At 36.7% G+C, this 60,948-nt stretch overlaps 1 protein-coding gene across 1 annotated transcript; it reads left to right on the top strand.

Moving 5' to 3' along the window:
- The first annotated feature begins 10,645 nt into the window (after positions 1-10,645).
- Samsn1 (SAM domain, SH3 domain and nuclear localization signals 1) lies at positions 10,646-58,655 on the top strand. The gene is made up of 8 exons (XM_059277523.1): positions 10,646-10,747; positions 28,317-28,388; positions 32,495-32,644; positions 37,553-37,682; positions 39,688-39,839; positions 42,567-42,773; positions 45,136-45,286; positions 58,306-58,655. Exons 1-8 carry the CDS (start codon positions 10,691-10,693, stop codon positions 58,503-58,505), a joined length of 1,119 nt encoding a protein of 372 aa, XP_059133506.1. The 5' UTR covers positions 10,646-10,690; the 3' UTR covers positions 58,506-58,655.
- Positions 58,656-60,948: the final 2,293 nt, after the last annotated feature.

A 60,948-nucleotide genomic window follows, 5' to 3' on the forward strand; every position in this document is an offset into this window, starting at 1 on the left:
AAATATGATGAATTCAATAATATATCAATATTACATTGTTTATCAAAAACTTGCAATCCCAAAGAGACAAAGCAATTCAGAAAAGACAGGAAGAGTGAGTTCATTTGATATTCCAGATGATGGGAGGTGAATAAAGGTCCAGAGAAAGTGTCAGGTACAGACTCTGATGCTAGAAGCTTAGACTGGTTAGTTTTAGCTGTCAACTTGAAACAACCTAGAATCACTTCAAAAGGGAATCTCAATGAGAAATTGCCTACATTATGTTGGCCCATGGGCATGTCTGTGAGGGAATGTGTTGGTAATGGAATGTAAGGAGACCCATCCCATTGTGGGAAGCACCCTTTATGAGCAGAGCTCTAGACTATGTCAGAGTAGAACATCGGCTATGTAGTAAATAGCAAAAAGAAAGCATTGATTCTTTCTAATCTTGACTGTGGATATGATGTGAATGCCTGCCTCTCAGTCACAGACTATCACCTGGAATTGAAAACCAGGTAAACTCCTTTCTCCCCACAGATACTTTTAAAAAAATCTCCTTTATTTATTTACGTGCATGTATGTCTATGTGAGTGTGTGCCATGTGTGTCCTAGTATCCCTGGAATTCAGAATATTCTGGACCCTCTAGGGATGGAGTTACAGACATGGGCACTGGGAACCTAACTCAGATCCTCTGAAAAAGCAGAAAGAGCTCTTAGCTACTGAGCCTCCTCCACATCCACAAATTCTATTGCTCTTATAAAGGTGTTTTATCACAGCGATGGAATCAAAACTAGAATAAGGATGTTGCAAAGCAATGAATGAGTCAGCATGGACCTCAGAGGCCCTGAGAGCCTTGGCATTTGTGAATGCCAAGGGAGATTCTCTTCCCTTTCACAGCCCCAGCAAGGTGACTAGTTTCTGCAGAGCCTGTAAGCAAAGAATCCAAGAAATGGACAACCTTTTTCTTCTAGTAGGGTATTTGCTGCCTAATCACACGGCAAGTATGCTGTCTTGTTACTTTTTGTTGCTATGATAAAACATTCAGAATGAAACAACTTCAAGAAACATGGGTTTATTTTAGCTCACAGTTCTACAGCCCATCACTGCAGGAGTTTGACTAAGCTGGTCACATCATACCCAGTCAGAAGAAGAGATCAGTGAATGCAAACTAGTACTCAGTTTGCTGTTACCAAGCAAGTCATCTTTAAGATCCCCTGCCAGGGAATGGTTGGATCCACAATTAAAATGAGTCTTCACAAACCAATTACCATAATCAAGATACTCCTCCACAAGCATGACCAGAAGTCCTTCTCCCAGATGGTTCTAGATTCTGTCAGGGTGGCAACTGACACTGTCTACCACATACCATTTTCATACAGCTTCCTGTTGGCTTTTCCATGCTATGGTTTAGTTATGTATCAGCAGTCACCAACAAAGAGACATTTTGTGCTAGCCTTGAAGATGAAACCTGGAAATCAACATAAAAAAGAAAACAATCTGCAAAAAAAAATGAATACTCAAAGTAGCAAAGATTAAACACAAGAGAACATTCCTACCTATTTCTGTGATTATTACATAGTATCAAATTCATGTCAGATACTTGTAATGTTATGAGTGTTTTATTGAATATTTATAACAATACAGTTCATGTAACTATTACTGTCATGCCCATTTTATGGAAAAGATTGCCAAGTCACCCAAGTAAACAGAGAGCAAGAATTTGTACTGTCAGCTTGATTAAAGCCTGATTTCTTTTTTTTTCTTTTCTTTCTTTCTTTTATTTTTTATTTTTTAGTTTTTTTTTTCATGACAGGGTTTCTCCATGTAGTTTTGGTGCTTGTCCTGGATCTCACTTTGTAGACCAGGCTGGCCTCACAGATATCCGCCTGGCTCTGCTTCCCAAGTGCTGGGATTAAAGGCGTGAGCTACCCACCCAGCTAAAGCCTGATTTCTGAACCATTGCATTTCATTATGTCTTGTAAGAGTATAATGTAGTATGTGAGAACACCAAGAAAGAACTTCTGCAAACTGAAATTATCAGAGCTAAAGTAAATTATTGATAATAACAATTAGTAGAAAAGGTGTCTCCTGGTAATATCTGAAGCTACACACATGAAGTCTCCCTGATGTGACTTCCCAAACATGAGCCAAACTAGAATGACACCAATGGACATGCCAACATGTACAGGGAAAAGCCCATAAAGCCTCAACCCTGTGCAAGGAACTAGAGGGCACCCAGGAAAGCTGGGAGCAGGGGAGGTGGCCTTCTCCAGGAAAGTGCACACTAATTGTTTGTCCAGTGCCAAATGGGCAGCCCCGAAAACACATACAATTCACATTGTACAGACTGAGCAGGTTATATTTAGGAGCATATATGTATTTAATAAAAATTAGTGGAGAACGAGGCGATGCATTTAAAGAAGAGTGAAGACAGGTACGTCAGAGGGTTTGGAGGAAGGAAAGGGAAGGGAGGAATGCTCTAATAATATTATAATATAAAAAATAATGAGAAAGAATTTTTAAGAAAACAAATGTGCAAGGAAGGAAGAAGAAATCTTGATTTAAAAATGTAACCATGGATAATGGAGAAGTACCATGAGAAAGAGGAACAGGACAGAGAGGAGGGGAGGGGGTAGCCCAAGAAACACACTGGCAAATCTTCACTACTCTGTAATCGAGAAGACAGGTTGATAGATCTTTTACATTCTGAGAAAAAAAATTGTAGGTGCAAATTCTATATACTGTGAAAAACAGCACTCAAATGTAAAGGATCTGAAGGAGCTTCATCATTTCCTATATTATAGATGAATATTTCTGCACGTGAAACTCTGACTGAAGAGATGAGTGTGAGACTTGATCTTTCTCAAGGGAGAACAATCCAACCATAGACTGGGGAGACAGAAATGTGTGAGCATCTGGTTATGTAATGTCCCATGCCTGATTCAAATTTCAAATGTTCACTTGCAGATCTCTCTAGTGCTACCCTGATCTTGGAATTCTTGGTCTAGAGGATTCTGAGAAGTCAATTTTTATGGTTAAGAAAACTACTAGCTCATGAAATTTTGTTATACCAGCCAGAATAAACTAAGACACCTGGTGCTATCTGTTATCCATTGTCTACATGTGGAACTGATATTGTCTGGAGGTCTGTTTCATCTTTCCTTGACATGGATTAATGGAGCTCTAATCTCTGTGTGTAAAAAATGCTTGCTATTTCCTTAGTCATGAGTCTTAATTTTCATATTTTACTTGCCTTAACATTATGTCCAAATAATGATCATACTCATTTTCCTACTTATATAATATTGTCTGTCCTACACTTTTAAAGCTATTCTTATTCAGTAAAATTGAACATTCTTACGTCAAAGAATTAAAACCAGAAGTCCTTAGAACCTTTCTTTACCTCCTTTCACAGTTCATCCTTCAGTTCTTTTCTCATCCCTGCAGTATTAAAACTTTTTATAAAATGGCTGCTTGTATACAGTCTTCTAAATGATAAGTATATTCTTTTTTTACTTATGTATTAGGCAATATCTATTGATTCTTGTTTTTGTCCTTGAGGACTGTGCCCTCTTCTCTTTCTCCAGCTCTTATAACTAGTTAGTTAAATAATCAGTCATTATTTATATGTATATATGCTTTATCATTATCTAAACAGTGATGTTCATGGCTGAGTCGAACTGTTTTATGCTTTATATTTTCTTAGTTATCTAGTTTGAGAATCACAGGCTCTCTTTTTATATACCTGTTTCTTTTGCATAGATTACTGCTATATCAAGAGATACTCTCCCAAACATAGTCTTCTTTCCCTGCCTCCCTCACCCCCTTCTTTTGAAATAGTACCTCTTCTGTTTTCAAATAATTTTAAGTTTTAGACATTTACCTTTTTGAGTCTGACTTATTTTTTACAACATTGTCCTCCAGTTCCATCCATTTTCATGGATGATGAATAGGTATCAATCTTCTTTGTGTGTGGCTTATCTTTTTTTTTTTTTTTTTGGTTTGGTTTTTGAAGGACTTTTCATATTGTTTTTCATGGTAGCTGTACCAACCTATGCTCCCAGCAATAGTATATAAGGTTCCTCTCCACATCTGGGTTGAGGATTTTACCATATAAGTTCTGCGGTTCTGTCGACAGATATTCAGACTACAGCACTGGAGAGCTTCAAATTGAAAAGAACCTTTAAAAAATATAGAGAAGATTGAGTGGTGTTCTTACCCACATCACACCAATTTGTTTAAGTATAAAATTAGAGAAGATGATTATGATATAATTAACATTAGCAATGGAGTAGTGATAAAATCTACAACAAAGAAGTTGAATTGAAAGATAGCTTTGTCTTCAATTTTTTTTTACACATTCTTGAATTGATTTTCTCTACAACTACCCAAGAAGCTCAGTATTATTCCCACCCCCACCTCTCTCACCATCCTGACCCCCAACTACCTCATAAACCCCAACCATTCTATGCCAGTTCTCCTAGTGTGCCAAGACCCAGTTATGACACAGAGTGATGGTTATGAGCTGAGAATTTGGACTGAATCCTGACTTCAGCACTTCAAAGACGATCCCATTAGAATGAGCCCAAGAGAATTATAAAGATTGCATGGGAAACACCAACAAATCACACAGCATACTTCATGACCTATAACGAGCACTTAAAATCACAATCACTTCATCAATATTATTAAAATTGAGGGCTGAGATTAGTTCATGAATATTATAATCTTTAATCACACATGGATAAAGCTTTATCTTTATTGTGAAAATCACTATAACATCTTTATATGGTTTGAAATTACATAGAAAGTATGTATTTTTAATTTATTAAAGTAATAATAGTGACATATCCATGCATTAACTTCCCCAGTTCTCCTAATTTATTTATTATACTTCTCTTTTTAAACTATCCCTTTTTTAAACTTGTCCTCCTTTTCTGTTTTCCTCAGTCACCCTTACCCTGTTTCTCATCTTCCATGTGTAAATGTGAATGAAGAAGTTCTCATCTCTTTTAAGGAAGTTTCCACTTGTGCACTTAGATCATTGTGCATTCTTACTTTATCCTACAACCAAGAAAACAGCATGTTGTGTCTCATTTTCTCTTTAGAAATTTAAAGTAAGAAATGTCGCAGGGCTAGACTTTCTACAAGAAACTTCCCCAGATATCCAAAGCCTCTTGATACATCTATGTTTCATCTCCTAGGAACATTGTGAGTACAAGAGTGAATCCCTTTTTCACACTCACAGACACAGACAGACAGACAGACAGAAAGACACACACACACACACACACACACACACACACACACACTTGTATACAGACAGAAGGGTGCATGCACTGTAATTCACTTCATGGAAAAAATTAAGTTTATAATAGAAATAACCACAAAGAGTTTCAGGTTGATGCTCAAATTGAATTGCCCTCTTCCTTGCAGATGTCTGTAATTCCCTGAGGAGACCATTCAATTTTAAATGGAGCCTAAACTAAGAACAGAGGGAAAGAGTTAAATCTTTTGTTCTTTTATATCCAGCCAGACCTCTTACATACATCCATCTCAACATTATGCACTGTTTTTGGGTGGAGTGGTCAGGAAAGTTAATTATTTAGGCTTTGAATCTTTGGAACCTACCATCCTGAATGGTCATTACCAAGACTGACCTCTGTTATTTACACAAGGCAAAACTGATTAAGATTCTAATCCAATATTCTAAATTATGTAGGAGAAGTGCTTGTGGGCCTAGACCATCCCTATTTGTGCATGAATAGGAAATACATCACAGATCTCAGGTAAGGCAGGACATCACAGGAAAAATTGATGGAAAAGGTTTTTAATGTCACATTTAGGCTTGAAAGGTCTTCAAAAAGCCAAGAAGACAGAGTTTCTACAGAGCAAGGACTAATAAACAGGAACCCCAGGGACCCAGTAAATAACTCCTCAGAGCAAGGAAAAGTACAAAGTCGGAAGGGAAGCCACCACAGAGGCAGGTTCCTGTGACAGTTTACTGTCTGCAGCTTCTCATGGGTTATAGACAGGCAGGGATTCAGCAGCTCCGCCCAGACCACTTTCAGTACATTTCCCTTCCCAGCTCTGTGAACAAGGAGCCCAGTCTGAGGGGCCAAAGAGGAGGCGGAACGACCAAGTCAAGCTGAGTTTACAGCTGACTCTTTACTCTTCTAAGACACCGAATTCTGCAGAGCATAATGGAATAACCTCTTCTCTTTTGGGTCTATTTTCCATTATGACGTTCAGAGATGGAGTCCAGGATGACAATCTTATGTTGCTAATTTCAAAGTTCTTGAAAGGTACTTTCCCATCGCCATGCTCAACAGAGCACTTGAGGAACAGGCAGCAGTGTTTTAGGTTGTTGTTCTTTCTCTCTCTCTCTCTGTCTCTCTCTCTCTGAACATTATTTTATTTTTTATTATTTTTCTTTTCTTTTCATTAATTAAATTTTTTTCACTTCATTCTGACTTCAGTTTCCCTTTCCTCCTCCCCTCTGTCCCCCTCCTCCCCTCTGATCCCCTCCCTCCTCCCCTCTGATTCCCTCCCACCTCCTCCCCTCTGTCCCCCTCCTCCCCCATCCACCCCTCCTCTATTTCTGTTCAGAACTGGGCAGGCCCCACATGGGTTCTATAACTTGTCTCAGACATAGTTGTCTCAGTAAAGTGTGGGAGCAAATGATTGTATACGACCAAGCATACAGGCTTGAAAAAGGCACAACCATCAAGGCAATGCAGGCCATCTAGACCTATTCTAAAGGATTTGATTTCAAAACCATGCATAAATTGAACAAGTAAAATGTCCTAAAATTTAAAAAAAATGTAAACTAGAAGCAATGAGATACTTAATACTTTACCTTATAATGGTAAAGGCAGTGATGTGGAATGAAGTCCTCAGAAGATCAATATCTTCAGCTTACATCCATCAGACAGAAATTTCCCATGATAACTACTTTGCCGCTAATTATGATTTGGCTTTGGTGGTTACTGAATAAATGTTTGGTGGACCAAGGAAACAACTTGTGTAAATCTAACTTGAATTATCCAAACATATACTTCACTTTGTCGCTTCACTGCAGTTTCTTCACAAATCTGACTCACCATCCATGACAGAAATAGGAAGCGGTCATGTACACCCCGTCCCATACTTGTTTCACCCTGCATCTGTTCTAAAACCATTGAGGTAGCATGTGAAGGCAAAGTACCAAGAGTACTTTCGCAATTTCCCTCTTTCGCACATATCTGAAGCAACACACGGCCTAGTGGTTGATCCTAATCATGACCAGCAATTAGGTGTGCTCAGTGTTGACCCTCCACCTCAGTCTTGCTGTACCATTACTTCTGAACTTACTGGAGCATTTCGGGTCATTCATTAAATATCTGAACTGCAGAATTCCCTAACATACAAGTAGGTTAATGGAAGCATTTGCTACATGATGTCTTCTAAACATCAAGGACTGTAACATGGTTATACCGTAATAAGAACTCAAACATCTTATCTTTTAATTGCCAAAGAAAATTTTCCCTAAGTAAATTGAAGATTGGAAATCACTTCCCTCATCTATAAATATGAAACAAAATATTGATTTTATTTACATTTTAAATACTCCTTATGGTAATAGAGCTGGTCAAATGCCTAGAAATATAAACAGATGATTACATGAAATTCTTAAGTATGATATTATTTACTTTAAAAAATAATCTTATACTCTGATAATTTCATACGTATATACAATTAATCTCGATTTATGTATACACCTGATTCCCCTTCTCACTTTCTCTGCGATCCCCAACAAATATACCTCCCAACTCCATGTCCTTTTATTTTTTTTATAATCTACTAAGTCCAATTAGGGTGTATGAATGCATATGGATCACCTACCAATAGCCATGTCCATTAAGGAAAAATTACATACATACACACATACATACATATATATACATACATAAATACATACACACATACATACATACATGTGTATATGCCTTAAGTCCAATATATGTGAATTCATACATACCTATGTGTGTGTTTATATGTCTATACATATATCCAGCAGCAAGGGTCCTAGTTCTCTGGCTCTTATAATATTTTCACATCACCTTCCACTGTATTTCTGAACCCTAGGTATAGGGGTTTCATGGTAGCTATACCAGTTGAGGTTAGCCACCCACAGTCACTTATTCTCTACCTTTTGACCCACTGTGGATCTTTGTAGTATTCAACATCTGCTACAAAAGGAAGCTTCTTTTGTAGCAGATTGAGGTGAAAGCTACTCTTTGAGTATAAGAATAAGTATTTAGAATATAGTTAGGAATTATGTTGGTGTTCCAATATAATTGCGCCTCCATTGTACCATTAGGCATGTTTTTCTGGGCAAGTAATTGTTGGCAGCTTGCATAAGCACCATCTGACACTATTAGAGTAATCCTCAGGGAGGAGGCTTCCAGGTAAGTTCCAGCTTCGCTCGTCTAAGTCCTGTCTGGAGTGTTTGGCATCTTCATCAATATGTTCTTACCCTCAAATTCTGGGAGGTAACCAAGGGTAACGATAATAGTGTTTATCATTGTGTGAGTCTCTTGAACTATGTCCCCACCACCAATCAAGAACTCAAAAGGAAGCTTTCCCATGACTGGCAAGGTGGTTTTTATTGGGGAGTCTATGGCTCTGGGGGAGCATTACTATCACCTGTTGTGTAACCCCATTTAAACTGAACACACACACACACACACACACACACACACACACACACACACACGTACCAGGGATGTAAGTATTCACTATATTTTAGTTGTCATTATAAAAACATAAACTTTCGCAAATATTCTAGATATAACTGTGTGATATTTAACATTCATTTAGTATCCCCCAGTAATTTTTTAAGTAAAACTGCTATTCTGAAGTGATGTTGTGTAAGTGTGGCCTATTTTAGCAATGCCTTTTATTCTCAATGAAACTTTCAGGCATTACATACCACCACTTATCCTTCTCATCTAACTGATGAAATTCCACCGCTGAATTAAACTTCTATCTATTAGACAAAAAAATGGAGGGGCACAAAGAGCACAAATGTTCAGCTAAGAAAAGACTTGTTTATGACTTTCAATTTCTTAGCTGATGGAATAACTTACCCCCTTAGGTTAACCGAGGCACACCAAGAAAGTTTACAGAAGGGCACACTTCTAGGGAATTACCAAGCCTTGGAGTTTTGAGGGTTTCTCGTGTTATTCCCCTGTCAGTGTTCTGAAAATACTAACCCTTAGTTCTCAAAATACCTCAATAACTGGAGAAGTCTATTAACCATAATCCTCGTAAGTGTATTTTATTTACCCAATTCTATGGTGGTGCATACAATACTGTTTTATTCTTCTTAGTTAAGAGGTTTGATATATTGTTTATTAGTACATAGTAGGTACTCAATTTAGCATTTCTTAAGTGAATTAGTGAATCCTAACTGGGCCTCAAGGAGGAAGGCACAGAGGTAGGAGGGGAAACCAACCGAGAAAGAGGGTCCAGAGCTTTGGCACCTAGAAGCTCTTACTGAGAATATGGCACTACTGAGTTTAGCCCAAGGAGTCGATAAGCAGAAACTTTCCATGAAGCATTGGGCTAAAGTAGAGGCAGCATTTGAAACACACTGCACATGCGCTTCTGATAAAGCCTCCTTTTGTAAGAAAGCATGAGTTTCTGACATTTACTTCTGGATACGTGGATTTGGCTTTTAATAAAACCCGTAAGATATATTGGTGCTTATTTTAGGCTTTCTTGGTCGATACTGGATGCCTTATTTGAAGGCAGCACTGATCAGTTGGTGAGGTCATCTACTAACCAGCAATTATCAAAATGCAGAATTATATTATGTAGCAGGAAGTGGTTCATTTATTAATCAGGGCTTATAACAATGATAGGTTTGCTTTTTAAAAGGTAACCTATGAATAATCCTTCATATCTGGAGTTATAATCCTATTTATAGCTGGGTAATTTTAATCTATACTCTGTAGTATAGGGACAGCATTATGAAGGATTAATACTATTTAACTTCAAATTGATCTTTATTTAGAAATGTAAAATTATGTATTTACATACACACATATGGAGCATTAAAGAAAAATGGTCAATGAACTTGAAAAGGAGCAAGGGGATGTGCCTGGGAAAGACTGGAAGGAGGAAGGGGAAGGGGGGAAATGATGTAATTATAACCTTGAAGAATGAAAAATTATAGACATAAAAAATTGAATTCTCTAAATAGTCTCTTATTTTTGATAATGAAAATCCACAATATTCTGTTTTATTTCATTTATTGGTTCAGATCTTTTCCTCTTGTACCTTCCTATTTAATATGTTAAATTCTTTTATTTTTACATAAACTGAGAAAATAAGTTTTGTTTTTCAAATTATTATACCCTTATCGATTTGTAGGCATACAGGATTAATGTAGGCATGCCAAAGGTGTGAGAGAGAAATCATGTCATAGAATACACCACTGAGAAGATAGTACAGAGTTGCCAAATAATTACGGTAAGATAGGAGAGGGAAAAAAAAAAAAAGAAACCTTTACCCAAGTAGACACTGAAGTCACATCCTGACCAAAGGAGGAAGTGTCAGATCACAGGGCTCAGAGCTATCTGGTGCTGCACATCACAGACAGAAACTGCTGTCAGTCTCTGTAACAGCAGAAACTGTCCTCGCTCGAGGTGGCCCGAATTCAAAATGCTGAAGAGGAAGCCATCCAATGCCTCAGAGAAGGAGAAACAGCAAAAACCAAAGGTAAGGTGGTTTCTAACATAGTTAAATAAACCAAGACTTCTTACTAGAAGGTAAACATATACATACAAACACATACACACCTTATACACACCCCACACACATACACATACCATATATACTCACATACACATACCCACTCACTCAAACACACACACATTCAAACACACACACACACACACACACACACACACACACACACACACACAACCTACACTATCACCCCACACACATATACAGGATATTTTATCTGTCATTTGTACGTTAATTCCAGTAGAGAGCTTAGTGTATCACAATATGTATGGGAAAATTCACTTGGCAAACTTAGATACCAGTGGGTGATTATGGTCTTCACAATTGTGTATTAGACTCAATTCCTTATGTTGGTAGCTAAGTTTGGTTTCAGAAAAATTCATGGAAATCATTTGGTGGTCTCTGCTTCAGCCATTAATAACATGGACTCTCTTTGCACAATTTTCATTACTGAGGTAATGTCAATATCTTCCCAGAATACTGAATAAATTATTTTATCTGTTAAATTTTAGCCATTTAAAATATGTAATTGTAAGGAGACTGTAAAATGGAGACTTTTGGGGTTAATTTTTTTTCTTTTTGTATTTTGAGTGTCATACTATGATATCTTGTTGTAGACATGCATTTATACATTGCCACTAGAAAAAGTATTGTGTTCTATTTTGAGAAGCCACAAAATTTATGTTATTAAATTGGTAAGCCAGTCTTATGTAGAATGTTCTTTTATTCTTTCTCTTTGATAATAATTGCCACCAAAAATATAGAAAAATCTGTTTACATTTTATTATAGCACTATATTAGTTTTACCAGCAACACTAATTTCTTTAGTATGAAATTCTGATGTCAGAAATGTTCTGCTATGTTTATACATTTCTAGTAAAAGGAGTTTAAATTTCTCCATATGCAAGAAGGGATGTGACACTTGTCTAAGAAAGACACAAAAGAGCTACCAAGAAACTGGCCTGAAATACAGGATGCTACTGTTTATACTGATTATCTATCAGATAATATTTTCCATATCCTGACCCACAGGCATTCATTCTTTGTGCTGTGCTCTTAAGAGTATTTTTTTTTATTGTGACATCAAAAATGAGGGAAATATCTAATCATCTGGTGTACTTTAAATCTATAAATTTAGGGTTGTAGATGTAGCTGGGTGTGTCCATAGGTTTAATCCTCTAGTACCACACACACAGGAGAAACCTATGATACCAAATGTTATCTTAAATAAAAACTAATGAAGTTTTTATTTAAATAGAATATCAGTGGGTACTGAATTAGGTGGAAATAAGAAGTTCTGGGATGCTATTACATAATAAGATGGCTCTATGTAATTAAAATGGAGCATCTTCTAATGAAATGTTGAGTTGGGAGTCTGGGTACAGCTCAGTCTATAAAGTGCTTTCTATACAAGCATTTTATCATCAGAACCTCTGTAAAAAAAGTACAAAGTGGTGCTATGTGCTTGTAATCCCAGCACTGGGGAGACAGATACAGGCAAAATCCTGGAGCAAGCTGGACAGCCAGCCGAACCTAATCAGCAAGACCATGGATTTTCTAACCAGTGAAAGCCACTGTTTCAAATACCAAGGCAGACAATGACCTAGGAGGAATATCACCTGAGGCTGTCCAATGGCCTTCACACACACATGCACATACATGTAAGGCATCTGCACATCCACTCACATGTGTAGTGCACAGGCACACACACACACGGAATGAATTGATAAATATCTGAGAAGAGATGTGTTTGATTTAAACATTTACAAAAATTATGCATGTAGCAAAACATTATATGGTATCCAGACTATATCTAATTTTTATTTTCTTATATATCAGCTAAAAATAAAGTTAAAGAAATAGACTTTGCTATTAGTATTTTCTAATAGGTTTTATAGTTGTGATATTGGAATATTCATGAATCTAATATGCAATAATAGATTTTAGAGAATGCTATATACAAAAAAATGTATTATTTTCTTTTGTTTATACTACTTATCAATAAACACACCAATGAGTAAAACTTGAAAACAAAAAATATAGTTCTCCCACATCTTATTTTACCATTTATGATGTACCTCTGTTTTATATACTGTTTTCCACTTTTGCTAAAGTTTATTTTATTTAAGTAGCTTATATGCAAGATGAATATCATTCAGGTATATTATTAAACAATAAATGTATAGGTTGAGAGTGAGAAACCAATGTTCTTCCATATTGGGTACCCAAAAATATCTGAAGACACATTATAAAATAATTAACTATATATATACTAAAAGGTTAATAAATTCTTACAAATTTAGTGTGTCCCAGAACTCCATCTGGCATATAGGTAATTTCCAAATAAAAATGAAACTTGATGAACAGTGGCTAAGCATTTTACATTTATAGTAGTTAAAAATAACCTTGTTTTATACACCATGCTTTCCTCCTTGAGTTTTATTTTTGCTATTTTAGCGCTGGTGCTCAATGCTGACAGGGATTTAGGGATTTGTAAGCATATCCATACGCGGACTCAATAACCTTTTATCTATACTGTTTATATGATCTATAAATGCTCAAATAATTATAGGACACAGTTTTTCTTGTGTTTGTCTAACATGTTTATTTTTGCTGCCTGTGTTTATTATGATTTTATTATATAACAGTTGTTCTCTGTGGGTTTTCTACTCTGTTTAATACTCGCTACAACTCTGTTAGAGAACAGCTCTTTGATAGCCTCATAAATGAAGGGGCAAAGGCACATAAAAATTACATATATTTAACAAAATCTATTATCTTAACCAAAGATACATAGATAAAAATGTGTCATATAAAAAATATATCAAACCAATTTCCACTATTCCAATATTGGATGTTGTACTGCCGTTGTCTCCGTCTGTTTTAAATGCCAGATGAATTTTAAAGAGACCAGGGAGACTCCATCTTTAGGGACATTTGTACTTTGAAAAGGAATTTAGAGTTTCTGTCCTCCAACTAAATTCAGGAATTGTACCTATGGAATCTCTCCAGATACTATATCTGTATAAATTTCAACACTTAGAATTGTGTGCATTTTTTTTTTCTTATTTGCCAAATAGTTTCAAAATATTGTCATTTGCTTAGTTTTCCAATGTAGTAGGCTCTCCACCAGTATTTGAAAAATGAAAAGTTTCATGAGTCTATTCACTGTGATTCTTGGTAGCAAGTTGTTTCTGTTTATGTGTTTCAATACATCTTTTGTTGGATTTTTGAGTGTTAAAGAATAACTTCAATATACCCAAGGTTGTGCAAGACCCTTAGGAAGCTTGGTGTTCTCTCATGGTCAACCTTTGTTCCGGGGGATGGAACATGCTAGAAAGTTCGCAAAGAAAAAGAGAATGGACCACATAGATGAAATTTGGAACTGTAATTAGGACAAAGCGTCCTTAATTTGTCCTGTGTGGTAATCTGTGTAAATGCATTTTAGCCGGGATCTTCTCGGAGTTAAGAAGATTCAATACCACTGTCATTGTAAAGGGAAACATTGGAATAATGGCACTTCTTGAAATAGCTTTTTAAAAAAGGCTCTTTTTAATCTAAAGTGCATACAAAATGAGACACCATTAGTGTCACAGATGCTAATTTTCACTAGCAGTGACTGAAGTGGCATTCTTCCCCATTTGCATTTGATCCCAGCAATGATGAGAGGTGATGAGTTGATTATGAGCTGTTTTCACTGCACTGCCCGCTGTGCAAATTTATGCTCCTAGACAGGGATGACACATAGTTGTGGCATTAAAGAGCTTTCTGCACTGCTTTTTTGTATCAAGGCTGTTCAAACGCACTTTAACTCTTATTTAACCAGGTACAGGAGAACAGAGGGCATTTTCATTTGCATGAGGAGCCTACATCCGTTAATTGTTTCATTAATTATTTGAGAATTTTATACAATAAATTTGATCGTATCACCCCCGAAATCCTTCCAGATACAGCACAGGTGTTATATCTGTTTAAAGTTCAACATTTAGGACTGTGTTAAATTTTTCTTGCTGGTCAAAAATAATCATTTCTACCTTTTTTTAAATATCCCCCACCAAGTCCAATTTGTGTTGCCTGTACATTCATGGGGCTGGTGTCATCCACTAGGGTGTGGTTGATCTACCAGGGGCACATCTTTAAAGAAAACTGACTCTCTGTTGTCCATATATTCATGGGGTTGGGGTCATCCACTAGGGTACGGTTGACTTACCAGGACCACAACTTTAAAGAAAATTGACTCTCCATCCCTCAGAAACCATCAATTGTCCACAGTTCCTCAGTTAGGGGTGGGACTCTGTGAGACTCCACCCACCATACTAGAGCTTTATCTCCTGCAGGTCCTGTGCAGACAATCACAGGTGCTGTGAGTTCCTGAGTCAGGACTTTTGTCATGGCCAGAAGACACTGTTTTGCTCTGTTCCTCCCTAACCTTTGACTCATACTATCTATCTCTGCCCTCTTCCATAATGGCCCCTAGAGCTTTGTGGGTAGGATGACATAGATGTCCCAATTTGTGGCTCAACAGTCCTCTGACAATCTGTAGATTGATCTCTTAGGAGTTTCAGCATTAATCATCAACCAGTGCACAAAGATACCTCTCTGATGAAGTCTGAGAGCTGCACCAATCTATTGGTATAAAGATAAACATTTAGAGGACAGTTTGGTACTGTGTCTGCTTAACAGAAGAGTACTTTTAGGGTCACCACTGTGGACTTATAAAATCCTCAACTATCAATTCTTGAGCAGATTTCCAGTATCAGGCATGGATTTCCTCCTATGAATGAGGCCTCAAATCCAATCAGAAAAGATTATTACCCCCCTAACTTTTGTGCCTCTATTACACCCATGGACATGTCTGACCATGTTGTTGATTAATGTAGTTCATGGGGTTCATAGTAGGGTAGACTGTGATAGCCCCCTGCCCCATAAGATACATAGTACTTTCCAGTATTATGAAAGCTAGCCAGTAGAGAGGAAGATTCCCAATTAATACTAACTGGATTTCCTACTATCCAATATCCAAATGTGTGGTGTCTACAGATTTAGGGTATTACCATCAAGTTCTAGTAGACAACCAAGAGTACTGGTGATAGCCTGTACTATTTGAGGGAATCCCCAGAACACACTTGACCAACAATCAAGGGAGGTATCCCACACCTGGTACCATGAACTTTAACAGCCTTGCCAAGACCCGATCCGGATCTCGGGTCCCCAGGCGCCTCCCTTGGCCCCGCCTTGTAGGCGTGACAGTTGCCGAAGTCTCAATGGGGGTTGGAACTTCCAGAACAAAGCTGGAATGGCTACCCACTACAATAAGGTAGTACTATTTTGCCCTTATAGAGAGAGCGGTGTAATCCTGTCCATGTGAAATATTTCACTCAAGGTTAAAAACTATTTTGGATTTGACATGGCAATCCTTCTGTAACCAAATATGTGCCCTACTCTTGCTGCTGTTTCTCCTTGGGTTTAATTTTAAAATACTAATTTAGATGAACTCAGTTGACTGTTTGGCTTTTCAAATAATGAGAGTTGAAAAACTGCTGAACCATCAAGGAGAAGTAGCATCTTGAGTGGGCTGCTGAAAAGACTCAGAAACTGTCCTCTGTTTGTCCCGATGGCATCCCTTTGAGCAGTACACACACTTTAAATGCACTAAACATTGAGACTGCTCCTACCCTCCACCACTCTTGTATTCAGTTGGGCCCATATTCTAAGGAGAAAGGGCTCATTTTACAACTCACTCATTGAAAAAAAAATCACCCATCATTAACACACAACTTCTGAAGGGTTTTTTACCTCTTCCTTCAAAAAAATTACTTATTTCTATTAATCTTATTTTAATTTTCAGAGTGCTTCAATTGAAATATGAACTTGTAGCTTATTCAGTTCACTGTTAAATTGGTTAAAATTTTGAACTGTTTTTTTTGTAGTGATGAACACTCTTTCCAACAGATCAGTAATTTGCTTTAGAGTTTCCTGTCTTATAGAATGAATTTCCAACATTAAATTTTAATCTCCAGCAAGTAGCAAAGGATTTGGGACCAAATAGATTGCCAATATTTAAAAAGCACTAAGTAAGTATGCAGAAAAATCAAAAGATGGTGAGAGAATTAAGAGAGCATAGCTTCCCCTGTTCTAGGATTTGGATATTGTATCCCATAGGAAGAATATACAGTCACTGCCTCGACTACTGATGCACTCGGTGTGTTAAAACTCAGTGTACTCAAGCATCTGTCCCTTAAGTCCTTCCCTGATTTAGCGATAAATGGCATCATTAGCCACAGGGAATCAAGTCCATAAACAGTATATCTAAGTTTCCAAATAAATACTACCAAACTGATCCATTTCTCCTGCTTGCTAATGTTATGGACTAGGGTGGATTTTTAGAAATAAGCCATTCACATTCATTTCTTAGTAGAGAAAAAAAATCTGTCTTCCGTTAAGAAAAATGGATGTTTTGAAACTATTGGTGATGGTAGCTGGACTGATCCTTAGATAGATGAAGAAAGCTACTGTCTGTATAGTTCAGTCCACCTCAACCAAAATCTGCAGGAGACCGACACATCATGGAGCTTCCAGCTTTGGCCTGTAGATGAATGCCCCGACGCTGTCCTTTTCTGTGCATTTTTTGTTCCAGGATCTCTTTTTGTATCAATGACAGCATCTTATAAAGAAACCAGGAGGATTTGATGAGGGAACACCTAACGGTTACATTTTTTAGTTAAAGATCTCTTTGAAGTTCTTAACTTCACACAGTTACCTTCTGAAACTCTCAAGTTAGAAGATAGCACACAGATTTGGGGGCAACACAGTTTAGCCACTAACAGCCCAAGCGCTCCCTCTAGTCGAGGTGCAGATTTGATGCTCAGCTGCTTCTTTTCTTCCAGTTATCCTGGGTCCCTTTCTTCTGATGGATACCCCACACTTGACCTGTGCTCCTGTTTGCATTGCCTGGTTCCCCTTTCTCACACCCTCCTGCTCTCTCCACACTCTCATCTTTCCTCACGCAAATGTACCTCTGCTCTATTCCAGTAGCTTCCATAAGCATCATTTAAAACATCTAAGACAAAAAGATCTGCTCTATTACACCCTTAGGCAGTGCTTTATGATTACATATTAGGGTCCCCTGAGGTGCTTCACACAGATGCTCACCACTTTACAGTCTGGATTAGGTGGTTCATGATGCTATGACCACATTCTCTGCTGCTCTTACTCCGGAATGACTCGTGAACTCATACCTATTTCATTACCTAGCCAGACTGTCATCTCAAGAAAACCTGCATCAGTCACTTCAGCACAGAGTAGAAGTGGTTAGCTGACATAGAAGTAGGCAACACGGACCAGAGTCACACAGAACTAGGTTTGAAGGTATGGTTTTGGTATTTCCTAACCAGAGGATTGTGAGGACCTTATTAAACCTCATTTTAGCCTTGGTGTTATGATTGGAAAAGAAGGACACATTAAAGCCTGTCTTGTAGGTTTGTTGTAGGTTATTAGCATAGGTATATTTCCTGGCCTTGGTCTATGTTCAGTAGATGTTCTTTCTCTCTTTTCTAATTTTGTAATACTTATTTCATACTTTCTCTATTTTCCTGGCTATGGTTAGCTTCACTCCAACCAGCTCTCATGTCAAGAACAGGAGATGGATCTTACTCAAACTTCTACCCTTGGACTTGAGGAAACGCAAGAAGGATTGAACTGAGTCTTTCTGACTTCCATTTCTATTTCTTTCTTTCTATTTCTTTTGCTGACTACCACCAAATGCTTTAAATAGTACAAAATTGTAGTGTTTTTTTCAGTATATGTGCACTGAGTGTGGCATGACTAATGGGTAATATTAGTCATTTACAGAAGTAACCTACTTCAGAGAAGCCTAAAAACCCATCCACGATAAAGATCTGGGCAACACACACATAAAAACAGAGCAACCGTTTCTCGAATCAGAATGCAATGAAACAAAACAACAACCAAATAGTGTATTATAATGTAAAAGGAGTAAAAAATTGTTAGCAGGATTAGTGTTGCTTTGTAGGGAGCATTATTCACACACACATACACATATATATGTATACATATATATATATATATATATATATGTATACACATATGGACATACATATATGTGTGTGAGAAAGAGGGAGAGGGAGAGAGAGAGGGAGAGAGAGAGAGAGAGAGGGAGAGAGAGAGAGAGAGAGAGAGAGAGAGAGAGAGAGAGAGAGAGAGAAAGCCAGCATCCCATTTAGCTCCGCAGACTTGCTCACAAACATGAGATGTGACTGGCAACAACATCATGTCTCTGGTCTTGATGTCACTTAATTGACTTCACCATTATCCAGCCACACTAAGAGAAGCAGGTCCCAGCAGTGACCTGCTGCCTCGGGTGCCATTTCTTCCAGGAAGGCAATTCTTTCATTAGTCTGCAGCATGCATGCTCTTTGAGAGAGGAAGTTCTCACAGGAGATGTTTGACAGTGTCAACATCTGGTATCTTCGTGTCCAAGTGAGTCAACCTGAAGTCGTTTATTTCTGTAAGTTTGACAAAATCTCCAGGCCTGACCTAGAGACTGGATCAGTATAATGGTTTCCTAGGAGGACTGACCCAAATTTCTAACTGGTGTCACTTCTAATAGCCTTTCTCTATGTAATAAAGTGAAAAACAGCAAATAATGGATTTTATTTCTGTAATTATATAGTTTGACTTTCTATAATAAGACTCAAGGCATATTTAGCCAATATAAAATGTTATTTTATAATTTGTAGTGATGGAAATGGGATATTAAGCTCTAAAGAGCACACTGAAATATTACAGAGATATTTCCAGGAATATTTTACTGTTACAGTTGACTTTCAAGAGTTAAAAACAATAAAAATGTAATACATGCCTAAATTTTTAAATTTTGTAATGTTTATGCTTATATGTGTTCTTTATTAGAGCTGCAAAGCTATCATTTCTCTCTGGCTCAGTGATCGCTTTTGTTCGGGTTGTTTAAGTTAGGGTATCTACAAACTGCTCAAAGATTAGCTCATTATTATTACCTCATTATTAATATCTACCAATTTTAAAGTAGCCATTAGTAATGAAACAAATGTTTATAATTTAAGACATATTCCTCCAGAAGTAAATGTGCTGCAATTATGAGACATGTCATTGTTGGTCACAGAGTGTTCCTTAGCTTAATTTATTTCTATCACTACTCTGTAGCCCTCAATACCCTGAAATACACATGCAGCCAGATGCAAATCTGCCAAGAGAAAAACATACATTTGATAATGAAGAAGGTACAAAACCCACTGGTCTCCTCCAAAAAAATCATAGCACCCAAGCTTCCTACTATTTTTTCCCACATATTCGTTCCCTGTTTGGAAATGCATATCATATATTTACCACACATAAACATGTCTGTCCTTACTAAGAAAAAAAAAAGAAAGAAAGAAAACGTTTAAATTCCTAAGCCCTGTGGCAGCAGTTGCTGGCTGGGAAGGGATGTTTATAAGCTTTATGATATTAACTGCAGCACTCAACCCCAGGCAGCATAAAGCATGCAAAAAAGAACTTTCTGTCAGTTTTATTATTTCTAAAAAGGTTCCCCTTGAAGCAGAAGAGTGACCTTGCTTTGCTGAGCTGACATATGCCACTGGATTAATGGTGGAGCTCGGCTGAAAGGAAGCTCACGGACACATTACTACTCCAGAAGCTGGGCTGCCCGTGCCCATTAATCAGGGCCACCAAAATCATGCATCAAACCCACCCATTTAAAAGTAGTAAAAATGACTTAAAAAAAAAACTTTTTGGGAATTAGCTTATTGTTTGTCATTACTTGTGTTCAAGGAGATCACTGCATGGCTAAAATATCCTTTGAAGAGACCTTTAGAAAGGTCATTTTGTACCCAGAGGCCACTTGAAAGCAGAGCTTGTTTGAGATGTAGGGGACTTACATGGTGAGCTCCTGAGTGTCTTCTGGGAAAATTATGGAGTAGATTTTTTCTTCCCAAGTAAATTTCCACACCTTTATCTATTTCTTGGTGATGAGTACTATACATGAACTTCACCCCTTTGTGATCATATATATTACATTAATAAATAATATTATACTATATATTAATATATAACATATTAATATATTAACCCTGATGATTTAGTTGTAGTAATACATGATTGACAAGCTTGCTAGGGTATTTTTTTTTAGAGACCTAAAGTTCAAATCAACATATTAAACAATTTAATATCTTAAAGTTTGTCTTGGGCTTGGAAGTACCACACATCTTTTCACAATGTTGATCATGACTTCATTTTAAAAAATTGCAGCAGTTTTTCCACCTCTAATTATTGAAAAGGGTAAATAAAGGTGTTTGATATTAGCTTCTATAAAAAATTGAACAGTAAATAAATAAGTAGGTAAGTTACTCTTATCTTTTTTGAACTCACCTAATACCAAAATTTGTTGGGTTTACCTTCTGCTTCATACGTTTTCATTTAGATACAATTTCATTTACAAGTTGTTACAAGTTGAAAAATTAGGCACTTATTAGGAAACCAAAGCGAGTTTTTTAATTTACAATTTGGGCTAATGTAGCAAGGTAACGGTATTTGAAGTTCATCTGCTAAATAGTTGTCTTCTATTTTTTCTTCTATTTTTGGTTTTTTGAGACTGTGTTTCTTTTGTGTAACAGACTTGGCTGTCCTGGAACTCACTTTGTAGACCAGGCTGGCCTTTAACTCACAGAGATCCACCTGCCTTTGCCTCCCAGGTGCTGGGATAAAAGGAATGTGTCACTAAACCCAGCCTTAGTTGCCTTCTTTTTACCAGGATATTAAATATTACATTGACTGTTAGCCCTATCATACACAAAATATTATAATGCAGAACTATATATTTTCTTTTGAAGTGTAATTTTCTGACTAAACAGAAGATTAAATTCAGTAATAGCATGACCAGTTAAAATCATATTTAATATTTAGTCACAGATTAAAAAAAATCAAATATGCACAAAAGTTATCTTCTAAACTTATTGGAGAAGAATGTATGCGTTTTTTGTCATTGGAAATTTGAATCATCTATCCTTTACACAGCCTCCCTGTACCACAGTATATAGAAACCAGGATTAGTAGTGTGAAAGTTGCTGAAGGAAACTGTTCATCTTTTGGTAAAGATGGCAGATTTATAAGCCTTATTACCTTGGTTCCTCATGTCTTTCCCTCCTATATCCTACATCTTCCCAAGAATTAGCTGTATCCCATAACCACTACGCACACAGGTAGCCAGGAGTTCTTAAGCCTAGAATGGCTTCTGAACATTTCTCTGTATGTATGACTCCTCATAAAGTTTTTAAACAAACTGTCTACACTAGCAGACTGGCATATAAATTTAAATTTACTTGCCAATTTTTAGTTTGAGATATTGTCTACTCAGACAATAAAAAATCTAGTGAAATAACAGTGTACCAAATTAAAAAGAACATGTTTATTCATTAGGGTGATTATGTCCATTAGACAGTATTTTTCTGTCCCTCGAAAGTTAGAGAGGGAATTATAGTTGACATTAGTCATATTTTTGTCTTTCAGGAGTCCTTTTCATATATATTAAACATTGCACCCCGTTTTTGTTATTTTATCATTATTTAAGCAATATTACTTTGATTTGCAAAGAGTGTCTCAGTAAACAACTACAGAATATCTTAGAATAAAGAATTTTGAAGCACTTAAAATTGTATTGATTTGAGATAATCCTATGTCCAAAACTTTTGATTATTTAATGCAATAGTCTGCATAAATTAAAATTATAGGTATGGGCCTCTACATATATACAGAATAGTATTATCAGGGTTGAAATTTTTTGTGCGTGCGTGCGTGTGTGTGTGTGTGTGTGTGTATGTGTGTGTACTCACCAGTTTAACTGTGTTGGTTCTCATGTAAATATGTGCACATGAATGTGGACACTGGAAAACAACCTCTAATATTCTTGGTAACTGCATATATCTCATTTGAGGCGGGGCTTCTGACCGGGTGCTCACAAATGAGGCTGAACTGGCTGGCCAACGAACTCCAAATGCACCTCAGTCTGCCTTCAGTGTTGCATGTAGCACCCTACCCAACGTTTTTCAGTGGTGTGGTGATTAATGTCCTTATGTTTGTAAGGGTGGAGCTTTGCCATTGCACTGTATCCCATCTTATGGTTACAATTTTGAAAAATGTATAATGTACAGAATTTAAAATTTAAAATTTATGTTTTACAGAACTTTTAAAGATTGTTCATAGAAAGTTTTGCCACATGATACTTCGTACTTGAAAAAAGTGTAAAGCATATCAAAGTATTTCTTATGAGCTCCCTTCAACTAAAATAGAATAGAACAATTTCTACTGAATTTCTAGAACTGTAACATAACTTAAGTTTTTGGTTGCAGTATAAAATAATGAAACATAGTGGTAGATCATGGAGAGGTAAAGTTGAGAATCTTAACTACTCTAGTCTTTTTACTCTGAGAACTTGTTTAATGCATTAAATTAGCTATTATGAATATCATTTTTGTATTGACCATTTTCTGTTATTATTGAAGTTTTTCCCATTTCCCTTAGGTAATCTCTGAAGTATGTTCAATTTACAGAAAACATTTTAGCAGCACATAAAATTCTAAAATTAAAGTTTCAATATGAAAAATCTGAGCAAACGTTAGAACTCAGTGGCAGCATCTGCACACCCTTTATGTACTTTGCAGTTGAGATGAAGCTAGTGAGGTAGAGAAGGAACCAGCTAACTTTGGTTCCTAGAAGCCAGATGCACACTGGAAATATCCATAACACTGATTTGTGTTGTTTTGTTTTGATCATTTTACTTAGCTCTGCGTTGCCTTTCTACAAGGTTGTAGTGTTAGTGTTGAAGGCATGAATTTTCAGTTCTGGCTGTTTTTTTTAGCTTGAAGTTCCCTGACACCCCAGATACTGTCTTCCATTGGTACCACATGATGCTGTAATTATTTAGCACTGAGGCAATCCTAACAGATTATTTTAAGTGAGTTAAATTTGGTTCTCACTCTCCAACCTCTTAACACCTGAGTCAGCCAGAACAATTAAATCCTCGAATGCTTTGGGATAAAGGCTGACAGGCTTGTAGAGATTTATCTTATTATAATACAATATTTATGGTGAGCTCAAACAGGATTTTGATCTGAAGAATGGATACTAACGAATGTCTTATGAGTAATATTTAGATGTGAGAACTTGGTGGCAGTAAGTATGTATAAATTTTAATTCGCCAGTCTACTTCAAAATACTGTGGGTGTCTGACTCATATGTGCAAATATTTCCTTTGAAATCGATTGACACTTCTACTGGTGCCTTACTCAAATTTGAAAGTCATGGCATAGATGAGATTTTATCTGACCACCCTAAAAGCTGGTATCTGGGTAAGAAAGAAATGGAAGGTAAAATCTCCTAGTTTGGGGCAGAAGCTTGATTCATAGTTTTAAAGGAGACTCCATAGTTTTTGTTCATGTTCCTAATACAGACTGGTGAGTGGTTTTAAAAGCCTATTTAGTTCCATCTTGTTCAGAGAACAGCTAATTTGAAAAAAAAAAAAAGACTGGACTAAAAGTCTGTGAGGGATGGCATGGCATAGAGGAGGACCTCAGTGTGGAGAATTTTCAAGGAGGTTTTGTGCATTTGTTGCTTTGTTTTTTATTCAAGTTGTAACCCTTACAACAATATCATTGTCCAGAAGGACCAGAGATTGTTGAGAATGCTATCACTTGCATATGAAATAAGAATATGTAAGAACTGAGGTTGTTATACAAAGCTAGAGTTGACTGGAGACCAAGGGATGGATTCTCCAACTGTTACTTGCTTTGTGTATGAGAAGCATATCCAAGTCTGTGTTCAAACACTCCAGTTGACATTTGCTCCCCCAAGGAGACTATGTGAAAAAGGAGACCTGTGATCAAGGGACCATATATAGACTTGGGAACAGATAATCCCGAACCATGTTTATATAAGAACATTAGTTGTGCTAAAGTAGATTTAGATTTCAGGAGGCTGGAGAGGTGATGGCCCAGTGGTGAAGAGTGTTTATTGATCTCGCTTTGTTTTTATAATAACCTGTAATAAGTTTTCCCCTGAAACAATCAACTCAATTCAGAGTTAGATAGATTTGTTTCATTTGGATTTTAAAGTTTAGGAATTTTTTTATTTTGATTGAATTTGATTTACGAATTTGTTAAACTTTTACACAGTTTTTTTTAGTCTTTTTTATTAAGAAAAATTTTTTATTCATCTTACATACCAATCAAAGATTCCCCTCTTCCCTCCTCCCACCGCTCCAACCTCCCCTCCCAACCCACCCCCCCATTCCCTCCTATAAGGAGGTTTTACGCAGTTTTGTATTCAAATCAAAGAAGCAAAGTATATTCAGAGAAATGTATTTTCTTTCCCATCAGCCCTACTCATTCATTTTGACATATCTCTGTGAGAGAAACCCTGTGTTCACCTTCATGAGACATGCACGTAGATACATGGTAGCCTGTCCTGGATACTTTTCTCTGTTTTGTTCTTTTCACTTTCACTATATCCTAGGGATCTTCTATTGAATTAGGCACAGATGAATTTCACTATTTTTCCATTGATACATACACATGCTACTCATTTAGTATCCTCTTGATGAATATTGGGGTTTATGGGTTTTTGGGTAAAGTATTACAATGAATGTAATGTGTACGTATATATGTATTTATTCATATGCAGACATTTAGAAATTTAATTGCCGTGACAAAATATAAATATATATGAAAATTTATAGGATGTTGACAAATTTCCCTCCACAGCTGTTTTGCCCTTTTACAAGTGGTTTTCTAAGCATATAAGAAAGATTATATACTTAATTTTGCTTGGGTTGAGCTAGCTGGATTTGAACCTAATACACTGAACATCTAAAGCATGTGTTCTATTTTTTTGCTACACTCCAAGCCCTTGAATATACTTACACACAATGTAAAAAGCAAACATGATCTAATGCTACATTTATCAAATATTATCTAACATGTGACTTGATTTTTTTTATTCATGCTGCTTTTTCCAGAGACAGTTCTTCGTGTAATTGATTTATCTTGATCGAAGCTTCTGCCACCAGCTAGTATCTGCACAATGACTACACTATAATACAAATTTGTGAATATTCAAACATAGTCTCATTTATTAAAGACTACTATTGAATAGGGGTGGCTTGGGGGAAGGCTGGAGAGCGGGAGGAGGGAAGAGAGGGGACTCTGTGGTTGTTATGTAAAATGAATAAAAATTTTCTTAAAAAGAAAAGACTACTATGTAGGAAGCAGACTTTGCTTCCACATATTTCACCTTTTCACTATAAAACTTGACAGCAGAAATTATAAATCCATTCCATGTCTATGGGTATTAACTCCTTTCTGCCATAAGCTACAACCTACAAATATATTCTGAAACCATCTTCTTGAACAATAACTAACTTTCAGATTGGATAATGAAATATGTTAAATGCCCTTGCAAATAAATACTGAAATTTGCTTCTTAAGAGAATCTTAGGATGGGCAGACAGACTCACCTACCTTAAAGTTGTTGAGAGATCAGTACTGATAGTACTGACAAAACCCAAAGTAGTAGTTTTTTTTTTTTTTTTTAAACTAAAACCACTATTCCTATATCTGCTTTTCTTTATTGGTATAATGGGGGCAGAATTAATTTTAAAAGGTGGTGGCTATTGATTACTTAATGGAAGAATATAGTGTAGAGAAATGCTGAAGTGAATTTATTCTGTGCCCTCCCATGCAGCAGGCCCCATTATCTAGTAGTGGGAGGCATTTTTGTAACTCTCATTAATATGTAATAGGCAGCATCAGGCTAGATAGAGGCTACTAAATTGCCACAGGCCTATGTTCTAGTAGGCCATAAGAATGTCTCAAGTGTACAATGGGGTAATAGATGTCCTTGATGTATTCATGTGTAAGCAGGACAACCGTTCCCTCACTTCCTTCTAATCTCAGATCATTGATGGTCTGATGGAAACACCTACTAGGCAAGTCAAAGTGATTCACGTTCCGGGTAGATCTCTAGTTGGGTAAGCTCTGTTTGAGGTGACTTGGTATTTTCCGCTGTGGAACACAATGTCAGCTATCTCAGCTCCCCTCTCACCACAAGCAAGAAGAGCTGTGGGCTTGTTCAATAGAGGAGGCAAGTAAGTCAGCAAAAGGCATTTTGTCTGCTCCTGCGATCATTCTTGGAGCAATATTCTAGAGCACAATGTCTATCAGGCTTACCACTTGCTACATGTCCAGGATCTGTTTATTTCAACTCAGTTTATAAAGGAAATAAGGAGTTTTAAAGGCAATTGGTGGTAAGAGGTGTGTCTAAGCACTTGGATTCTCTGGTTAAAGTGAACTCTGATTTCTGAGTAGACAAGTAGAAATTATGTAATTACTCACTATTGCTATTGACCTTTCCTCAAATTACTAGGTTACCTTTTCCGTAAAATCTATTCATTTCTAAAGCAGATTTCCTTCAAATGAGGTATAATGCAAAGATATCTTCTTTGGATTTATAGGTACACACACACACACACACACACACACACACATACACACACTCATGCACGCACTCACTCACACATGCACGTGCACACAAACCATACGATTAGATACCTGCCATCCTAAACAATGCATAAAATCAAATTGATAGTGAGAAAGTCAATTTTTTGAATCAGTGATTTTGAAGAATTTTGAGAATGTATTCAGGAGGGCCATTTACTTCGAAGCGTCTTAAGGTTATTTATAATTACCTACCTAGAGTGAATTTGCATGAGAATATAAATTTTAGTCTGCTGATAACATGTTGAGCTTATCCTTGAAATCAGTGAGGTAAGCTGCCCTGCACAATGGGGGGATGGGCAGTGGGATCTCAGTGCAATTCCATGTGAAATGTGAAGAAATTCAGTGTTACTCTCGAGCTCACACTGTGTATGCATAAGTGTTAAGTTTATTAATAGGCCCACGTCTATGTACTCTCTTTCTGGTAACCAGCAGAGAAGGTAAAGTTAACAAAACTTACTAGTGGGAAGTGCATTTGTGTTAATTTTGTTTTTACACAAAGTCAGAAGGCAGAAGAAAAATAACTCAGATGCCTGCTTTGTTTCATTGTTGATGGATGTTTATTGGTTACCAGCTTGGTCAGTAAATACTGCCTGTCCTTTCCTAGAGCAAATGAGTTAGTGTTCAGCTTCTTTAAAGTTTAGAATCTTCAGAGGCTCCAGTTGCTGTGTCAAGAGATTAAGTAATACTATAAATAAATTTTAAAAAATTAACCAAGGTCTTAACCACTATTACACAAATCAAAGGAAGACATTTTATAAGTTTTAGTATAAAAATATGAATAATATTTATACCTTCAATGCCTTTTGAGAGCCCAGAGAAGAACTTTTCATAGCCTACATATTCAAAATGCATTTCTGAGAGGCTGTAATAAATTTATTACTTTCAGTTGTGAAAGTCACAAACCTTAAGTTTCTTTTCCTTTTCCAATTTTACAGCGCAGCAGCAGTTTTGGGAATTTTGATCGTTTTCGGAATAATTCCACATCAAAATCTGATGACTCAACTGAGGTTAGTATCTTATTCTTTCTTTATGAACATTATGATAGCATATTATAAAAGTTTATAATGTTAGGTAAGGAAATTAAATACATTTTTCAAGTCATGTAGACTTACACAGAATTTTGAAATAACTGAGCAATTAAGGCCTACTACCATGTTGGGCATTAAGAGCTATCTAAAAATCCTACTCAATATTTGGGCAGAACATGAATTTAAAGTTAGTTACAATTTAAAGATTGTTGTTATAATTCAAAGTTACATTGACAATTCCAAGTCTCCTGAGCATTTCCATGCTAAAGCAATACACATGCATGAGTTGACAGCATGCTAACTTGTTGTTAAATGGGCTTGATGGTCATTCTGATAAGATGAGCAGGCAGCTACTCCACTGAATTCTGTCACTTCTAGTGTATGCATTAAATGTCTTAGCATTATATGCATATTTGTAAACTATGCACACTTTGTATATGTCCTAAGCAAAGCTCACCATAACATTAATTTGGTAGATAATAATACTAGCAGTACCAATGACAGCTATAGTTGAGTGCTTGTCATGAGGGAAGTACAGTGCCACCAAGTTACTTACCTATTTGGGAACTATTGGTGTTTCAATTTGACTGTTGAGTTTCCTGAGCACAATGCATTTCTACTACAGAGTTAACAAATGATAAAGGTAGAACCCAACCTCATCTCTGACTTTAACATCTGTCACCTTGTCATACAATCTTATTTACTTGGTGCCACCCAGGAAGAGTGACTAAAGAAAGGTCCAGTAACCAGTTAAATAATGGGAGGGAGTCTCATCGAGAAAACTAAGAATGTAGCACATATTTAGATCTAATCCTCACCCTGACCTTAACTCAGTGAACTCACTAATAGTTGCTTTTAGATAAAGAGGTTCTATAAATCTTACATACAGATGCATCTATATATCATATGTTATTTTTATTTCAGCAAGGAATAATCTAGATAAAATAAATTAAAATAAAATTTCATATAATACTATTTTTAATATATCCATTAACATATATCTATATGTATAATATATTTTATTGATTTATGTAATATATATACATCAGCCATCACACACACACACACACACACACACACACACACACACACATCCCTGTCTTAGTTTCTTTTCCTGCTCTTGGGATAAAATATCCTGCCAAAAGCCAACTCCAGGAAGAATGGGTTTGTTTCAGAGCACAGTTAAAGATTACAGTCCATCATGATGGGGAAGTCAAAGCTGTAGGAGCGTGAAGCAGCAGGTCATATCATATGAATAGTCAAGAAACTGAGAGCAATGAATGAATGCTCAATTTCCTTTCTCCATTTATAAAGCCCAGCCAGGGACAGTGGCTAGAGTGGGTGGCTTGCCTCATCTCAACTCTATCATCAAGACCATCCCCCACAAGCATGCACAGAGCTTCATTCCCTAAGTGACTCTAGATCTTGCCAAATTGATTGTAAACACCAACCACTGCAATCCCTTTTTACTCTCTCTACATTTATGAGTGACTATGTATAATTATATATGGACTCACATGCACATATACGTATAGGCACTCATTTATGTATGTGAGTATGTACATGTGTAAATACACAGAGCTGTATTCTGCAATGTGGTTTTTAACAAGCCTATCAAAGTATCTCAAGCTCATTCACTGTCATTGGAATAAGTAGTAATGGCCTTGTAATTTGCTAAAGCATTTAGCAGAGCTGATAAAGTAATCTCCCGTTTTTTAAGAAACCCAGTATCAATTCTTCCTCCTTTCCACAGTTACTAACACAATGACAGGGTTTCTGTTAGCTACTCTAGAGTAGTGTTGTAAGGAAGGATGACAATGCCCGATTCATAAGGCCTGGAGACTGGCAGCAATATCACTTAAGATAATAAAGACAGCAACAGATGTGTGAATTCTAACCAGAAATCTAGTTCAGGCTATGGAGAACTTCACAGATAGGAAAACTAATTTAACATATATGGAGACACTTTCTCTGAAGCCTCTATAAATTATGATGGCAAAAAAACATTATGTATATTGCATTATTTTAAGCCTAAATAATAGTAACAATATCAATTTTAACTACATTATATACTTTCATGTTTATTTCAGTTAGTAAAATAATTTTACAATTAAAACAAGAAAGTTTAAGCAAAGAGAAGAGAAAAGAAAAAGGCTAATTAAAATTTGAGTGCCTCCAAATTATATTTTATTCTGGTATTTGGAATTAAGCAAAGACTCTGCCTTTATAACCTTGAATGTAGAAATTAATAATGTGCAATGAGGGTTTAAATTGGTTGTCCGTTCATATTTATCATAGGCAATTTGGGGTAAGATATGAAGCAAAATAGAATATTGATTAATAATGATGTTAACTATGTGGTTAAACTCTCATATTAAAATATTCAAGCTCACTAATCAGAAGTTTCCCATCATTTTTTATGTTCTGGGAATGACTGGCCATCCACCTATCAAGCATGGTGGGCAGTACTAAAGCAGATGACCTTCATAGTTCATTGCTTGAACATGTGAGGTACCAAGAACATCTAATCCAAATATGTCCTTCAGGGGATGGGGGAAACTGCCTCAAATTTCCACATTGGGAATTTCATTTATTTAGAGGATATTGAGCAACAGTTAACATGCCTTGAAGTACTCTTGAGACTGGAATGAAGCATACAGAGAAAGCCTTTATTCTCATGGAACACATATCACGTGGGAAATGCAGATAACCACTAAATGAGCAAACAAATTGTCAAATAAAATAAGGGCAGAGAAGAGGAATAAACCAGGTAAAACAACAGGAAGTGTGGACAAGCATGGAGAATGACGAATCAGATAAGTTCTTTCCTGTTACTCTATGTTAATTGGAAACCTGGATAGCTTGTGAAATCTGTGGCAGTTTAGAGATGGTCAAAAGCATGTCCAAACTTCGGTGAGAACCTTGTAAAGTAGAGCAGATGCACAACCATGGCAATATTTTGTTGCCATGTCTTCCAATTTCTGTTGTACATCTGTGAGTCAGAATCACCACAAATGAGCTGTTAAAACAAACTGTCCCCAAATATTGAAGGTGCTGTTTTTGTTATCTGATAAGTAGCTAAGTGTAAGTTCATAAAAATATGTTATTTTACACAGATTCTATATGATGTAACACGTATTTTATAAACATAATATTGATTAACAATAATGTTAATTATGTGGTTAAACTTTCATACTAAAGTATTTAAGATCACTACAGAGAAGTTTCCCATCATTAATTGTATCTTACCACATGGATTTATGCCATGCTGTTGAGCTTTGTAGGCGAACACCAATACTTACGATTTTTTTCTGAGTCAGAGAAGAAATCACTGCTTTATCGGGAAGATTATTAATGAGCATAAGGTAACAGCAAACCAAATAAAAGACTTAATTGTTATATATACACAATCTATGAATTATGTGAGGATTTCTTTATTAGTGTTGAGCCAGATACTATTTATTATTACCTAACGTGAATAATGAGCATGCATACACACCCTGTCAGATAAAACATTGTAGATTTCAACTGATTTAGCTAACCTCAAAACTTCTTTAAAAATCACTATGACCATGCCAATCTCTTTGAGATGCAAGAGGCTACTGTAATGCTCTTCCATCACAGAAGGGTGATAAAGGATCTTCTAATCCCTCCATTAAAATACCTCCCATCATTTAATTGTAATCACTCATGTTGCCTGATGGTTACTTCTGTTTTGGTCATCTCAAAAACAGTAACTAAAATGCTTGTTTAATAAATCTATTAAGCCATAGCTGAATTTCTCAAGGAATTTCACATGCAAAGATGAGAACTTTTGAGCAAGTTTTTTTATGCAGGTAGCCAGCTAGAAATGTTTAACAATATGTGTTATACCCAGAATGTGTAGAGCACAAAATGATCAAAAAAAAAAATCCAAACTTGGATTCTCTCTAAGGAGATTATCAATGAGTTCTCTTAGGGTTGGACACAGGGCTTAGATGTGGTGCGCATTCCTAGCATTTGAAATCCCTAGCACTGAAAAACACTCAACCCAAACAAATGGTCTTCTTGATCATTTCATCTTTTGTAAAATCATTCTACATCAGGTCCATGAAGGGGAAGTAACAAATGGAAGTGAAGAACAAAAGAAAACTTCAAATAATGGAGCAAATCTAGGTAAAAAAATGAGGGCTATTTCATGGACAATGAAGAAGAAAGTGGGGAAAAAATACATCAAAGCCCTTTCTGAGGAAAAAGTAAGTATATTTTCTCATCGATATTTTTATATTTTTTGTAACATATTCAGTCGGCTCTTTTCCTGGATCTAGACTATTTGGTGCTTTATGAAGCACTTAGACATATTTTTTTCCCTTCTACTGTCATACCCAGAAGTTCTATAGTTCTTAAAAAAAAAAGAAAAAAGAAAAAGACCTGTATTGTGGTGTACGTGAGTGCCACAGGGTGCAGGCAGATATCAGAGGACAACCTTTCAGTCTATTCTCTTTCAACTTTTACATGGGTTCCTTGGATCAAACTCAAGTCCTCAGGCTTGCTCAACAAGTGCCTATACCCATTGAGCTATTTGCTTGGTCCAGTTGTATGGTTCTTAAAGGATTATTACTCCCATTTTAAAGAAGAAAATCTAATGTGTGAAGAACAGTATATTGTTTAAGTTATAGCAAGCACCTGTAATTCATTCCTTCTTATTACCAAATACTATTTCATTTATAAATAGTCTACATTTTCTACATCTACTGGTGGGTATTTAGGCTGTTTCTACTTTGGACATAGTATAATTACTGCTGCTGTAAATACTTGTGTGTAATTCTTTGTATGAAAATATTTTTTGTTTCTTTTTGATATATGGTAAATCTACATCTAATATTTTGAGAAGCTGGCAACTGCTTGCCCAAAACTATGCACAATTTTACTTAGCCAATATCAACATGTAAGTGGCTCCAATGTTTCTATATCATGTCAGCTTGTGGTATTTTTTTAAGTATCAGCCATTAGCGCAGATGAAGTAGATTCACACTGTAATTTTTCAGTTATGTTTTTCTTCTAATGGATGATACTGAGATCTTCTAATGTGCTTGTTGTTTCTATTTCTCTTCAGAGAAATGTCTATTTAAATATTTTGTCTGCTTTTTAATATTTGGTTATTGTCATTTAATAAGTTTTAAATATTTATATAATTTCTGAATGAGTATTTTATCCATTATATGACTTCTAAATATATATTTTACTATTCTGTGCATCGTATTTTCATTTTTATTGTATTATTTGTACCCCAAATGTTTATAATTTTGTAATAGTCCAATTTTTTTTCTTGTTATTTGCTTTTGGCATCATATTTGAAATATTGCTTAACACAATATAATGAAGATTACTTCTGCCTTTTTTCCTAACAGCTTTATAATTTTAGCTCTTAAATTTTAGTGTAAGAGCCATTTGTGGTTAGATATTCTATCTGGTGTTTCGGGGGAGTAAAACTTCCTTCTTTTTTATATAAATATCTAGTTGACTCAGCTTCATTTGTTGAAAACTCTTCCTTCCCCATTACATTGCCTTGGTAGCAATGTTTAAAGTCAGCTCACCATCATACTCAATATTGTTATAAACATACAGATCATAAATCTAAAAGTGTATGCACAAACTTTCAGGTCTATATTGTCAATCCATATGTCTTATGCTCAATTTCTCTTTCAGCCCTCCTCTACTTGAATTCTGTCCCCAGAATTCCATCACAATAGTAATAACCCCTTTGTTGCCAAACACAATGACACTTTGCTTTTTAGCTATAGACACACGTGGTGACATGTTTACATGCGAAATTTTCTCTTTGTTTCTTTGAGCATTCTTTCAACTTTTCTCTTTCACAGAACTCTTCTTGGCTTTGCTTTTGTTTCTGTCTCCCTAAATATTAAGTCTTCTCAAGGCTTCTTAAAATACTGGATGCTCCATTAATATAGCCTCTCCTCTTTTGTGATCTTAGACAGTGTTATGCCACTGTTTTTCAAAGTATCTCTAGATATGACTTCTTCACTTACTTGCTATATTAAATCAAATTTGATGGTATCACAGAAATGTCCAATAGATACCACAACCTATGCATATTAAAAAACTGAAATTCTCAATATTTCTATCAGAAAACAATTATTTCTCATCTATTGTTTCCAGTGGCAAAAGACCATACTTGCATGATTCTAGACACCAAAGAAAAAGTAACGAGAAATAAGAATCACTCCAAATTCTTTCTCCCACTTTGAACATAATTATCATTATACATAATAATATAATCATTCTTATCCTCTTGTTTCTAATGTCCAAAAAATACTTAAAACTTATTTTTTTCGAGTTGGGCAGTGGTGATGCATGCCTTTAATCCCAGCACTTGGGAGGCAGAGCCAGATGAATCTTTGTGAGTTCAAGGCCAGCCTGGTCTACAGAGCGAGATCCAGGGCAGGCACCAAAACTACACAGAGAACCCCTGTCTTGGAAAAAAAAAGACTTTATTGTTTCTATTCAAATTGTCTCTGATTTAAACCAAGTCGCTAGCCTCCCCTGCCTGCATTACCACAGCATTACCACAGCCACCTTTAAGTTCTGTTTATTGAATCTCCTATAAGATCCTTTCTGGACAAGAAAGTGTGTGAAAAGATCTCCGAAAGGCAGGAACAGGGTCCATCAGGCCTCAGATTAAAACTTCAGAATGTCTTGTAAAGGATCCCTTCATTACAGTGTCCTCTAGCTGGTCCTCTGTGGATCAGACCTCCAAGAAATAAAAGAAACACCAAGGACTAGCTAGGGAAATGCCTGTAAACTCTTTGTTGTTGTTGTTTGTCGAGACAGGGTTTCTCTGTGTAACAGCCCGGTTGTCCAGGAACTCTCTTTGTAGACCAGGCTAGCCTCAAACACACAGAGATCCACCTGCCTCTGCCTCCGAGTGCTGGGATTAAAGGTGTGCATCACCTCCCAGCACCTGGGAACTCTTATGCATAGGTCAAGCCTTGCAATGACAGCACAAGGCTGACATCTATAAAAAGAGGGAGAGGAGAAAAGTATTAGAGTTTCTCTTTTCAGCCCTCTTCTGAGAACGTTTTGGTTAGATCTGTGGGGATTTTGAACCAAAACTTCCCACTAGATGAGCTCCTTTGTTCTCCTCACCAGAACAGGCACAAATGTTATTGATAAGTATTCAGCTACTGAGAGGCAGTGAGAGTCTGGCTTCAGTGCAAACACACAGGTAGATACAAAGGGAAATAACTGGAACGACTAGGGCATATTAGTCCTATTTCTGTTGCTAATGGCATAACACAAAAGACTGGTTATTCACAGACAGCCTTATATGGGGTCACAGTTATGATCCAAGATTGGGTGGCCACATCTCGTGAAGGCCTTTTTGGTGGCAGGGTTACAAGGCAACAGAGGTTATCACACAGCGACAAATGCAGTATATGTGTAGATGTCTTAGTGTCTATCCATTTGTTAGTAAAGCCACCAATACCCAGTTGGGGAGGCCCTATTACGATGACCTGTCTAATCCCAATCACCTCCCAAAGGCCATGCCTCTGAACAGCAAAGTCAGACTGGCTGTGCCTCTAAACACCAAAGTCAGATTAAGTTTCCCCTTTTATGATACCTCACAGTGGAAATTTAATGCACATGTTGAGTTTTGGGAGATGACAAACAATATGGAATCATAGCATTCAGTGTCCAACCCAAGGTTCATGTGCTTCTCACAATACACATTAAGATCTAGGTGTCATGTTCCCATGGCTACCACAGTGGGCTACAATGTTCTTCATGAATTGGATCTCAGTCACTGTTTTGAGTTAATATGCAATTCCCTCCTTTCTCTCATGACGTTGGCCTGAACACCCAAGGCTAATTATGAGTTTAGTTTTGTTCTTATCTTTCCTTTCGCTTAGAAAAGTATCTTCAGAAGAAAAAAAAAGTGCTGTTTTCTCATAATTCAGGCCAACATATTATAAAAGGTTATCTTCATACATTTTTCAAGTAGATTCTGGGCATTTGTTACCTTACAATTGAAGTCTTAGGAATTCATTTCGCCTAAATAAACTAACCTTTTTCATTCTTGCCCTATTTACTAGTTCTCTCAAATTATATATCTTATCTCCTTTACAACACTTATATGCTTCATGCTAATACTTCCATGTACATATGTCCAACTTCCTTAAAGATATATAAAGCTTATAGAGTATGCCTCACCCATTCAGACCAGAACATCATTTGTTAGAGCAAAAACCTTTTATCTGTGATCTTGTTTATTAGAGTAGCCACAAATTTTAGAAAGGTGGCAGGTACCTAGGCTGTGCTTTATAAACATTCCCTGAATAACTGAATGAATAAAGAATAGATAAAAGTAGAGAATCAAACTAAGTCTATGTTTATTATGAAGTTTTATCAATGCTCAGTAATGCTCAAAAATAAGACTATTGAATTACAATGTGATGAGTATTAAGAAATTCATAGGCTTTGTCCAAACTTTCTAAAAATGGCAAACATTTGAGATGTTTTCAAGGAAATGTAATTTGTTTTGAAATTGTCTGTCTTTTCTAATTTTATGCAAGATTTGCTTTTCACTTGAGTAGGTGGCAAGCACAGTATGAGATTTGTAAAGCTCCTGAAATAAGGCTTGCTTTAGAATTGCAAAGTGAGCATGTTTTATTCATATCTAGTGATCTGGTAGCGTGCAAATAACTGACATGAAACAAATGTGCAGAGCTCAAACCTGTAGTATCAGATCTCAGAGGATTAGTAATGGTGGCGAACAGATAAGAGGGAGAACATGAAGAAGTAACTGCACTGTAACAGACAAAGCGCTGATGCCAACACAGCTAACATTGCTGATTAAATAATCTTGATATGATATTCATCTTTATTTTCAAAAAACAGACCATTATAATTGCAGTTGAATTCCACACTAAACGATGTCTCATCTAGGGAATTTTTCCAAATATCCTCTAAACTGTTTTCCTAGAAAATGAACTGAAGATTAATGACTCTCATATTTTATGCTGATGTATTCATGAGTGTTTTATTGTTTAAATGTGTCTTGCTTGTAGAGTCAGTGCGAACAGTGAACATCTCCACGGAAATCTGATCCGTACACTTAACCTCTGATATGTTTTGTTTTGAAGGAGGAGGAAAATGGAGAGGAAGCCCTCCCATATCGGAACAGTGATCCCATGATTGGAACACATACAGAGAAGATCTCCCTCAAACCCAGTGACTCCATGGATAGCCTCTACAGTGGGCAGAGCTCTTCAAGTAAGGCTGATGTGTAAGGGGTGACATCTAAGAAATGAAGCCTGGGTTAAACCAGTTAAAAAACAATGAATGGTCAGCCTGAGGTTATTTACCAGGTTAGAAACAAAGATGCAGACATTTGATGACAGAGAAGTTGAAGAGGTTGGGTACATGGGATAAACATGCAGCTATTGATTGTGACACATAGGATAGTATACGTTGACATTATAGCCTTCAGGGCTCTGTGAAAATGCCTCAAAAAATTGTATTGATAATAAAACCTGATGTCAAAATTGTATGCTCAGGAAACCTAGTGTTATCTTGACTCAAAAGATAGAAAATTATTTGCAATAGAGAAGTAAAATTCTGTTTTATTTCTCCTATCTTCCTTCTTTGCTTTTTTCTTTCTCTCTTTGTCCTGTCTTCCCTCCCCCTCTCCTTTCCTCCCACTCCTCCTCTTCTTCTTCCTCCCCCTTTTCCTTTCTTTCTTCTTAAAAATTTCCTGGTTTTCTGCAAAGTGCAGAACGTTTGCCTCAGTTCTGTCATTTGAATTTACCATAAGCAAGTAGAGACTGAAGCAATAACTAATACCACATGAGAGATATGTCACCAGTCGGGTGGGAAAGAGGATTAGCAGGCAGCTGGAAGGATTGCTGAGTCGACACTGATATTTGTCTGCGAGGTCATTACTCAAGATTCAGTCACGTGTTTCTGCTACCATAGAAAGTACTGATGGTACTGGTGCCTTATGTCTTTCTATATGTACACTGTTAACTTTCCTCCAGTCTCTTCAGGACTTTCAAAGGTCACTGCAAAGTTTATTTTCCTTTGCAGTCAACTACTTCTGGTATTTGAAGATGGCTTCCAAAAAGCCTGTATTTTAAATATCCTCAATTTTATTCATATTAGCTGTAGAACAGTTATTTTGTGGTGAAAAACTAATGCAGAAACAGTTAAAGGATGTAGTGTGTGTGTGTGTGTGTGTGTGTGTGTGTGTGTGTGTGTGTGATTCAGATTTCATAAGTAACCATTCTGCTGGAACTTTACATATTCAAGTTGTGATACTGAATGTGGGAAGAATTTTATTACTCGAACCCATGAGGCAAAGCCTGCGCCCACACTTTCATCTAGAAGGGAGGCATGGGGATATAGTGTCCCACTTACATGCTACATTTCTGTTCACACACAACGTGGAATGTCCTGCAGGACTTTCAGCTCATTTCATAATGCATCGCAGGGAAACTGCAGCTGTTGCCTCCTGGAGCAGCCAAGGGTCAGTCTGAAGGAGGAAGTGAGCAGACTGAGGGCGTGGGAAAAACAAGGAGGCCTTTCCACTGGTAACAGAATTGACATCACAGAAAGGAAACGAACTGGAGCAGAAGGGAATGCTTCCTTCTGTTTGCTTTGTTCTGTTTTGTTTTCTTACACCTGAAATTCAAGACCAGAAAGGAAGGAGACCAGAAAACAAGCATACAGGCAGATTAGGATAGCATGGAGATTCAGATATTTGGGCAATCTTCCTTTCCACCCCATGACAAGCAAAAGCATCGCCTTTGTAAGTTCTTTTTCACGGTCTTTGTATACATTCAGAATTCTGGAGAGGATGTTTATTACAAATATGTAAGTTATAGGGAACACTGAAACATCATGTGTTGGGCATTTATGATCAATAATAACACATAATGATTAAATGGTGTCTATCAAATTCAATCTTAGTTTTCGAGTATGAAATTATTTGTCTAGGTCAAGGTTTGAACCTGTACCTTGCTCCAGTGTAGCGAGTGGGCATTGCTTACTGCTCTTTAAGCTAGATCAGATCATAGAGTTCAAAATGAGACGGTATTGGAAGAGGATTGACGAGAGTATTCCGACTGGTAAGGAAAGAGTCAGAGCTAGCTCAGAAGAGTGAGCTACTGAAGGAGTTTGATTAGGGGCTTGATGAGGCTGGCATCCATTGCTCCAGTTCCAGACAAGGTGAAGGAGGCTGAGAACCTTCCATGAGAACTGTGAACCTTTCCTTCACCAGGTGGAGTAACGAGCTGTTCAGATGGAACAAGTAACAGGGACAGTTTCCGGCTGGATGACGACAGCCCCTACTCAGGGCCGTTCTGTGGCCGGGCCAGAGTGCACACAGACTTCACACCAAGTCCCTATGACACCGACTCCCTCAAAATCAAGGTGGGCCCACATTACATGTGCTTCCTGGTTTGTCCAATGCCAGTTGCATGATATACTTTAGGGACGACAGGAAGTATGTTCTTCTCATAGTAGGCTGGACCGGCCCCCAATGGGAAGAATTTGAACTTAATGTAAGATGGGGTGAGAGGGATCAGTCTACTGTGGCCATTAGCATAAGATAATACAAGTGTAGGGTCTGTGGGAGAGAGATAAATTTTCTGCATTTTTCTGAACTCTGAAACTCTCAGAGGTGATCAGCTAGACGTGCCCACCTGATTCCAGCTAGATTAAAAATAATGGAGCAAAGAGAGGGAGAGAAGACAGAACTATGGGGCAGGAACCCAGCAGAGCAAAGGCTTGGGGATCCAGATGTGGCTGGGCAACTCCAGTTCTTTCTAACTGGGTTGTATTGTGTAACCAGAGCACTTTTCCCTATTGATAACCCCAGGCCAAATTTTACCTTACAACAAATTACCCTCGGCTCTGAGGCTTCTAATAACACATATTAATTCAGCCACAGTTTTTGTAGGTCATAAACCTGGGTATGGCTCAGCTGTTGTCTTCATAAGGATACCCCTGGCCTAAGGCAGGCTGCCAGCTCTGCTGTGATCTCCCTAAGATTTGAAGTCCTTCTTAAAGCTCCCATGTGTTAGTAGAACATCGTTTCTTATACATCCCTATGAAACTATGCCTATGTGCCATTAAGGTGATTTTCTGGATCTCTCATAGAACGCAATAAAGATCCCACAGTTCCTAAGGAAGGAAAGATTCTTTGCCTGGGTCACCTGTCTTGCTGAAATGTAGAAGTTTAAAAGTTACAAAGTAGAAGACCACGAGTGTAAAATCCAACAGGAAAAGACCCAGTGAAGAACTGCCACATCTAGAAACTTGTTAGAGCTCCTAGGGAGTTTGCTGGTCTCCTAGGTGGATAGCGTCTGGCCTGTTATTTCATTCTCTCAGGGAAAAGTGCAAATACCTAGACCCAAAACCAGAAGGCAGACAAGTATACATACTATACCAAATCAGAGAGCTCATATCTTTCAATTACAATCATACTCAATTATATATTACTATAGCAAATAAAATTTGTTTCATGTCAATTATACATTCACAGACTTGCATAAAAATATAGATTTAAGTATAACTTTAAGGATAGAGCCTTAAAAGTAGCAAATATTGGGATCTATAGCATCTCTTTGGGATGTAAAGTTGTATCTCAAAAGCGTAACTATGATTCTTATTTGAGTAGATATGACTCATAAAATAGGCATGTATTTTCCTAGAAATGAAATTTCCTCATAAAGAAATATCCCCAGGAGAAATTTTACTCTTGCCAATAATTGCATTCTACAGCTAAATGTAGTCTTAGATATGAATACACAAAATGCTACTTGGTTTTGCCATGTCAATCTGCCTAGTTCATGCTTCACTGAAAACTTTGTTGTGGATTTTATTCTATATAATATCTCCTTTTGATGTTATCATAAATTTTGGGCAATTCCAGTGAGGTCACATGTTACCTGGGAAACTGAGGTCCTTACATGAAGTTCTTAGTGCCATTAATAAAAGAATTAATAAGGAGCTCAAAATTGAGGAAAATGTGATTGTAATTAAAAAAAAAAAAAACAGCGCAGAAGTTGTAAGTCTCCCCAGCTACAGGGAAGAGGGGTATGAAGAAGAGGAACAGAGATAGACATGGCATTTGAGTTAGTTCTGCATGGAGGTCACCCACATGGCAGAAAAGCAGCCACGTGGTAGAGATGGGCACTGCGGAGAAAGAAAGAAGGCAAAGTGTTAGGGAAGGCACACTGAGAAAAGAGATAAGAGGATGAAAAGGAAAAGCTGTGTTTTTCTGAGTAATTCAGACAGACTTGAGAAACTGTCTGCAGCGCTATAGGAAGGTGACAATTCTGGGGAGTGATAGGTCTTTAGCTCACTAAAGGGCTCATTATTTCTCTTCTGCCTCGAGCACAGCTTAAGGTTAACCCACTTCCTAGTCCTTCGGCTAGATGATTGGCCAGACCAAACAGATAAATCCGTTTATATTCTGAGTACCTTGAAAAGTTAGGTCTCTACCCAGGCCAGAAAGATAGTTTTCCCCATTACTTTAGTTCAATAAAAATAGTTTACATGGACTTATTTTATACTGTAAATAAACTATATCAGATGAGCTAAAATCATAGGCAGAGTTCAAGTGTCTTTCTACCCCTGTAAGAGAGCATGTTTGAATGATGGTTTGATGCTTTATTCTATATTGATTTAGGAGGGGGGATAAAAAGGGATCCTTTTTTAAGCTCACAAAACTTGAGTTTGACTTCTGACACCATCTTTAACTTCATTTAGGCTAGAGAAAAGTCACTTATTATCACTGTTTCTTAACACTTAAAGCAATAGTCTCATGCCCGATACTATTTATTCAATACGTATTTACTAAGCATAAGATAATAGTATATTTAACATGTATACCATGTATATTGTTCTGCAAATGTAAGTTAGTGAGTTAATATAATAAGGAAGATAAAAGCATCATCAAGTATGCTAGTGTTTTCTTCACTCTATAGTGAACACTTTCATTGAAGAAGTGAACTCACATCTATTTCTGTAGTCTCTGAAGAACTTTAGCACAATACCTTCCTTCCTCGAAGATTCCTACAGTTCTGTTCTTTGTCCGTATTACCAAAGCATTGTGGTGCTGTGGAATTTGACTTGTATTTGTTTTGTCCTTAGAAAGGAGACATTATAGACATTATCTGTAAAACACCAATGGGAATGTGGACAGGGATGCTGAACAATAAAGTGGGGAACTTCAAATTCATTTATGTGGATGTTATCTCAGAAGAGGAAGCAGCTCCCAAGAAAATAAAGGCGCCCAGAAGCAATAAAAGAGAGAGCGCCAAGACTCTGCAGGATTTCTTAGAGAGGATTCACCTTCAGGTTAGTAAACCTTTGGTTTGTTTGGTTTTGCTGGAAAATGGGTAGAATGAAGAGTTGAGGAGAGTGGACCAGTATTTACACAGGGTTGTTAAAAATATAAGATTTACAGCAAAAGAAAATCTGTTTTCCTAGCACAGCTCATATTTCTCCTTTATCACTTTTATTATGCAAGGACAGGTCTTGATGTAACACCCTTTGGACTAATCCCTAATGGTACTTAGCAGCTAGTGACAGCAGAGATTAATGTAGAGAAGAGGCAATGACAATTAAAGAATGTATATGCAGGAGAACAGGAGACCATGGGAAAATGTTTAAGTGAGAACAGTAAAGAGAATATGAAGAATATAGTGAAATTTGAGGGACTGAGAAGAAAAATGAAAGGAAGCTTGTTTTTTTAACAGTAGAGAGATCAAAATGAAGTGCAAAGAGAATAACTAAAAATAATCATCTCAGAAGTAATTTCAGAAACAGTGATCATTAATGTTCTAATGACTATTTCAAGGAAAAGTTTGTTTTATAAGCACTTTACTTGAACCCATCACACCCATCACTGGCACTCCAATCATCTGTTTTTATAACCCTATTTTTATAATATTAGTACCTGTTAAAAGAAATAGCTCTTGTTAAGTGGTATAACATGCTACATAGTACAGTATACACCATAAGTAGTATCACTTCATTCTCAGTTTTGCATTCCATTTGTAAAATTCACTCATCAGTACTTGGATACTGCAATTCATAAAGACAATAGGAATTATATTTTTCTTTATTGGTATTTCTGAGTTATTAAGTTACTCTCATGTCTACCACTATACTGTTTAAGTTTTATTATAGAATGATTGGTACCATGTGATACTTCTGGGAGGAAATACAGTTTGAAACCTGCCTCTGTCACCAATGGAAAAACACCTAAGTGTGTTAAACATTGTACTCAGGAAGTCACAGTTAGATTGTTGTGTAAGAATGGAAACTTGGGTATGCTGTGGTCTTCTAAAACAGACTATTTTTAAACAAATTATCATTCTTCTTCCCCCTTTTTGGTTAAAATGTGGCTTGCAGTAAGTTTTTCCTGATTACTTAAAGTTTTCTGATACCATATTCAATTTTAGTAACTGAAATAAAGGTATTAAAACTATATTCAAGTAAAATGGGAGACATTTTTTGAGGAAGCCAAAAAACCATTAACTTCACTTTGCATATTCAGTCTGTTAGAGCAGTGGTTATAGAAATACCAGAGTGGTGGTTCTCAACCTTCCTAATGCTGCAACCTTTAATATAGTTCTCATGTTGTGGTGCCTCAACCATAAAATGAGTTTTGTTGCTACTTCCTAACTATAAATTTGCTACTGTTATGAATAATAATGTAAATATATGATATGCAGGACATCTGACACACAACCCCAGTGGGGGTCACAACCCACAGTTTGAGAACCAGTGAAATACTTTATGATCAGAAGTCTATGCATTTTACACTAATAGATATTGATGCAAATGATAGAAAAAATATCCCTACTGAGGAAAAGAAATAAACACTTTCTTCAACTGTGAGCTCTTCACTTGTAATTAAAATTTTAATTTAGAAATAAAATAGCAAGTTTGTGATTCATTAGATCTATAATATCTTTCAATCAGTCAAAATGCTAAACTCATTCTGTATACAGAATTGTGTCTGTTTCAAGTTCATTTTTACTTTTTCCATTTACTTATTCATTGTGTGTGTGTGTGTGTGTGTGTGTGTGTGTGTGTGTGTGTGTTATGTGCCAAGGTGTGAATGCGGAGGTAGGGGACAATTGCAAGAGTGAATTTTTTCTTCTACCATTTATATTCTGGGACCCAATCTATGCCATCAGCCTAGGCAGCAAGCAGTTTATCTACTGATCCATCTCACTGGAGCTCAAGTTCATTTTTAGCTACACTAGGAAATTAATGAGAGTATATGTTTTCATGACCAAGCAATCAAAAAGAGAGATTGGTTCAGAAATATCACTATAACTTAATCTATTAGAGGTACTGTATTGAAAAACTTCAGAAAAAACTGTGTCAATTTAACTAGGGATAAAGTAAAAGTGCCAAATGGGATGGACAATTCAGCTGGTAAATGATCCATAATTTCCCACTATTATAGATTCAAGTGATTATTACTTCTTTACATTTGTCCTTCTGAAGGTTAAGAATCTACAGTACTTCCTATTAAATGCCCTAGAGTTTGTTTGTGGGGAACTAGTGTAAAAAAATGAGCTTAGGCATCAGTTCCATTGGTGTTTTTGTTATCATAGGCATTTCTATAATTACTAATTTATAGAAGACACAATATTTGAGCCCTACTAGTTTACAGGTTATACACATTTCCCTCTTCCTACAGGAATATACTTCAACATTTCTGCTCAATGGTTATGAGACCCTGGAAGACTTGAAGGATATTCAAGAAAGTCATCTCGTTGAATTAAACATTGCCAATCCAGAAGACAGGACGAGGCTACTCTCTGCTGCTGAGAGTCTCCTGGATGAGGAGAGTAAGTGTACATACCCATTCTTCTCCTTCCTGATCATCATGCCTTAATATAAATAGTAAAGTTATTAAAAGCAAAGCCCCAATGTCACTTACTAAGAATCATATAAAGCATTCTTCCCTATAACTTGAGAGAATTTATATATAATATCTGATACAACTCTGGCCAAAATGTATAATTAGGAAAAGATTTTCACTGTATTCTTACAAAAGGAAAAAATTCACTGGGTCTCTTGTTTTGGTTCTCCCAAGCTATTAATTTACACATAGTGGATGCCTGTATTCTCAAACACCAAGAGACTTAGAGACAAGTATTTTAGTGACAGTTTGAGCCATTAGTGAGAAATGCCATATATGTCTTCCTAGAACAACACAGCCTGGCTCTGAGCTAATGAGCTTTCCCCACAACACAGGAAAATTCATTTCATTACCATATAGTCACATCTTGCATGTGTTTATAGTACTCTCTGTAAATGTTATAATAGCTTGCAAAAATATTCAGCACTCACTTTTATTATCAGAGATGGCTCTCTGTATTTGTAAATATAAACTAAAGATGAAATAATAAATGCAGATTCATTTATAGTTGAGTACAAGTTATGCCAGCTGGGCTTCTAAAACTGGAGTAGATTTTATTTTTACAATTGCCCATTCAGAACACTATTTCTATTAAATCTAGTCAAACCCCCAAACCCTGAGTTTAGGGAAGGCCAAATACTGCAGAGTATTTTGTAATGGAAGAAAAGAGGAACCGAGCCTCTTTTCTAAACACATGCAAATATGGAAAAACTAATTAGACTCCATAGCTTTGTATGCATAGCTGTTGTTATTGTTGTGTGTGTGTGAATAATAATTATAGATGTGGTGGGGCTGGGAAAGTATGGGGCAGTTGGAGGAGGAGGAAGGGTGGAAATGATGCGAAAACAGTGTACTCATATATGGAATTCTCCAACCATTTTTAAAGAGAAAAAACACAAAAAGAGAATGGAATCTAACTTCAAAGCTTAAAAAAATAGTATTTTAAACCATCCAATCCAGTCTTCTCTTTCAAATGTAAAACTAACAGTAGCTTTCAACTACTTTCTTCAAACGCAATACTCTTAGTAAAACTTCATCCCAAGTTTTCATGTTTCTTATTTTCCTTGGTGCTGTTCACAGCTCAGATAGACAGTTAGTCTCCCTACTTACAGTGAGAATCTGAGGCAGTTAAGTGCCTTGTATCTTGAGCAGAAGCTCCTAGTGATTTCAGAGTTAAGATTCTAGCCCAATGTTGGAGAAGCATTGCTGAGATTCTTAATATTGCAAGAAACAGTTCAGATGGTGATCAAGGAGGCAACCTGTATATAGCAACCAGACCTCTTGACTTCCTTTGTGGGTTATCCTGTACCTCATTTCAAAAGTCCTACCAAACTGAGACATAGTCTGTCTATACTTGTTTTGTGTGTGGTAAGAATTCATGCACTTCTTTAGAAACTTTCTTACCTTTTTTTATACTTGCAGTCTTGGTTTACAAAGATATTTTTCCTTTCCCAACATCTTTGGCTTGCATGACTAACCCAACATCAGTAGAAATAATTCTAGGCCTGGGTTTTACAGTTTTATTTGAAGCTCTGGGGACTGGGACATGAGCACAGGAGGATCGAGTCTCAAATGTAGGCAAAGACTGACTTAGAAAACTAGACGGCTTATTTAGTAGTGTGAGCCCAGATAGAACTGGCCAGTGAGAACTGATACAGAGTATCAGTTCTTAGGTAGATGAGGCAGCTTCTTTTACATCCTGTCATTTCCATTCATGGCTCCTCATTTAAACAAGGTAAGAAGCTAGTTCTGTAGGTGTCTCATGTTGATCGTGTGTAGTGACGTAGCCAATCTCCAAAAAAATGTGACCGTCAAGTACAAGGAGGGAGTAGATTGGTTTCTGAATATTTGAAAATACTTGCTCTTCTTCTACAATTCAAAACACCTATCTTGTCCTGTTTCCAGCTGAAGAAAATAATCCAAAATGAATTTTGAAGAAGTCAAAGAAATAGATAAAAAAAGAAAAAAGGAGAGGTAGGGCTGTGATCAAAGGCACACTGCTGTAAAGCTCAAAGTTCCACCCTCTGCATGTGCAACCCAGTAAAGATAAAAATAAAAAATAAATATTTTAAAATGGAAACTTTCTGCTATTTCATCCATTTCCTAAAGGGTAATATTTGCAAGATAGAAAAGCTAAAACATGTGTAGCTAAGTAGATTTTTCAAGTCATATCTAGGACTTAGTCTCCTATGCCTATGAGGTTGTCTGTTCCAGCCTTTCCTGGTCTCTGAAAACAAAACGCAATTGTCTAGAAACATCATGTGACTTTCATTTTTGGACATATAAAGAGGACAGATGCCAGAAATTATTTCCCTGCATAAGACTTCTTAGAATGTGGTGTTCGAAAGTGAAGAAATGCTGAACTCTCAACTATTGCCTCTTATGTACAAGCATCCATACAGAGTCTACTTTCAGGAGACAAATAATAGAAAAATGCAGACTTGACTTGTGTCACTTTCAACACACAACCCCGAGATTGCTCTTATTTTAATCTTATGGAATAAAGTAGTGTTAGAATATACATGTCAAAAAGATGCATATTGTGTGTTAGGCTATTCTGACTGAAAGCTATTTATCTTCTATGAAACTGCTTCGCTTAAGAAATAAAGAAGAATGACTTCCATTTGTTGATAAGATGGTGAATTCTGATGATGTGGCACCATGCTGCTGCAGGCTTATTTTTATCTATCCTACTTTGTGAATCATATCTTCTACAACCAACCTAAAGATTAAATGCACAACCTTCATGTTCTTTGAATGATAAAGACCTTGAATATATGGTTATATAAAAGTGTGACATTGTTTAAAAAAACAAATGCATGTCGAAGTCATAGGCTAAAAATAACTCTTTGAAAAGAATAGGATGCACAAATTAGCAGCATTTATGTACATGTCTTTATTACTATAATGGAATAAGACCAGTTCATGTATGTCAGTCCATTCCTAGTTTGGGGTTCTATTGTTAGGTGAATATTTGGAGAGTTTCAGCTTTGCCAGTCATTTAATATAAAAAAAAAATAAGCAAAGTGAGCATGTGTCTTCAGTGTTAAAACCTTGTGATAATTCAGGAAAGAGAATAAGCCAGATGTGAATCCTTAATGTATATAAAGTATTTAAAGAGGATAGAAGATAGGACAATGGATGGGGAACAGGAATCTAAGATTTAGAAAAAAAAAAAAACACTTTTTTTCATTTTTCTCTTAGCCCAGAAATAGATAGTGTTGTTCTAACTTTGACCTTTATAATGTAAACTGGGTTAAATATTTTAGGACACTACCTGGTGGGAGGCAAGATTCTGATAGAAGGGCAATGAGAGGTGTTCGAGCTGGTCACGGGTTTACTGCTGGACAACAATGACTTTGGGGTTCTGCAGTCCCAGCAGGATAATCAGAGGTATTCAGAATCCACCCCCATGTTGCATTATCCCTGAGCAGAATAAGGCCATTGGCTCTTTCTCCTGGGGATGTAGCTAAAGTGTGAGACAAAACATGGACTGTGAGGCAGCTCTTGAAGGAACAGAAAAAACAGGATCTGTTGACTTGGTACATATAAGGGTTCCTGTGTTTATGATGGGGCTTTAAAATTGGTCTCCGCTTTGGTAGGAAATGTTCTCATCAACTTGAAGAGGGGTGTGTGTGTGTGTGTGTGTGTGTGTGTGTGTGTGTGTGTGTGTGCCTGCACATGGGTAGGTGCATGCATATGCGTGTGGGCTGCTGGAGGTTTTCTACATACAACATCTTTAAAGCCCCTTTATCTTACTCAGAAATGCTTACTTAGAATAAAATAGCTAACTGCTGTTTATAGTGTATAGGTACCATTTCTTCTGCACAGTTTCTTTCTGTACATTTGGAATTATATTGCTGTATCTTAAATGTGTCTACCAAACTGTGTACTAGTGTCCTTGGGTTAAAGGGGTGATGGAAATACCTTCCTTTCTTAGCACAGAGGGCTAATTAAATTTTAAATTGTAAAATTATGGTCATGAAATAAGAAAACTTCACAGAATCAGTATTCAGTCTATGTCAGACACTTGTACATTCTGCTTTCAGTGCCAAGTGAGGAGGAAGGGCGAAGAGTGGGTTGTGTGCCAGGTTGTTGGCACAGGTTGTGGTCACAGCAGCCCCTCATTGCTCTACCATCCCCAGTTGTGCCTTCCTGCCTGCCCAAGTCGATGCAGGGCAAATGGGAGGGCTCTGTCAGTAGCTGGAACAAGCGTCGCTAGCGGGGGAGGTATGCAGCCATGGCAGACAGCCGTCCAGCAGTTGGCCCAGCAGTGTGCCAGTCTAACCTGGAGTCTAGCCCTGACATGTGTACCTGGGCTCTCTAACCCACCTGGAATATGATTCAAATCTGGATACAAAAAGAAAGATACACATTTTTAGAAAAGATACAATAATTGCTCACATAAACAAGTAGATGAGACAGACAGATACGTTATTGGTATTTGTTTACACAATCACACACCTACACAACTTAATATGTTTCTAATCATAGCTGCTTGGCTTTAGGATTTAATTTCTTAAGATTTATTTTTTGCCGTTACGCTCTAAGATTTCATTTATGGCAAATAGCATATTCCATATAATAAAAAAATAAACAAATCAAAACATTTTTATCCTTTCTTCAGAGAGTAATTTCTAGTGAGAAGAACTTAGTTTTCACATCAGTCATATAAAGACTACTGCAATGCCTTTGTGTGCATGTGGGTGCATGTGCATGTACGTGTAACACTCTAGCATTTGCTTTTATGCTACAGTACAACTGTGACCTAGCCTAGGCGATCGGATTTCCTCTGGGCACACATGTCATTAGAGGGTAACTAGAATACTAGGCTGCAAGGATGCATGGGTGACTCCATCTTCTCTCACAGCTCAGAAAAATAGACACAACCAATTGCTTTTCCTTGAATGGATTTCTCATATTTTGTTGTCATTCTAAAAATTAGGTTACAAAAAAAAGTAACTGTTGTTACCACATAATTCAAGGGCATATTTAAGATGTTTTAGTTATTAAGATTGCCTCCCTAGACAAGGCCTCACTATACAAAATACAGGCTTGGTTATCTGTAGAATGGCTGGATTTCAGTGTTAGGGACTCAAATGGAGCTCAATCTTGAAGAGGCTTGTAGCTACCTTAAAATGTATATGCCTGTTCTTCTTCACTGGTGATGGTACACAGTCACAGAATGTAAGCTTCATAAAGCCAAGCAGCACCTTTATTACTCTCAAGGTTCTTAGAATCCTTTTCAGTCACCTTTAGTTTTAATTTAACAAGTGTAAATATTGTTTTGTTAGTGTACAACCACTTTCCATCAATACTTCCTTTGGCCAGGCATTTCCCTGTGTCTCTCAGCTTACATTATTTTATATGTTAGGTAGTCACAGAAACAGATATTTTTACATCTAAAGCAAACATGATAGTAAAGTTGAAATCTGGAAAATTTAGGGTTAAAAATCCTGGAAGGTCAAGCCAAAATGAGAAGTTCTGACTTTCATGAACCTTTAACTTTGTAACATGTGAGAATTGGGAAGCTTGCTTTCCTTGGAGACAGAAAAGTTCTTCCCAGGAAAAGGATCTAGTTTTATGTCTTTAAACTGTTCTTCACTTTTAATATAATTGAGACTGCCTACACTTAATTAATTAAATGTCACAACTCCAATATAATTATTCTATGAATAATTATATTAGCTGTCTTATGTTTTAAACACCATGCCATTTTTCAACACTGATGACAATCTTATATCTATGATTTTTGATTTATGGACTTTATATAATTCTCTAAAACTTTTGGTAGGGAATAAAATATTCTCTAAATAGTCTTTTTTAATATGGTAATTTTAATTTCCTTATGTAACATATAGAATTCAATTATTAAAGTTTTATTGTGGCTACTATTAATTGATTATTAAATTGCTAATGAGAGAGACATATCAATAATTATACTCAGTTATGCTCATGTTTGGGAAATTCACAAACCATTCTGTGGCTATATTGAATAAAAATACTGTTTTAACTTTTCCAGTATCTAAAAATAAAATATAAAATATTATAGATATCTAAGAAATAAACAGAAAATCCATCTGTCATTTGAATACATCCATTTGTTAATTAATTATCTGAACATATACTCTTATATAATTTGAATAACCGTAGTATAGAAAAATACATGTTGTTTATTTTGTTGTTGTTTTGTTTTTTAAAGTACCACCAGAAATGCTTTAGTGTGTAAACATGCACTCAGATATCCTCTGTGAAGTCAATAATTTTGGCAGTAAACTATTTCTTATTACAATGTGTTATTTTCCTGGCTAGTTGAAATGATTGGACCACAGGACAAAGGTGATGTAGATTGTGGTATCAATTTCCAGGTAAGCCAATTAGTTAGCCTTGCTCTGTTCCAACAACACATGAGAGGTCTAAATGAATTAGAAGAAAATGTGAATGTATTACTGTGAGTTTATTCTCTCTGTGGCAAAAAAGAAAACCCAAACAAATAAAACAACAACAATAGCCCAAGACCTACATTTGTCCCAATCCCTGACATTAGTGTCAGGAGGAAAAGAAACAAGAACAACTCTGGCCCTTTGCATCCAGAGCCCGGGTGCTATGGCTCTGTCCTCTCCACAGTGCTGTATAATGACCTGCCTTTTCTTTTTATAGTTACAGTTGAGGGTTTCCAGCTGATAACCTGCCTGAATTTATTGCAGCCCTGGTGGGAAGCATCTGAGGAGAGCAGTCATGTTTTCCCTTCACGAGGAAACTATTAGCAAATCACTGCTGTTCTGTAAATTACTGTACTGCTTAGGTCTCAGCCTGAGAATCTACTTTCTCTCTTCACAAAAATTGCAGATGGAGGGACTCTCACAGTAAAGAATCTGTATTTAAAACCAAGCAATTCCTAGAATTCAGAGACTGTGAGACAGCATTTCTCGGGTGGAAACAAAACAAATGCTCTTTCATTACTAAAACAATGTATGTGCTCTGGAAAAATCCAATTTTCATTGACTGTCTGGGGACCATTTGTAGAGTGTGTAGAGGCTTCTGAGGATGAAAAAAAAGAAGCTAAGTGTTTATTTTTTGAAAGAAAAAAAAAGGAGATAATTTTGGAAATCAGAGGCTTCTGAGCCTAAGTTGTCTGTCTTCAGAATTGCTCCACAAACTCTACTCAACCTGAACAGGGGGGGCTAGGAACAAATGAGTATGATGATTCCAAGTTTTGCTTTGAATGTCATTCTGAACAGAAGTAGTGCAGGGCTCTTCATTTTACATTGAGGCAGTAGGCCCACACTTAATCTGATAAAACGTGGCCTTTTGTTCACCAGCAAGACTAGAGGGATCATACTCAAATATCTACAAATGTTAGAACATTGGTATGAACCCTTCTTTGAAAATCAGGTAGAATTCTGCATTGAAACCATCTGGTCCTGGGCTTTTTTTGGTTGGGAGACTTTTACTGACTGTTTCTATTTCCTTAGGGATTATTGGTCTATTTAAATAGTTTATCTGGTCTTGATTTAACTTTGGTACGTGGTACCTAGCCAGAAAATTGTCCATTTCTTTTAGATTTTTTCCATTTTTGTGGAGTACAGGTTTTTGAAGTATGATCTGATTATTTGGATTTCCTTGTTGTCTGTTGTTATGTCTCCCTTTTCATTTCTTTTTTTTTTTGGTTTTTCGAGACAGGGTTTCTCTGCGTAGCTTTGCGCCTTTCCTGGAACTCACTTGGTAGCCCAGGCTGGCCTCGAACTCACAGAGATCCGCCTGGCTCTGCCTCCCGAGTGCTGGGATTAAAGGCGTGTGCCACCACCGCCCGGCTCCCTTTTCATTTCTGATTTTGTTAATTTGGATTCTCTCTCTCTCTCTCTCTCTCTCTCTCTCTCTCTCTCTCTCTCTCTCTCTCTCTCTCTCTCTGTCTTTTGGTTAGTTTGGATAAGGGCTTGTCTATCTTGTTGATTTTCTCAAAGAACCAACTCTTTGTTTCATTGATTCTTTATATTGTTCTCTTTGTTTCTATTTTATTGATTTCAGCTCTCAATTTGATTATTTCCTGGTGTCTATTCCTCCTGGATGACTTTGCTTCTTTTTGTTCTAGGGCTTTTAGGTGTGCTGTTAAGTCACTAGTGTGAGATTTTTCCAACTTCTTTATGTGGGCATTTAGTGCTATGAATTTTCCTCTTAGCACTGCTTTCATAGTGTCCCACAAGTTTGGGTATGTAGTACTTTCATTTTCATTGAATTCTAGGAAGTCTTCAATGTCTTGCTTTATTTCTCCCTTGACCCATTGGTGATTCAGTTGAACATTATTCAGTTTCCATGAGATTGTAGGCTTTCTGTAATTTTTTTCTTGTTGTTGAAATCTAACTGTAAGCCATGGTGGTCCAATAGAATACAGGAGGTTATTCCAATTTTTTTTGTATCTGTTGTGATTTACTTTGTGACTGTGTATGTGGTTGATTTTAGAGAAGGTTCCATGGGGTGCTGAAAGAAGGTATATTCTTTTTTGTTAGGGTGGAATGTTCTGTAGCTATCGATTAAGTCCATTTGAGTCAGAACATCTGTTAGGTCCCTTATTTCTCTGTTAAGTTTCGAGCTGGCAGATCGGTCCAGTGGTGAGAGTGGGGTGTTGAAGTCTCCCACTATTAATGTGTGGGGTTTGGTGTGTAATTTAAGCTTTAGTAATGTTTCTTTTACATATGTGGGTGCCCTTGTATTGGGGGCATAAATGTTTAGAATTGAAACTTCATCTTGTTGGATCTTTCCTGTGATGAGTATGTAATATCCTTCTTGATCTCTTTTGATTGATTTTAGTTTGAAGACTATTTTGTTAGATATTAGGATAGCTATACCAGCTTGCTTCTTAAATTCATTTGATTGGAAAGTCTTTTCCCAGCCTTTTACTCTGAGGTAGTGTCTGTCTTTGAAGTTGAGGTGTGTTTCTTGTATGCAGCAGAAGGATGGGTCCTGATTTTGTATCCATTCTGTTCGCCTGTGTCTTTTTATAGGTGAATTAAGTCCATTGCTTTTAAGGAATATTAATGAACATGATTGTTAATTCCTATTATCTTTTGGTGGCAGTGTGTGTGTATTTCTCTTCTTTGAGATTTACTGCTGTGGGGTATCCACTGCCTGTGTTTTCATGGGTGTATCTGGACTTCCTTAGGTTGGAATTTTCCTTCTAGTGCTTTCTGTAGGGCTGGATTTGTGGATAGGTATTGTTTAAATCTGGTTTTGTCTTGGAATGTCTTGTTCACTCTGTCTATGATGATTGAAAGTTTTGCTGGGTATATTAGTCTAGCCTCGCATCCATGGTCTCTTAGTGTCTGCATTATATCTGTCCAGGTCCTTCTGGCTTTCAAAGTCTCCATTGAGAAATCAGATGATATTCTAATGGGTTTGCCTTTATAAGTCACTTGGCCTTTTTCCTTTGCTGCTCTTAATATTCTTTCTTTATTCTGTATGCTTAGTGGTTTAATTATTATGTAGCAAGGAGACTTTTTTGGGGAGTCTACTCTATTTGGTGTTCTATAAGCTTCTTGTATCTTCATAGGTATTTCCTTTTTTAAGTTGGGAAAGTTTTCTTCTATGATTTTGTTGAATATATTTTCTGTGCCTTTGAGTTTGTGTTCTTCTCCTTCTTTTATCCCTATTATTCTTAGGTTTGGCCTTTTCATGGTGTCCCAGATTTCCTGGACATTTTATGTTATGACTTTTTTGTCTTTGGTATTTTCTTTGACTGACGAATCTATTTCCCCTATTGTATCCTCTACATCAGAGATTCTCTCTTCCATCTCTTGTATTCTGTTGGTTATGCTTGCATCTGTGTTTCCTGTTTGTTTACTCAGATTTTCTATTTCCAGCATTCCCTCTGTTTGTGTCTTCTTCATTGTTTCTATTTCACTTTTCAGGTCTTGAACTGTTTCCTTCACATGTTTAATTGCTTTTTCATGGTTTTCTTGGCTTTCTTTAAGGGATTTATTGATGTCTTCCAATATTTGTTTGTCTTTTCCTAAATTTCTTTATTGATTTCTTCCAATTTTTTTGTCTTTTCCTCAGTTTCTATAAGGGAAGTTTTCATTTCCTCTTTAAAGGCTTCTAGCATCTTCATGAAACTATTTTTTCAGGTTGCTTCTTCTACATTGTGATGTTCCAGTCTTGCTGTTGTAGAAGGGCTAGGTTCTGGGGATGCCATATTCTCTTTATGTTGATGTATGCATTTTTGCACTGGCATCTAACCATCTCTTTCTCCAATAGATGCAAGAGGTGCCTGTGTTTGAGCAAGTTGCTATTGGTCCACTCTGTGCTTGCTGTGTCTGTGTCACAGGGGGCTCCTCTGGGTCCAATCTTAGCTCTTGGTCTAATTAGAGCTAGTAAATTCTGTATGTCTGGGAGCTGCTCTTAGTCCAATCTAAGCTAGATGATTCTGTAGTTCAGGGAGCTGCTCTTGGTCTTACTAGGGCTCTTGGTCCAGTCTGAGCTGATAGATTCTGTGTCTCAGGCAGCCATTCTTGGTCCAATGAGATCTGGCAGATTCTGTGTCTCAGAAAGTTTCGTTTCTTTTCAGTAACAATAAGACGAAAAGGCAAGATGACCAACTCCTTAGAAAATGATGCCTAAACTCAGCTGCCTGTCCATAAAAGGAGGGCTTAGAAACACAGTGACATATCTTCATCAAGTCCACTTACTAAACAAATCTCCTACAACTTCAGGATCTTTGCTAATAAACAGCAAATGCTTCAAGACAGCTAACTTTTATGATCAAATCATTAATATCACCAGGACTGAAAGGTCAGATACCAGAATACTTAAAAGTTGTAGTAATAATTTATCAGGAGAATATTATTGATATACTATATTGTATTATATTGTACTTATTTGTGGTTGATATATTGTGCACCCTAATAAACTTATCTAGGGATCAGAGAACAGAACAGCCATAATATTAAACATAGAGGTTAGGCAGTGGTAGCACATGCCTTTAATCCTAGCATTTCAGAGGCAAAGATCCATCTGGATCTCTGTGAGTTCTAAGCCACACTGGAAACAGTCAGGCATGGTGACTCACTCACACCTTTAATCCCAGGAAGTGATGGCAGAAAGCAGAAAAGTATTTAAGGCATGAAGACCAGAAACTAGAGCTGGTTAAGCTTTTAGGCTTTAGAGCAGCAGTTCAGCTGAGATCTATTTGGATGAAGACTCAGAAGCTTCCAGTCTGAGGAAACAGGATCAGCTGAGGAATTGGCAAGGTGAGGAAGCTGTGGCTTGTTCTACTTCTCTGATCTTCCAGCATTTACCCCCATACCAGGCCCTAGGTTTGTTTTTATTAATAAGACCCTTTAGGATTCATTCTACACTTATTATATTATATGTTAATATTATATCAGGAATCATTTATTCAGGAGAATGGGATAAATGTGGCTTTTGTGGTTTCAAATTAAAATCCTCCAGGAAAGGGTTAAAGGAAATTGTGTGTTCATTTTGAAAATGAGTAGATCAGGAAGTGGTTTTTAACATTTTTTCAGCCTTTCTGAATGAGTACTTATGTAACACAGAATTACAAAATACATTAAGCATTTTCTCAATTTATCTAAGTGTGATACATAATCACTAGCATTCTGATACAAAAAAGGGAAGTTCATTCACTACATACAGGTGTATCTGAAATCATCAGAGCTTGGTTCTTACTTCTATTAGATGTTATCATGAGGATGGATTGGCTAGATGGCAGAGCATACACCAACTTTTACACTATGGAGCCTAGACAATGCTCTTGAAAAACAGAGGATGATGTGTAAGATAAAGACAGATTCCTAAAGATAACATAATTAGCATCATGTGAGTCAACTGTAAACATTTTTGGATTTTGAAGCTCTGCTATATCTTCCTCTAATTGGAAGTGCAGGACAATGTGATTAAGAATATGAGTCACAATTTTAGCCTCAATTATAAATCTATGTGCTTGATCATCCCAGTGTGAGAACAGTGAAGAATCCCTGCTGTTAGGGGAAAATAAGGATGTGCTAATGTGGTAATACAGCTAAGAGATGACAGCTAGAGATTCATTTTCTGTTGGAAGAACTTGGCTCACGATGCAGAGGAATGTCTATCTCTGGCATCAAAGAGGACAAGGAAACTTCACATTGACAAAGAGAAGCCTCATGACAAAGGATCCCTGAAGGGAGTCACAGGATACAACGTTGCTTAGGTTCTTTAGAGAAACCTCTTGTTCCAGTTCTAATATTCTTCATTCTAAAAGATAATGCTTTCTTGTGTATAAAACTGCTTTATTGAATACATGTCAAAATAAACTATTGTTATTTAGAATTAAAAAGGATTTCATGAAGCAGTCCTTGGAAATTCAGAATTTTATACTCAAAAAGTTGCCTAATTTTCTTACATCTGTTTCTATGGTGAATGCAGAGATAGAATTTTGCAAATAGTATTAGCTAAATTCCAAGTGTTTGAAGACCTGCTGTACAGTTTCTCATGGTGAGCGATCTTTCAGTTACATATCCACATATTCATAATTCCAGAATGTACATCAAGATCATTTGGATTATACTTAAAACTACACGTGACTTTTCTAATGATCCTTTAAGGAATATTTGGACCAGGCATCTGTCATACTGTGGATACAATCTGTTTTCTTTGGCAACTTATTATTAATGTAAAATGAGAGTCCATATTGGTCTTTGCTCATGTAGGCAGCTCATATGAATAACATGAAGCTAGAAGTGAACAATGATAAGCAATTGCTGACTTCCAAGACTTTGAACATCTGAGCACACATATCTGGTGTAAAACAAATAAATGTGTATTGTATTCACAGGAGTTTCTGTTGAAGTAAAGTCAAGATTTGAATGGTTAAAACAGGATAATGTTTTCAACTGACAATCATATAAAACTTGTCTTGGCTTTTCCTAACCACTGCACATTTTCCATTCATAGCCACTGAAGAGCAAGGAAATGAATCTGTGCCTCTGTCCTTAAGACCAGACATCTTAAGTAAGTCACAGTTAGATGACTGCCCAAGGGACTCTGGCTGTTATATCTCATCAGGAAACTCGGATAATGGCAAAGAGGACCTGGAGTCAGAAAATCTGCCTGACATGGTACAGAAGATTGCCATCACAGAACCCAGTGACTGAAAACACATTCACTGAACTCCTTATCTACAGAGGAATTCCATTTGAACTCTTCATCTGCTACAAGATCAAACAGAAGTGTTCTAAATGCATCCCAAAGTGCAAATTGTTTTAATATGAATGATTGCACATACAAACTTATATCGCTAAATTCCCAATGAGTGTATGTAAAATGTATATTTATTAAATACTATGTGTTAAAGTTCATCTACCTATATTAGAAAAATGATATAATGCAAGATACCATGCCTGTGCATGGTATATGCTGTACTTACCTTTATTTCATAAGTGTAAAAAATATAATCATGAAAACTGTGTATTTATATATATTATTGAATGTATTATAGAAAGCATTTCAGTTGAACTGATTTCTACAGACAGCATATACACTCTTTTTTTTTTAATTGCTGGAAAAACGTAGGCTGAGATTAGATACTTTGTTCTGATCAAAGGTGGAGTTTTACTAATGATTTCCTGTTTATTTCTTCATTCTGTTATCTAATATGCAGATGGAGTTAACAATACACTTTCTGTTTTGATTTAGTAAAAATAATTGTAGAGGTATTTTATTTTTATATGTAAATATTTTTAATTTTTCTTAACCCTAATAATAATAATAAAATATACCATGTACATATTGTATTTACAAGGCTAAAGTTACTTAAGGTATTTTAATATTATATTTTAGAGAAAGTTTCTATTAGAACATGTTGTATCATCAGTTAAGAAACTATAGATTCCCAAAGCATCTCCTAATCCCAGATCCATGTTACTGAACTCTTGAATACTCCAGATTTCAGCTTGACATGCCCAAACACTTCATTTTCGCTGTAAAATTGTCTCTCCTATTTTCTTTCTACCCCATTATTTTTTTTAAACCAAGAGCTAGTTACTGAAATGGAAAGTTATTTTTTCTTTGATCTGCTTTTATCTTCCTCAGACAAATTCACAAATGTGAATCCTACCTCTTAAATTCTTGTAATATTTATAACATCTCATCCATTCCTAGGACTGCTGTCACATTTTGGACTCTTGTGTGGAATGTTGTAATGTCTTTCCAATAGATATCCCATCTTCAAATCCATCTCCACATAGTCACTAGAAAAATCTTCACGACTCAAATAAAAATCATCCTCCTTGCTTAAAACATTTAATGGCTTCTCATTAACTTGAGTATAACATGTAAACACATGAAAGTTCTTTGCAGAGGACTTTGAACCCACCTTATGAGTCATCTCTCTGATCTCACCTTGCAGTGCATAACCTACTTGTAGTCTTCCAAATCCTCTATTCCCTCCATGACTCTCCATGTGTTGGGTATATTTTCAATGCCTTTCCTGATGTTTTTTTCAGCTGAATCCTCCCTCTATTCTGTCCTCAATCTACCACAAAAGAGTGCCTTGCTATGCTATAATTTTGTGAACCCCTTCTGTGCTTTATTCTTTGTGTGTTCAAGGCCCCCTTATACATAGTTGGCTACAGAAATCCTCTATTTCTTTACCTGATAGCTGACTTTACACAAGACTGATCTCCTCCTGATAGATTTTATTTGCCTAGGCTTTTAACTACCCAGGGTGTAGTAAAATCTGGCTGACTTAGGAAACAGTTGCTAGAGTTTATTGAGTATGGTGATTATTTCCAATGTACAACTGTACCTTTCCAGTTAAGTCACTCTTACCAACCTACAGGTGAATGCCTCCAAATTATCAAAAAGTTTTTGAAGACAATGTAGAGTTGGAAAATGGCTCAATGTTTAAGAGCACTTTGTTGCTAGAGTTTTCCTGCCTGGCCCACAGTCAGGGCAAATCTCTTTCACCTGCCAGTCCCACAGCCTCTCAGACCCGACCAAGTAAACACAGAGACTTATGTTGCTTTCAAACTGTATGGCCGTGGCAGGCTTCTTGCTAACTGTTCTTATAGTTTAAATTAATCCATTTCCATAAATCTATCCCTTGCCACATGGCTCGTGGCTTACCAGGATCTTCACTTGCTGTTTGTCATCGTGGCGGCTGGCAGTGTCTCTCTGACTCAGCCTTCCACTTCCCAGCTTTATTCTCCTCCTTGCCCCGCCTACACTTCCTGCCTAGCCAATGGCCAATCAGTGCTTTATTGATTAATCAGTAACACATTTGCCATACATCCCACAGCAGCACTTGCTCCTCAATCATGAGATCAGGAGATTAGATCCCAGCAACCAAGTGAGTGGCTCACAAACATTTGTAACTCCAGCTCCAAGGGGCCAGATACCCTATTCTGGCCCCCATGGACAATCTCACACACATGTGCTCATACAGTTACACACACACACACACATACACACACACACACACAAAAAAAAAACTGAAATAAGATGCCTGGATGGTTGGCTTGAGTGTTATGAGCACAGACTGCTCTTTCAGAGAAACCGAGTTTAATTCCCAGCACCAGAACCCAGTAGTGCACAACC

The sequence above is a fragment of the Peromyscus eremicus genome, chromosome 12 (genome assembly GCF_949786415.1).
Source record: "Peromyscus eremicus chromosome 12, PerEre_H2_v1, whole genome shotgun sequence".
In the NCBI taxonomy this organism is placed as follows: Eukaryota; Metazoa; Chordata; class Mammalia; order Rodentia; family Cricetidae; genus Peromyscus; species Peromyscus eremicus.

Coding starts and splice junctions, on each gene's coding strand:
- Samsn1 (XM_059277523.1), top strand. CDS start 10,691: ATGCTGAAGAGGAAGCCATCCAATGCCTCAGAGAAGGAGAAACAGCAA. Junction 32,645..37,552: donor AAGCCCTTTCTGAGGAAAAA/GTAAGTATATTT, acceptor TTTGTTTTGAAG/GAGGAGGAAAATGGAGAGGA. Junction 45,287..58,305: donor GAGTCTCCTGGATGAGGAGA/GTAAGTGTACAT, acceptor TTCCATTCATAG/CCACTGAAGAGCAAGGAAAT.